General features: G+C 45.2%; 1 protein-coding gene across 1 annotated transcript; it reads right to left on the bottom strand.

The window, feature by feature from the left end:
- Positions 1-22,641: 22,641 nt before the first annotated feature.
- Positions 22,642-60,916, bottom strand: Gna13 (G protein subunit alpha 13). The gene is made up of 4 exons (XM_057775266.1): positions 60,464-60,916; positions 57,918-58,144; positions 31,582-31,632; positions 22,642-27,793 (listed from the first exon to the last, which is right to left on the bottom strand). The coding sequence occupies exons 1-4, from the start codon at positions 60,744-60,746 to the stop codon at positions 27,221-27,223; spliced, it is 1,134 nt and encodes a 377-aa protein (XP_057631249.1). The 5' UTR covers positions 60,747-60,916; the 3' UTR covers positions 22,642-27,220.
- Between the last annotated feature and the right edge of the window lie 11,173 nt (positions 60,917-72,089).

The raw sequence follows: 72,089 nt of genomic DNA, 5'->3' as shown, positions 1-72,089 counted from the left end.
AGAACAGCCGGGGCTACACGTAGAAACCTTGGCTTGAAAAACCAAGAATAAATAAATAAATAATAAATTACGTAATTAGATCAAAACTTATAAATAAAAACATTAATTTGCAAAATAAATTACATATAAAACACTGGTTATCTCTTGTATTTTAAGCAATAATTGTTAAGTTGGGAGCGTAGCCCCCAGTCCCTGGCATCCATCCCAGCCTCCCTGACCTGGGAGTCGCTTTGGTCTGGACTCCAAATCCCAGCGTGCCAGGTCCTGACCCCTGGGTCAGGTCACTCCCACAGGGTATTTAAGTGTGCTCTCCGAGGAGAAACACGTGGTTTTCGGGTCTGCATGGGCTCCCTGCTTTCCTGTCCGAGAACGTCATACTTAATAAAACGATGGGCATTTTGATTTGGTTTGATTTGACATAATTGGATTTCTAGCGCCGGCGGAGCTGTCTCTTTTCTTATTTTTTACTTAACAATAATGATACTCCATGTTGGTGAGGAAACAGTAATGTGTGGGGTTGAGTTGTGGATGGGCACAGACTGACCCAGGGCAGCAGCAACTGGGGGAACAGCAGGTGCCCAACGCATGAAGTCACAATCCAGCTTGGATCTTTGCTGGCGCATTTGCTCTGCCATTTGACACTGCCTTTGGATTTTCTGGGTCACCGTCCTCCCCAGCCAGCCAGCCAACCAACCAACCAACCAACCAACCAACCAACCAACCAACCAGGTACCTACAGGGGCCCTGAGGGAGTAAGGTACAGGCTCCCCGTGGTTTTGTTGAGTGGGGGCGCTGTGAGGAGTAAACCAGCCTATTTTCCTGTGTTCCTGAGCTCAGGCCTCAGCACCGCCCGTGGAGAGAACACGAAATCGGCGAGAGTGAGCTGCTTGGGTTCAAGCTGAGACCCTTCCGGGTCCTTGGTGGCTCACTTGGTGTCCTTGTACCCAAATGAGGATAATAAGAAGCCCTGAGAAAAGCGTTTCACGGCTGTGGATTAGCCGATTGTGCAGCTACGGTAATAACAACATCATGGCAGAAGCCAGGTGCCCTGACGGTCAGCAGGGAGGGCCCCTTTAGCCAGGAAGCTAAGAGTAGCCACGAGGCCTCATGACATAGCCTCGTGGCTGGACACATTGGTCACAAAGTCTAATTACAGAAGTACTCTTTGACTGAACGGCCTGTCGCTGGGAGTGAGTCACTGGGTGGTTAGCCCTCAGGCCTGGGCTGTTCCCCGGGCAGGAGCTGAGACAATCACATTTGAATGAAGCGCCCAGGGAGTTTTCAGTTCCAGCCTGTAGAGCCCCCGCTGCTCTGACGGCAGGTGGCAAAAATCGCTTCCCTCCTACTTCCCCTGGGGCTCCTTCTGCGGCTCCTTCTGCGTTAGTCTGGACTCTAACACACACCTCTGATTCCGGGGCCTGGCCCGTAGCCTGGGGAAAATATTTTAAATGGTAATTTTAGAGAGCTACAAAATGCAAATGCGAGAACCTTCTGTTTCACCTGAGCAGCCCCGGCTGTGAAGTGGCTTTGGCCCTAATTAGGTTTCTATGCAAGGATCCGGGTGGGAAGGGGGTGATGACGTCAAGTTCTTCCTCCGCGATATTTGGATTTCTTATCTGGAGTGTCTCAAGCTTATTTAGTGTCAAAGGATTTGTTGACATTTCAAGCTTGCCCCGGTGGTGAGAGAGCTCAGGCAGGCCTCAGGTAGGCACAGCTTAGTCTCAACTGTGTCCTCTCCTGGCTGTGTGGCTGGGGAGAAAGGGCTTATGAAACCTAAGTCTATGTCTTTACCTCCGGAGCTGGGGCAGGCTGTCACCACAGGCATTGCCTTAGGTAGCAGAAGCCCCCAAGAAACGATGGGTAAAATTGTACTGTTCACTTCTACCCCAGAGAAGTGGGCAATGCCATTTGTTCAAATAGAGATGCAAAAATGCAAAGTGTTTTTGTCTTTAAAGACAGGGTTTCTCTGTGTAACAGTCCTGACTGTCCTGAAACTTGCTCTGTAGACCGGGCTGACCTCTAACTCACTGAGATCTGCCTGCCTCTGCCTCCCAAGTGCTGGGATTAAAGGTGTGCACCACCACTGCCTGGCTTCCTTTTCTTTTAAGACAGGGCTTCACTATGAAGCTCCAAGAGTATGGAACTCACCACGTAGACCAGGCTGGCCTTGAACTCATGGAGATCTTCCTGCTTCTGCTTCCTTTTGCTGGGACTAAAGGTCACCATGCATGGTTCAAAGTGTTTTAGTTGGAATAAAACTGATTTTGAGTGTCACCATCAGTGACTCAGCAAGCAAGCATGGGGATGGGGTCAGGACCACTCCCCAGGGTATTTAAGTGATCTCCTGAAAGAGGGACACCAAAAGGTTTCCCTTTCTTCCTCTCCTCCTGGGGTCGCGTTTCTGCGACTTTCTGGTTCCCCCTCGGGGGCCACCCAAGAGCACAGAACTCCCATTAAACCTGGATATTTCTTAATTTGGCTTGTTTTGATTTGGCTTGATTGGGATTTTTGCGTTGGCAGGGAGCTCGTGTTAGGAAATATTCCTAACAGGTGTGGCCTTATTAGAGGCAGTACAGCACTGTGGAGGCGGGACTTGAGGTCTTCCGGGCTCAAGCTATGCCCAGGGTGGCACATAGTCTCTTTCTCCTGCCTACAGATCACAAGGCAGAACTCCTTCTCCAGCAACATGTCTGCCTGCATGCCACCATGTTTCCCGTCAGAAGGATAATGGACCAAACCTTTGAAACTGTAAGCCAGGCCCAATTAAAAGTTTTCCCTTATAAGATTTGTTTGCCATGGTTGTCAGGCATTGGTGGTGCACGCCTTTAATCCTAGCACTTGGGAGTCAGAGGAAGGCAGAGGAGGCAGAGGAAGATCTCAATGAGTTCAAGGCCAGTCTGGTCTACAAAGTGGGTTCCAGGACAGCCAGGAGTGTTACACTGAGAAACCCTATCTAAACAGCAAACAAACAAATAAATAAAGTTGACGAGGTCATGGTGTCTTTTCACAGAAATAGAAATCCAAACCAAGACACCTGCTGTGTAAGAACATAGCAAGAAGTTGGCTATCTGGCATTGGAAAGCGAGTCTTCACCAGACTATAACCATGCTGGCACTCCAGTCTTGGACTCCCAGCCTCTACAGTAAGTCACAAAAGCTTACGAGGTCCACAATCAAAGGAAGTCTGTGATAGCAACCCAAAGACAGTGAGATTCTGGTCCACGCTGAGCCAGCTCTGAAATCTATTATTCCAGGGTCAGTTTGTCTCTTTGACCTTCCGGTTCAACCCCAATCAGCACATTCTTACAATACAAGAGAAAATTAGAAGTGTTTTTGTAAATGTACTTTCCTTACACTGTGATGCGACCTTGCTGAAGGGCTTGTTTCGACTTAAGGTGACTTCCGCTTCCTTGTTCTGAACCCTGTGTGCTAATAATTTTAAAGTTGGGTTTTCTAAGGTTTCCCGATACAATACAGGGTTCTCTACTTCATTTGAATTCCACATGAATAATTAATGATTTCTTGGTACAAATGTGTTCCAAGTATTTCACAGGATATACTTGCACTAAAAAAAAAGTATTTTTGTTCACCTGAAATTCTAAGGGAATACACTTTCCGTGTTTTTCCCGTTTTGATGGTACTAGCGAAGGAACCCAGGGCACCGTGCACTCTAAGGCAACGCTACACTGCTGGGCTACTTCTTGGTCCAGTGTCCCATGCTTTTACTTGCTAAACATGACAACCAAGGAAGTCTTATTTCCTTTCTCCAGATTCTCAGACATGGTGTCTGGATGCTACATAACCTACACAGTTTTTTTGTTTGTTTGTTTGTTTTGTTTTTTGTTTTTTGTTTTTCGAGACAGGGTTTCTCTGTGGTTTTGGAGCCTGTCCTGGAACTAGCTCTTGTAGACCAGGCTGGTCTCGAACTCACAGAGATCCGCCTGCCTCTGCCTCCCAAGTGCTGGGATTAAAGGCGTGCGCCACCACCGCCCGGCTAACCTACACAGTTCTGACAAGCTCTACTTCTCTTTCTGTTGTTACTATAAAACGCTCTGGCCAGAAGCAATGAGAGGGAGGGAAGGATTTATCTGGTTTACACTTTCAGGTCACAGAGCCCATCGCTGAGGGAAGTCACGGCAGGAACTTGAAGGCTCACCCCGCTTCCTTAGCCTCAGCTAGCTCAGGACCACTTGCCTAGAGACGGTGTTTGGTGTTGCCTACAGCAGGCTTGGCCCTCCTGTGTCCATTAACAACCAAGACAGTCTCTCACAGACGCACCCACAGGCCAATCTGATCTAGGCAATTACTCAGCTGGGGTTTTCCTGTCAGCTGACTCCAGACTGTGTCAAGCTGACAATTAAAGCTAAGGAGGACAGGGGTCTGGAGAGATGGCTCAGCAGTTAAGAACACCTGTTGTTCTTCCAGAGGACCCACATGGTTTCCAAGCACCCCTGTCAGGTAGCTCTCAGCCATCTGTAATCCAGGGACTCTAATGCCTTTGACCTACATACACACACACTCACACAAGCACACACACACACACACACACAATACTCACATGATTAAAAATAATATGGGGCTGGAAAGATGGATCAGCAGTAAGAGTATTGGCTGCTCTTTCAGGGGACCTAGGTTCAATTCTCAGCACCCACATGGCAGCTCATAACTGCCCTGTGACTTCAGTTTCAAGCGATCCAACACCTTCACACAGACATACATGCAGGCAAAATACAAATGCACATGAAATAAAAGTAAATAAAGTATTTACAAAATAAAATAAAAATAAAACAATAAAAACATTTTTAAAGCTAACTTAAGGTAGTAAGCAAGATAATTCCACGTACAAAAAGTGTACTCCACAAAAATAGCAAATATATCCCGTGTGGACCAGGGCCTGGCGACTTCAGCAGCAAAGTCTGGCAAAACACAAGGCCTGCCTTGTGTGCCCTCCCCCATAAGTTGACTGTGTTCCAGTGGAAGGCTACACAGCCAAGAAGATATGGGCAGCACAAACTGGTTTTAAAGGACTGAATAAAGAAGAGTGGGGTGATGGTGGCACACACCTTCAATCCCAGCACCCAGGAGGCAGAGACAGGTGGATCTCTGTGAGTTCGAGGCCAGCCTGGTCTACAAGAGCTAGTTCCAGGACAGCTCCAAAACCACAGAGAAACCCTGTCTCGAAAAACCATAATTAATACAAATATTAAATATAAGTACATGTATGTTTTTAGAAGGCCTTGATGGTTGGAATGAAAATCAGAAAATAGAAGTAGCAAAGATAAAAAATTAGTATAGAAGGAAGGAGAGGGAAGTGGAGGTTTACACACACAAACAGACACACAGAGAGAGACACACAGATACAGACACACATACAGACACTCACACAGAAATACACAAACACACACACACAGATACAGACACACACACCAAAAGTATCGAAGGCAGCTGCTAAAGCTTCCTCCAGTCAGCCCAAGACAGAAAGCAGGACATCACTCTGCTGCAGAGGAGTGGGGACCACACAAGGAGGGGTTCTATTCAGGGCCTAGAGAGGAGGCCAGGACAGGCCTCCCAGGCAGGGACAGACTACACAGGGTTCTAGGGGTTAGGAAGGGCAGGGCATTCTGACTACCTAGCACAGCACCCTAAAGGTGGAGACGTTTAGCTGTGGTGGACGTAGCCCTTGTGGGGCTGCAGAGGGTTTGTGTGGGTGGTAGGAAAAGCAGGGGAGAAGCATGAATGCCAGGCCTCAGCAGAAGATGCAGCAGGCTGTGACTAAAGGCTAGGCCTGCATCTGGCTCATCTCCCAACAATTAGCACAGCACAGATGCTCAAGAGAGGTTCACTCAACAGGCGGTCCTGCATTTCCGTCAATGGGAGCTACTGAGGTTGTTTCCCAAAAGGAGGTCAAGATGCAGAGAGCTGAAGGAGAGTGGGTTGGAGGAAGCCTGGACAGTCAGCTGGGAGGCTTCTGTAGTTTCCCCAGAAGAGCTCAAGGCAAGGTTATGAAGAGGGCAGCAGAGCTGGCACTAGCAATGGAGGGAGCGTCGTCCTCTGTCACCTGCATGGTCAGTGTGGTAGGAGTAGGTGGCGGGGACCTGGACTGTTGTCCTGTCTCGCCCTGAGCAGCCAGGGCACATCTCTGCCTCTCTAGGGCTTAGCCTCATCCCTAGGAAGTGAGGAGGGAAATGAGAAGTTTCCCTTCTGCTCTGGGACTGTGGGACTGAGATTTGGTGACTCATGAGAAGGGTGGGTGCGTGGGTGGTGTCAGGGAAAGGAAGGAGCTTGTAAGGTCAAAGATAGCTCTGAGGGGGGCTATGGAGAAAATGATGTGTCTGTCTGTCCAAAAAAAAAAAAAAAAAAATAGGAAGTGGAGATTTGCTGAGCCAAGAAGGGGGGAAGGTGACGTGTTTGATATTAGGGAAATTTGGAGACATGAGGACATGTCTCCACAGCAAACATGCAAAATGTCAAGAAGTGCAGTCAATAGGGCATTCTCTTCTTTCAAGCGGAATGTGATGGGGTGGGAAAGATCAGTCACCCACCAAATGTCTATATCCTATTCCCCAGAAACTGTGGATATTAATCCCAGATGAAGAGAGAGAGAGAGAGAGAGAGAGAGAGAGAGAGAGAGAGAGAGGAAGGAGGAGGAAGAGGAGGAGGAGGAGGAGGGAGGGAGGGAGGGAAAGATTAGGTCAAGGCTCGAGATAGGGAAAATAAGCCTGGATCGTTATGTGAAGACTGTACAGGTATCAGCACGGAGAAACTCGGCACGTGGAAAAGCTGGTGCCGAGAGAAGAGAGGACAACACAATGTCTGTAATCCTAGCGCTCAAAAGGCCAAGTCAAGAGGATCTGAAGTTTGAGGCCAGTCTGGGCTATGTGGTGAGTTATTAAGAAATTGAATAATTTAGCATGAGATATATTAGGAAGATTCTTTCTCAAAACAACAACAATAAAAAAATCACTGGCTGGGACACCCAGCATTTTGTTTTCTCTACTTCCTGGTCCACTGAGACGTGAGCAAATTGTCTTATGTTGGCAGAACAGGAGCTGCACCACCCACCTCGATGGAGTGTACGCCCCAGAGTGGTGAGCTCAAACAAAGCTTTCTGTTGTAAGGAGGCCGCTTGTTGGTTCCTGGCCGCTTAGCCCTGAATAACAACCCCAAATCTGTATTATTTAAATCTCTTCTTGGCCCATTAGCTCTAGCTTCTTATTGGCTAACTCTTACATATTAATTTAACCCATCTCCATTAATCTGTGCATCACCATGAGGTCGTGGCCTACCAGCAAAGTTTCAGCACGTCTGTCTCCAGCAGCGGCTCCATGGCTTTTCTCTGACTCTGCATCCTTTCTCCCAGTGTTCATCCTAGCTTTCTCTGCCTACCTCTATCCCCTGCGCAGGCCCAAGACAGTTTCTTTATTCATTAACGGTAATCACAGCATATAGAGGGAGATCCCACATCACCTTTCCTCCCTGTAGCTACTTCTTTTTTTAAAACCTTATATCTCATTAACTCCAATTTGTGTTCGTCATATACTTCTGGGTTCGTGCCATCCACCGGAGCACGATCAACTGAGCATGGACCACACTCTCAAAGAAAATGGATTCTCTCTCGCCCGGAAGCCATCAGCTATCAATTGTTCCTCAGCCAGGGGCGGAATTCATGAGTCCTTTCCATTCCACCTGGACACTGGAAAACTGACTGGCTTGATCTGGTGCAGATGTGGTGCAGACAATCACGCCGGCTATGCGTTCACGGGTACAGCAGTTCTGTCTTTTCCAGAAGACGCTGCTTCACGCTGGTTCTCCCCAGTCTCTGACTTAGAATCTTTGCTGGATGGTCTAAGAGCCTTGGAGTAGCGGGTGTGATAGATCTGTCTCACTTGTGGCTGTGCACTCCAGAGACATGGATTCTCTCTACATTTTGAACAGTTCTGAGTTCCCGTGTTAGCCACTGTCTACTGTATGTTGAAACGTCCTCTGTGAGTTTTGCAAACCTTATTAATCTGTGAGTGGAGAGATAGGAAATAAAAAGCAATTTGGGCTGGGCGGTGGTGGTGCATGCTTTTAATGCCAGTCCTTGGGAGGCAGAGTCAGGTGGATCTCTGTGAGTTTGAGGTCAGCTTGGTCTACAGAGCAAGTTTCCAGGACAGAGAAATTCTGTCTCAAAAAATAAATAAATAAACAAACAATAAATGATAAAAGCATTTTAATCCTCTGTATATTTGGCAAAATAATAGTAGCAGGTTTACGTCTGGGGCTTGTGAGCTTTCTGAGCAGGGATTCTTGGCCAGGTTTGAAGTGCCAGACATGTGCAGATATGCGTTTTCTCCTGTGGAGTGGGGGCTCAAATTCAATGTTTTAGAAAAGCAGTTGGTTACTCCCATGACATTCGTGCCACCACTATCATACTTATGGGCTGAAGTTTCTCTTGTTGCAGAGACAAAATTGCCAACTTTGACAATTGCTGCTGAGGCAGGGCAGAATGGCACGCACCTTTAATCCCAGCATTTGGGAGACAGAAGCAGGCAGGTCTTTATGAGTTTGAGGCCAGCCTGATCTATGCCATGAGTTCCAAGCCAGTTAAGGCTACGTGATAACTTTAAACATACACACACACACATACACAAACACACACCCTAAAAAACTGTTACTGAGAAGTGTGGCTACTGGTGTAATAAATTGACCCTGTGTTTTGTAGGCCATTGGAGATGGCTTGGGGAAGGAATATAGAATTTGAGGATGTGGCTAGAGAAGCTCTGGAGCGCTGTAAACAGCTCAGCAGGCCATTCTCTTGGAGGTTTTGAAGACCAGGATGCTGACAGAAACGCAGACCGTGGGAGGTGAGGAGACACTCAAACATGTGGATCTGAAGCCATGTCAAAGTCAGACATGAACCCACACATCTGTAACCACAGTGCTTGGGGGCAGAGACACGTGGATTCTGGGACTCTCTCACTAGCTGATCTAGCCCAAACTGTAAAGGTCTGTGAGCGATCTGATCTATAAAAACAAAACAAACAGCGAAGATGCAACTTAGACAATATCCCACCAACTTCTAGCCTCCATAATATGTGCCTGCATGGGAAAGTACACACACCCATGCACACACAACGCACACATGCACACACACCACACACACACACACACACACATACACACACACACAGATGCTGACAGTGGGAACTGAGTTCATTAGACCTCAGAGGAGAGCCAGTAGCCTATCAGGAACTGGACTAGAGGTCATGTGTGTTATATGCTGGTGTTGAGCCTGCATCCTGAAGGCTGATTGAGACTGAACCCAAAAATAATGGGCTAAGTTGCTTGGTGAAGGGAATTCAAGACAGCATAGAGCCTTGGGGGCAAGACCCCCACCCATTCATGCCTCCAGGACATAGAAATTCATTTGAAAGGAAAATGGGTTAAAAAAAAAAAAAGTAGGGAAACATTTTCTCAGCCTCGAACCAGACACTTAGAGATCACTGCAGCTGTGGTCAATGGGGCAGGCCATGTCTTGAACTAGCAGCACCACCATCCACTAGGTACTGAATTTACAGGCATGGAGATGCAAGAGTTAGAGGGTTGTGGGGCTTGTATCCGATTCTGGAAAGCCCCAGAAGCCTGGTAATGTGTGGCGGCACTGGATTTACTCTAAGGGAGCCTTGCGAGGCCACTGTGTGAAGCTATGAAGGTAAGACCTACAATGCAACAGAGATTCCACAATGTTGGAGATCCAGGACCATGGGGGTATCTGCTGAGGAAAGCAGCAGCCATGGAGTAGAGCCAGCCCAAGCCAGAGGCTGCCCTGTGCTTAAGACGATGAAACTAGAGTTAGGGTGGATGGACCGCCACGCCCACTGAGGACCAGAGGATGCCCCCAATAGCCCAGGATGCTGGACATGGCACTATAGGGTACGGTATTTTTTCCCTGCTGGATTTGGTCTTGCTTTGGTGTCTTAGTGTTTCTATTGCAGTGATGGACTCCATGACATGGGTGCTGGGAACCAAACTCAGGTCCTCTAGAAGAGCAGCAAGTGTTCTTAATCACTGAGCCATTGCCCCAGCTTCGAGTCTAATCTCTGATATCCCGTTCCTCCTACGTGGAATGGGATGTTTACTGTGCTAACATATATGGGAAGGGCTCACAGCGAAGGGATTGCCCTAGACTCAGAAGAGACTTTGGACTGCTAAGATTTGGGGTACTCTCAGAGATCAAACTAAATGCATGCCCCTTGCTCACTTCCCAGCTCCCCATATTGCCACACTTTCATAACTTTCTCTTCTGGCTTGAATGTGAAATGTCTACCATAAATTCTCATATTTGAAAACCCAGTGCCCCCCTGGTGGCACTCTTTTGGAAGGCTGAAAACCTGTGGAGGAGGTGGGGGTGGATCATCACTGGAAGAAGTGAGTAACTGGGGAGGGGCCTTGAGGGTTGGTGACCCAAATGGGCTTCCTTTTCCCTCCATGTTACATTCATGTTACATTATGTGTACACAATGTAGCCAGTCACCTCATATTCCTGCCACTGTGTCTTCCCCCACCCACCACAAAAGACTGTATCGCTTCTTAAACCGACCCTTCCTCCCTTAAGTGGCTTTTGTCAGATACTGTCACAGCAGTGAGAGAAATACCACACCTTCCTAGTTTCCAAAACCCAGTTAGAGTTCTCGCTCTGATCTCTCTCTCATAGGCTCCACGGTGCCTCAGTCCGCTCACACATGCTGTCCCCTCCCCCATAGAACCCTCCTCCCTATCTGTAGCGCTCTCTTCTCTTGTCTCAGCCGGCTGTATTTTTCTTTTGTGGGTACCCAGCGTACTTCCCTGGGGGAGGCTGGGGCCATCCTCTGTGTTCTTGGTGCCTTACAGAAGGTTGCTAAAAACAAAGGCAGCTGCCCAGGCGGAGCTCCACACATGGTAAGCTCGCAGCTTCCTCCTTGATGCGCTGGTCCGTCTAATGGGCATGCATCCTGTGCTGTTCCTCACAGCCTAGCAACTTTGTTGTGGTTGTTTGATGCTGCTGTGGGTTCTGAGACAGGATTTCGCTCTGTAGCCCAGCTCGGCTTTGAATTTGTGGCAACCTTCTTACCCCGGGGCTTTAGCGGCGTGATCCACCCCATCTGGCATGACCAGGTACCTTTAAAAGCATCCTGAAAGCCTGGCACCAATGCTTTCTCCGCCATCCGGTGTTCCTGGATCCACCTAGGCAGAAGCAAAGGCTTTCTGGTCCTTTCAAATGTCTCTTAGGAATTACCACACATCTCACTCTAACGAGTATATGTCTGTCCTTTTTGTCTAGCCTAACTATGGGCACCTTAAATTCCATTCCATAAGCTGACCTTTTTGGTTGTTTTGTTTGTTTGTTTGTTTGGGGTCTCACTATGTGGCCCTGACTGGCTGACCTCGAACTCACAGAGATCTGTCTGCTTCTGCCTCTACTGGAATTAAAGCCATGTGCCAGCATGCCTGACACAAAGACCATTTTATCACTCATGGTATCCACCACATAAATGACAGAGCAAACACTTAGCAAACTCTGTTTCATGCTACAGACTTTTGAACTCCTATACATATTCAGCAAGCTATTAGATTCCGAGCTTTGGTTGAGAAGATGAACAGTCTCTGCCCTTTGTTGAGCGGAAACCCTGATCTAGAAGTTGACTGGAAAAGAATTATACCTCCCTCTGCCCCACACCATGCGCCTCCTTTCTCCTCTCTTCCTTCCTTCTCCTCCTTTTTTGCGTTTCTTCCCCCCTCCTTTACTCCATTTCCCTCTCCTTTCCTTCTTCCTTTCCCCTTTCCCTCCCCTTCTTCCTTTTCTTTCTCTTTCCCTTTCTCCTCTCTTACCTTCCCTCCTTCTCCACATCCTAGTTCAGCTCTGGGAAACAGACTGGACCCAGGGCCTTGTACATGCTAAACAAACACTCTACCACAGAGGTTAGCCTAATTTTCAAATTCTTTTTTTTTTTTAAGTAATCTTACTGAGATATTATTCACACTATAAAACCCACTCAGGAGCCTGTAGCAAAGTTACAGAGTTGCGCAACCGTGATGACAATATGACTCGCCTGCCCCAGAGCTGCCTCCACTGATGTTCATCCTGTTTCCACTGCCGCCTATATATTTGCATATTCTGGACATTTCCTATTGATACAACCTGATGGTCTGATTAGAAGACCGAATCATTTTGTAACTGGCTTCTTTCGCTTTGCGTAGCGTTTTTGCATCTCGCCCATGCCGCAGCATCTCTAACTCCTTCATCGCTTTGCATCCTGAATGCAGTCCGTTGTATGGATACACCATGTTTTATTTAGCTATCCATAAACAATTGGTTCCTGGTACTTTGTAATGATCACAGATGATTTTGTTATGAACATTCATGCACACATTTTCATGTAAATGTTTTCATTTCTCTTGGGTCTACATCTGGGGTTAAAATGGCCACCACATAGGTTAATTGTCTTGGTTAGGGTTTCAATTGCTGTGAGAGAACTCCATGGCCGAAAGCCACTTGGGGAGGAAGGGGTTTGTTTCATCTTAAGACTCTCAGCTCACACTCTGTCACTGAGAGAAGTCAGGGCAGGAACTCTTGGCAGAAACCTGGAGGCAGGAACTGATGCAGAGGCCATGGAAGAGTACTGATTAGTAGCTTGCTCCTCATGGCTTGCTCAGCCTGCTTTCTTATAGAACCTGGGACCACCAATGTAGGGATGGTACCACCCACAGTGGACTGGGCTCTCCCATATCAATCAATTAAATTAAACTGTATCACAGACTTATCAGTCTGATGGAGGCATTTTCTCAGTTGAGCTTTGCTCTTCCCAGATGACCCTAGCCAGTGTCAAATTAACATAAACATTAGCCAGCAACGGAAATACTTGGAGGCTCTACCAAACTGTTTTCCAAAGAGTCACGCCGTTTCACAGACTCTGCAGCAGAGTATTTGGGCTGTGTGTTCTTTCCATTCTTTCGATGCTTCCACCCACCCACGCTTTTGGTTATCGTCATCCTAGCAGGTATGACGTGGGCTCTTGTTGGATGGATTTGCACAGCCTTGATGGTGAATGAGGATGAGCCTCCCACCTAGAACTACCAGCCCAGGGGTGGCACCACCCACATCGGGATGGGCTTTCCATGTCAATAGAATCCCATAGAACCCTCAAATTATTCCCCACCCCCCATGTTTGTTTATTTTGGAGACAGAGTCTCACTGTGTAACTCTGGTTGGTAATTTGTTATGTAGACCAGGCTGGCCTCCAATTTACAGAGATCTGTCTACCTCTGCCTCCCGAGTGCTGGAATTAAAGGCATGGGCCACTACCACCTGACTGAAAGTTCAAATTCTGTTTGTTTTGTTTTTTAAAATTTTTATCCATTTTTATTTGCTTATTTTATGTGTGTATGTGTGCACAGACATCCATGTGTTCCCACTTGTACAATGCAATGAAAGGACAATTTCCAAGAGTTGGTTCTCTCCTTCTGCTGTGGGACAATGATCTTGTACCCTGGAAAGATTGGTCACTTGTACTGATTTAATAAAATGCCTATTGGCCAGTAGCCAGGCAGGAAGTATAGGTAGAAAAACCAGGCAGGAAGTACAGGTGGGGTGTACAGAACAGGAGAATTCTGGGAAAAGGAAAGGCTCAGTCTGAAGTCGTCACCCAGACGCAGAGATGCAAGATGAGAGAATGCCTCCCTGAGAAAAGGTACCAAGCCGCATGGCTAACACAGACAAGAGCTATGGTTAAGGTGTAAGAGCTAGTTAATAAGAAAGCCAGTGCTAATAGGCCAACCAATTTATAGTTAAGGTAGACTTCTGTGCATCTCTTTGGGACTGAAAGGCTGTGGGACCGGGTGGAACAGAAACCTCTGTTAACATCCTTCTACCACATGGATTTAGGGACCGAACTCAGGCTTGTGCAACAAAGACCTTTACCTACTGAGTCATCTTGACCTTGGAGGTCCCTGTTTGTTTTTGTTTTTATTTTCATTGTATTTACTTATTTCCTCGTGTGTGTGTGTGTGTGTGTGTGTGTGTGTGTACATGTACCACAGTACACAGGTAGAGGCCACAGGACAATCTGTAGGGGTGAGCTCTCTCTACCATTTGGTCCAGGGATCAAACTCAGGTCATCCTTCCCCACAGCAACCCTTTCACCCATTGAGCCATCTCACCTGCCTCTGTTTTGTTTTGTTTTGAAACAGGATGTTGGCACTATATAATTCAGGCTGACCTGGAACTCAGTATGTGGCTCAGGCCGGTCTTAAAACTCTTAAACTTGTGGCAATCCTCCTGCTTTTGCTTCCTCAATGCGGAGATTATGGATATGTCATCCATCTGAAAGTTCAAATTCTTTTTTTTTCTTTTTTGTTAAGACAGGGTCTCACTGCATATCCTTGCCTGGCTTGGAATACACTATGTAGACCAGGTTAACCTTAAACTCACGGAGATCCACCTGCTTCTGCCTCCTGAATGCTGGGATTAAGCATAAGAGCTAGCACACCTGGCTGAAATCTCAGCATCTGTGGAATCATTACTGCACAGATCTCGGTTGCTTGAAGACTGTGCTAATAGCAAGGCTCAACTTTCAGGAAATGAAGCCTGTGTTTTGGAGGCCAAGTGTCCTTCCTGACACCCAGTTCACTAATGATCTTGAGCTGAGCTTTGTAAACAATCACGAGGACATCTTTAAATATAAGCCCAACACTGCCAGGCGGGATGTTACTGGACATCCCGCCTGCCTGTGGCCCTAATAGAGAAATGGTTTCCTTGTCTCAAAGCACAGCAGCCCTCTGGCATCTGAGCCAGGGAGTTGATTTGCCTTTTAAGGCGCATGCTTCTCTGCCACTATAAGATTGTGAAAAAAGCACTGGACCCTAACGTTGCCTTCGGACTTGACTGACGAATACAAAGTGATAGACCCATCACAGGCTAAAAGTTGTTTCTGCTGAGAATCTCAGATGGCAGATGAGCTTGAGGGATGGCTCAGCGACGAAGATCACTTACTGAGGCCACAGTACAAGACCTTGCAGAGGACCCAGGTTCAGTTCCCAACATCCACGTGGCATCTTACAACTATATGTAATTCTAGTTCTAGAAGCTCGGACACCCTCTTCTGACCTCAGATGGCATCAGGCACATACATGGAGTGCATACATCCACATACACAAAGCATTCATACACATAAAATAAAAATAAATAAATCCCGGCTGGAGAGATGGCTCAGCAGTTAGGGAGTTTGTCCCTAAGCACCGAGGTCAGGAAACCCACAACCACCTGTGACTCCAGCTCCAGGGGCTTACGATGCCTCTGGCTTCCACAGGCACCCTCACACAAGGGCCATACATTCAGATGGACACACATAGCTGAAAGTAAAATAAATCTTTCTAAAAATAAAACATCTCAGCATGGTGGCACACGCCTTTCATCCCAGTACCCAGGGAAGCAGAGAGAGGTGGATCTCTGTGAGTTTGAGGCCAATCCGGTCTACAGAGCGAGTTCCAGGACAGCCGGAATCTCCTCCCTACACCCGCTCCCAAAATCGCAGGGCTGACAAGATGACTCAGCAGACAGAAGCACCTAATGCCTAAGCCAACAATCAGAGTTCGGTCTTTGAGATCCATGTGTTAGAAGAGACCTGATTCCTGCAAGCTGTTCCCCTACATGCACACACCCACACACCCCCCACACGCACGCACGCACGCACACACATGCACTCATGCACACAATAAACATATAAAAAAGTAATTAAAAAAATTTGGTCAGGGGGCTGGAGAAATGGCTCAGCGGTTAAGAGCACTGACTGCTCTTCTAGAGGACCTGGGTTCAATTCCCAGCACCCACATGGCAGCTCACAACTGTCTGAAAATCCAGTTCCAGGGGATCTGACACCTTCACACCTAATGCACATAAAATAAAGATAAATAAATCATAAAAAAAAAAGGCGTGTGCCCCCACTGCCTGGCCTTACATTTAGAAAAAAAAAATTTTTGGTCAGCAGTTAGGTGGCCCAGGTCTATCATCTGAGTATCTGGGAGGTTGAAACCAAAGGATCAGGAGTTCAAAGTCATCCTTGGACACTTAATGAGCTCAAGGCCAACCCACGCTATGTAAAACTCTGTCTCAAAGGCAGGGTCTCTCACTTGAACCAGAGTTCACAGATTCATCCAGCCAACTTTCCCCAGGGATCCCCAGACTCTGTCCCCCGAATGTAAGGCTCCCATTTATGTAGGCGCTGTGAGGTTTTACTCATTGAGCCATCGCCACATCTCCAACTGGACTCTTTTTAAAACATATAGTACAGGCTGAGGCCTTCACAGTGTCCAAACATCAGGCCTCATGCTGTGTCTGGAACCCTCAAGCCAACATATATAAAGACACATGCATACAAACACACATGCATGCAAACATGACCAAAATAACGTAGCCTGCCAGAGATGAGAACCCAGGTCTCAAGCACCAGCCCCATGACACCAGCTTTGGTCATCTGACTCCCAGCCAAGCTCTCAACTGACCAGAGATCATGGGGCAGCCCGGCTTGCCCAGACCGAAGAACCACTCAATCTACTCATGGATCAAGATGAATAAAGTAGGTGCTATCTTCAGCCATGGGGCTAAGCAGCCAAAGCTCGACTGCAAGCTGACCTGTCCCAGACATTTCCCTTCTGATTCCTGGCATCGTTGTCTGACACGAAGGATCTGGGAGTAGTCTGCCTTCACACCTGCTTATGCGATGCTTAGAAATCGAAAACACCACATTTTGAAAATTTCTTTCCAAACGATTTTTTTTCAAGCTAAGAAAAGTAGCCTGTCTTTTAGAGACAGATAATGAAAAGTGTCTCTGATGATTAACACGATACAAAGTCTGGGATTTGCTTCAAGATACTCCAGACTCGAAGTAGGGCAAGATTCAAAGAGGATGGTATCAAGACTGACCACAAACTCGAGAGTTTTTGTTGTTTTGTCTGGTTGGTTGGTTGGGTTTTTTTTTTTTTTTTTGGATTTTTGAGACAGGGTGTCTCCATAGCTTTTTGGTTCCTGTCCTGGAACTAGCTCTTGTAGACCAGGCTGGCCTCGAACTCACAGAGATCGGCCTGCCTCTGCCTCCCAAGTGCTGGGATTAAAGGCGTGCGCCACCACCGCCCAGCCTGGTTGGGTTTTCTGAAACAGGATCTTGCTGTGTAGTTCTGCTAAGACTTGAACCCACTAGGTAGCCCAGGCTAGCCTTCAACTCACAGCAATTCTCCTACTTGAGCCTCCCAGGTACAGGGATTTAGGTGCCTATTACCACGCCCAGCATCTTGAAGCTGAGTGGCAGGTGTGGACTGTAGCCAGGGACTTTTTTCGCTTCCACAACAGTGGGCTTATTATCCTCGTCTCTCTTCAATTTTCTCTCTCTTTCCAAAAGATGTATTTTATTGTTGTGTCTGTGCAAATGTGTGTCTATGTATTTGTACGGGTGCTCCCGCTACTGCAAACACCAGGGACATGACCTCCTGTGTCGCCCTCCACTGATTTTCTCCTTTTCAGGCAGGGTCTCTCTTTCTACCCATGGCTCATGTTTCCTGGGGTAGCCTGAGAGCCACCAAGACCCAGTAATACTGTCTATGCCTCCCTTGGATGTGGGTTATAAGCATGGGTGTGTGGCATGCCCAGCCTGCTATGTGGGTGCTGGGACTGGAACCCCAGTCCTAGTGATGGTGCAGCAAGCACAAATTTTCTTATAATATAGGTTAAAAAAAAGTGAAACCAAACTGAGACATGAAAATAAAGACAATAAAACCTCAGAATTCTAAATGGAAGAATATAAGAATACTGTGGGGCTGAACCTGCAGGCTATGGTGGTTTGTACCTATTACTCTAGCATCTGAGAGGCTGAGGCAGGAGGATTTTGAATTCTAGGCCAGCCTGGGTCACATAGTGAGATCCTGTCTCACACACTTTTCCTGCAAATGCAGCTAATTTTTAAATTTTATTTGCATGGGTGTTTTGCCTGCATGTATGCCTGGTGCCCATGGAAGCCAGAAGAGGGTGTCAGATGCCCTGGAACTGGAGTGACAGATGGCTGTGAGCCACCACGTGGGAGCTGGGAACCGAACCCATGGCCTCTAGAAAAGCAGCCAGAGCTCTTAAACACTGTGCTCTCTCCATTCCCAGGATATCTCACTTTTGCTAAACGTCCTCTGATGTTAAAACAAGCCCACTGGAGCCGGGTGGAGGTGGCACACGCCTTTAATCCCAGCACTTGGATTAATATTTGACCAGGCTGGCATAGTGAGTTCGAGGATAGCCTGGTCTACAAAGTGAGTTCCAGGACAGACAGGACTGTTACACGGAGAAACCTTGTCTCGAAAAAAACCAAACCAAACCAACTAACCAACCAAACAAACAAACAAAAACAAAACAAAACAAAATTAAAAATAAGCCCACTAGTTAAATCCATGGACCTTAACGATGGGGGTTTTCCGTAAAGCAATAGGAAAGTGAACTAACCCAGCCAGTCCTTCTCCTGGTCAGCAGTATTTGACCTTCAGCTTCATCTTTCCCACTTGACTTTTCTTCACATGACAAGGACAGAAAAACAAGTCTGTTAAAAGTTGTAAGTAGATAATCACCCCCAAAGAAAATCACCCTTCTTCGTAGCGCTAACAAGCAAACCCCACCTGGGGCCTTCATCACTGACCTGCATTCCTTGCCCTCAATTACCAAGTATTTTGTTTTGTTTTAGACCAGGTCTCATGTAGCCCAGGCTGGCCTTGAAGTCAGTTTGTAGCTTAGGATGACCTCAACGACTGATCTTCAGGTCCCCACCTCCCAAGTACTGGGATTATAGGCACACACAACCACTCTGGGCTCAAACAGCCTTGCTGTGGATGGATCCCAGGGCTTCATGGATTTAAGGCAATCACTCTAGCAATTAAACTAGGAGCCCCCATTATGTTTTTCTCTCTTCTTTTCGGAGACAGGTCTCTCTATGTCGCCTTTGCTAACCTGGAACTCATTATGTAAACCAGGTTGGCCTCAACCTCACAGAAATCCATCTGCTTCTGCTTCCTGAGTGCAAGAATTAAAGGCCTATGCCAACATGCCCAGCCCCATACTACCACGGTTTTTGTTTTTTTTTTTCTGAGACAGGGTTTCTCTGTAGGACAGCCCTAGCTTCCCACCTGCTTCTGCCTCCCTAGTGCTGGGATCAAAGGCGTGTACCACCACTGCCTGGCTTCCTATTACTGACCTTAAAGAGGATGCTATTGCTTCTGTCTTCCTATCATGCATCTGGATGGGGAAAAGAAAGGTCTTCCCTTAATGGAAGTGTGAATTCTAGAGACAACTTTTCTCAACACTCTTGTGAGGAACACACAAGGAGGACACAGGGAGCTGAACAGCTGGTTTATATTGAAAACTTGTTTGAGCCCCCTTTTCTTCTTCTTCGAATATTAAAAAAAAAAAACTCTTGCAAAATCTAGAGCACTGGATTCAAGGGACCCACTCCTTCCTTCCTTCCTTCCTTCCTTCCTTCCTTCCTTCCTTCCTTCCTTCCTTCCTTCCTTCCTTCCTTCCTTTCTTTTTTGTTTTTTTTGAGACAGGGTTTCTCTGTGGTTTTGGAGCCTGTCCTGGAACTAGCTCTTGTAGACCAGGCTGGTCTCGAACTCACAGAGATCCGCCTGCCTCTGCCTCCCAAGTGCTGGGATTAAAGGTGTGTGCCACCACCGCCCGGCCCCCACTCCTTTCTGAGGAAAAACCATGGCATGTATTTTAGGACACTGCCTGAGGTGGCTCAGTATTGGAGGACCTGCCCAATCTCCCAAGTCACTCGCACAAACTTCTGGTTTAACATTAAACCTTGGGTTTCTTGTATTTCTGCAGGACTGACAGGCCTCCTTTCTCTTCTAATGACCCACAATGGACTCAGGTCAGCATGTCAGTTAACCCTGATTGTGCCAAAGCACTTCCCAGACAGGAGTTTGGGGCTTAGCTGTTTCTTTTCCTAGCAGTGAATTCTTTTGTTTCAACAAGAAACATTTTAGTTTTTGCTATGTGTGTGTGTATGAGAACCCATGCATCTGTGTGTGTGTGTGTGTACTCATGCATGTGGAGAGGGGTGTGCCTATGCATGTGTGTGAGCTCATGTGTATGTGTGTGTGTATAGGCCACTGTAGACATTGAGCATCTTCATCCGTCTTTACCAAATTTGGGGGGACAGGATCACTGAACCTCAAGCTTGCTGTTCTGGTGAGGCGAGCTGGCAGCCTGTCTCTTCCCATGCTGGGTGATAGATGTGCACATCATACCTGCCAGGGGCTGGGGATTGGGGCTCAGGACCTCACAGGTGAGCTACAAGCACTTCTTTCACTGGGCCTTCTCTTCACCAAAGCCTTTTTCTTTTCTTTTTTTTTTTTTTGTTGTTGTTGTTTTGAGGGGAATTCCAATGTTCAAATTAGTTTCATTTTCCAAAGCTCTTAAACCTTGCAGAAAGCCTTTAAAAACTTGTCTCTGAAATATGTTTTCCAACATTTACTTAAAGTCCAAATTTTATATCATAATTTTTTTTTTTCAGGATCCAGAGTTAAATTATCATGTGAAAGCGAGGCCCTAGAAAAGAATTTTTATTTGCCAGGGACTGGAGCCAACTGGCTGAGGAGCCAGCATCGCTACTGGGCATTTACTTACAGCTGCTGGGCAGGTACAGCTGTGGGAGAAACCCAGGTTCATTTAGGGAGAGGACAGACATCGGTTAAGGCCACTTAGCAAGACTCAGGGCCGGGGGGAGGGATGGAGCGCAGGAGAGGACGCTTGTGAGAACTGGCGCTGGGGTCCCCAGAGCCCATGTCAATACCAGGTGGGCCTGGTAGGAAATGAACTGGGAGCAAGCCAGCTAGCCTGGTGAGTTCTGGGGTCAGTGGAGAGACTCTGCCTCAACGATAAGGGGGAGAGCTATACCTACTACACCCCATGGTAACACTGGGTCTTGCACATGCATGCATCCATACAGCTGAACGCATAAGTCACAAACATACAGATGCAAGTAAAAGGCATACACAGTGATGGTGAGCCATAGCTGTAATCCCAACACTTGATGCTGAGACAGGAGGATTGAAAGTTCAGGACCAGCTTGGGTTACGTAAGGAGACTCCCTCAAGAAAAGATTTTTAAAAAGTTAACGACTTCTAATTGTGCTTTATAAAACGGGAAGGCAGTGGCTCTCCAGCTGTGGGGTCAACCCCCTGGGTCACCTGACCCTTTTGGAGGAGTTGCCTTAGGACATCAGAAAGCACAGACAATTGTTGTATATGGTCTGTGCATGTACTTTTGAGCATGGGTGTGTACATGGGTGTATCCAAGCACATTGTGTGTGTGTGTGTGTGTGTGTGTGTGAGATTGTATGTGTAGGCCAGAGGCCGACATCATGGTCTTTATCACTTTTAGCGACAGTGTTTCTCACCAGTCCTGGAGCTTATGGACCCAGCCAGGCTGGCTGACCAATGAGCTTCATGGATCTATCTCCAGCTCTGACATTACAGGTGTGAACTACCATGCCTGGCTTTTCACGTGAGTTTTGAGCATCAAGCCAAAGCCCTCATGCTTATGAAGCAGGCACTGAGTCATCTCCCCAGCAGAGAACGGCTGTCTCTTATCGTCTAAGGCCCCTGGGCTGACCATTTATTTTTATAAATAGATTTATGGGAATATACAACGTAAAAAGGATACTTGGTGGTTCTAAACCCCATACTACAGTCTAATGAGAAAGTATTGGGCCAGCGTCAGGCCAATCCCAATAGAACATTCCACAAAATCCCTGGCTAGCGTTTCTCAAAATTGCCAGTGTTGGCATAAACAAGAAAGTCTGGAGAACAAGGGACAAGTTGAGAAGAGAGGACAAATGCAATGCAGGATCCTGTGTGGCCTCCAGAAGAGGGCTTCAAGGGGAAACTGAGGTATCACGTGAGGTTTTCATATACAGCCATCCCTTTTGTTCCGGCTCTTTGTGACAGTCTTGTTCCAGATCAGACTGTAGTTACCCTGACCAGGCACTTGGGTCAGTCCTCCTGGCATAGCCCTCCTGGAGCTGGGATTAGCAGTTGTAAGCTCCAAGATCAGCTCATTATTGGCTCGTTAGTAGTGACAAACATACCAAAGAATGCCTGGTGTTCACTGGGGAAGCAGCGACACGTGAGATGCTGGGAAACCTTACTACCCACCCCTCCACCGCCTAACCGCACTCCTCCACTCTGTATCCGAAAATAAGGTTTACTGGAGGGAGAAAAATGAGTAGTGATGTGTTGCTTTTTAAATGCCAATTTGATGACAGCAGGCTTAGGAGTAAGCCTGCTGTAACTGGATAAGACTGGGGCGGAGAAGCCTTCAGAGACCCAGCGCCTCCGCCTCTGAGAGAAGCGGTGTGTGTGTGTGTGTGTGTGTGTGTGTGTGCAGGTGTGTCCCTTTCTGCTTCACGATAGTAGAGGCCTGGGAACTCCATGAAGGCTGCGTCTCCCACCTTTAGCCAGCACCTGTTTCCGCAGAGGAAGAGCTGGGGAGAGGGAGGGTAGATCCCCCACACCTTCAGCAGGTAGCTTCTGCTTTCAAATGTGAAGCTCACTCGAGTGTCAGAGTTAAAACATCATGCTATCAAATCGTTTATAAATGTTTATTAAATGTCAGTAATTTTTACAAAGCAAATATTAATAGTAAGGAAACAAATTTTTGCAAAATATGTACAAAAGTAAAAAGCCTAAATGAATAGCAACTCGTTTTATAAAAAGAAACCATTCCTTCCACTCACAGACCTCCTGTAGAAATAATTTACTGCTACTCTGGAACCAAAGCACTGGCCAAAAGAAATTTACAACAGTATCAGATAATGTGCTTAGTTCCTGGAAAGTTATAAAAAGATGTACAGAGAAAAAAAAAAAAAAACTAAGCCACAAATACTTTTATTCAGGGTAAAATAAACCATGTCTCGTTAGGAGCAGTATCTGCGACGGACGCACTGAGTGCTTCGGATAAGGCTTTGTGTGCCCAGCGAGCTCACACGTAATAGAGAAAAGCCATCTAGAATATTTTGCGATTCTGCTTTCAAGTAAGAAAGAGGTAAAGAGAGGTTACACAGTACAGTCTGCTTCATCACCGTATGTGCTCAACCAGAACACATTGCCTCCTTCCTCCCCGTCACTCCTGCTACCATCAAACGGGTACGGTTAGGGCCAAAATCGCCACTCTTTAGCAGTGCTGTATCTGTGAATAAGATCAGAATTACATAGCAAAAAGGTGGTTTCTTAGGATCAGTGATTGTCACAGACTGGGAGTTTATGCTTCCTGCATTCAGGCAGGCTTCAATCCATCTGGAGTTTCATCACCGTAACACAGCAAAGGTCACAAATCTCTTGACAGCCCACAAGATACAGGCACATGTGATGTCTTGAAAAGGCAAGCGGTAGTCTCTGCTCTTGGCTGAGTCAGGAGATCTCAAATTCAAGATGAAGAGTAGACAGGGGGACCCTGTCTCAAAAGCACACAGATATACAAACAAATGGAAAACAATGTTCTGTGCCATTCCCTGGCACTTAAAACTGGATGGTTAGACCTGAACGCTATATATAGGGACGAACAGGTCAATTCAATGCTCATACATTCAGGCGGGTGAAAAATGATAGTGGACACACACCGCTTTGATGAATCGGGCAAGCGCCTGCCAGGCGAGGCTAGCGGTATCCAGCTGATGGTATCTGAGAAGCCACCATCAGGTTTGAACACAGAATTCAATCTTTAGTGGAAACTGACTAAGTCCTAACGTCGTACCATAAGCAAACGGGCATCATGTGCCCCATGCTTTCTAGACTGAAAAGCCATCCCAGCGTTAAAGGAAGAAAAGAAAGGAGAAAGTGCTTTCTCCCGAGCAGCACAGCACAGGCTCGCTGGGCTCGTGGAATTCAATGTGCTGAAACCGCAGGAAGATACAGCAAAGGCCTATTTCCAAATGAGAGGACCTGCAAGACCGTACTCTCCATCTCTTAATAAAATTAAAAGAACCGAAAAGGTAGCAGAGCGGCTTTCTCTAGGTTTATTTGGGAATTTGTTACAAAGGTTTGATGGGCTTTACAGGTAGGGTGCATGAGTTCATACAGGAAATGCAGATTAACACTGACACTCGGAATCCTCAAACAAGAAACAGAACATCACTGCAAACTGCGATCCAGAGTAACGTTTCAAATGGTTTGTTTGGGTTTTGCCTAAATGTATCATTAAATAATGAAAGCACCAATTTGAGGGATTTCCAAATAGCTTGAGTTTCAGGATATAACCACATAACTTGGAGATTTTATTCTTCATATAAACGGGGCATAACCGGATGTGAACACCAACGCTGAGGAACACACCCCGTCAGCATTTGGGCTTACACTGGACGGTGGTTGGTTCACTTAGAGGGCACAGGCTGTGCTGCATCTGACGACACTTGTCACTTCTGGCACCAATGTGGTCCTACTTTCTCTCACTTTAAATCAACGGCTGCCACCAACTGAGGAGGCATTTCCCTGGAGAGCCTGGGCTGGAGAGCCTCACAGGGACCCGCTGGGTGTCAAGTGCCCAGCATGGCACTCTGAGAGAAAATGTGCTCCTCTTCAGGGTGCCCTGGCTTGCTTGGCTGCAGCTGCCCTCTGGCTATCAAAACCCTTTCCAGATAGAAAAACTGAAATGGAGGCATCGATTTAATATAGACAGCATTTGGCAGAAAGCAGCATTTCACAACATTAGGAATATTTAAGTGGCAGAAACGCACCTTCAAGATGATAAGAAGCCCTTTCCCCGTTAGAAACAATTAAGGTTAAATCTGTGGTGTCTTTCATTTATAAGGCAACTCTGTAAAATGTAAAAAAATTTCAAAGTCAACCAAGACACTTGTGTGATCGTGCGTTGCAGGAAGGGGTAGTTAGGCGCGGGTCAATCCACTTGCCCAAGACATGCAAAGTCCAATGCCCCATGGAGCTTCGACTCCAAGTGTCACTTTAGGGACTGGGGAGTCAGAGTCAGCACAGGGAGGGTGGAGCGCCTTCTTGATTCTGTTGGCTAAATTTTGCCTTCCTTGTCACACAATTCAATTCACAAAAGGACCTGACTTTCAGCTGTAAGATTCCTTTCAAACATGGACCAGAACTTTTTGGCTGAGCCTGGCAGTTCTTTGAATTCTAAACAACCCGGTATAAACTGCAAGTAAGCATCCACTGCTTCAGAATGTACCTAGACTGCATTTGGTTCTGAGCGTCTGCATGCTTCAGAAGGAAGGTGCAGATGCCCAGAAGGATGCTGTGTTTAGCCGGGTGCTCTTGTCATTTCTTGGCAATAGTCACAATGGAGAAAGTCGGTGATCTGCTCTGACAGGCACGGTTTCTGTTCTCACCAGAGTCAGGTGTAACTGGATATAACTGCTTTCTGGAGGGACTGACTTCTACCTTCACTGCAGTTAGTTGTGGCCAATGTACAGCAATACTTGCTAAATTAACACAAAACAAGTGTTACTGTGCACGTGTTCAAATGTCCATCAGCACTGGAGTTACGCTAACCCTATACACTTAAACAAGACATTCTTTTTGGCAAAAAGGACTAGATGTAGAACATTTCAAATACACATAAATTATGCTACCAACACCTGCACTGTGATATTGGACTACATGTCTTAAGCTCATGTATTACCAGAGGCAAGGAAACACTGGAATTTATAAATAAAAAGACAGCAAGAGTTCAAATCCAAGACAAGTCAGGTCTGTCGAGAAGACATCCCTCATTAGGACACTAAGAGGCCCAGTTCTCACACCGGCCATCAAGGACTAAGGAACACCACTGCCTGCGAGCCACCAAGTTGACCAGTCTTTCAGGGCCCGATTTCTTGCCCAAGAAGAGTCACACAGTAACACGACAGGCACCACAGTCCTCATGCATTCTCCAGGGAAAGCAGGGGTGTGCTCAGGCTATGAAAACTCCACAGGCCAGCTGGAACATGACAAATGCTTTCGTATGCCAGTCACTACGGGTATCTCTAATCACAAAGCTACTTTATGGGCATGGTTTAACTTAGCAGTGCTTGTGTTTGTGTGTGTGCGCGCATGTGTGTGTGTGAAAGGCAAACCTCCTGAATATGGACCAAAAGAATCACTTGTCCTTAGATGCATTCTTAAGACATTCAATTGTATCTCAACAAGGTTGTCATCTCCTACACAACAGCAGCACCAACACACACAAACTGTGTCCACAGGGACACTAAGCATGACCGGGATACTCAGGATGACTTCTTGCCTATTTCACAGGAAAATACTGCCCACCAAGCTCTTGGTGACAAAGAACCCCCAAAACACCACAGTTAGAGCTGCTGAGACTGAGACAGGAGGGCAAAAGAAAGAAGACCCAACAGAGTTTTCCTCCAGCAAGGCACGAAACCAATTGAGACAGACACATGGCACTCTGGAACAGCTATGGTGCATGCCCTTTCTAGTTGCTGTTATGGCAAAAATGTTTCTAACACAGCATATTAAGTTACTGCTACTTAAATATGGAAAAGGCAAACTGCACGCCACTGGTTATTTTGGATCAATGTAGTCCATGTACCATTTGTGAGCGCACCAGCATCAGACCGAATTCCACACTGTAAACTCAAACACTAAGACATCACCTTCAGAAGCTACAGACACTGAGAAGACTACCGCTGCGTGTGCAAGCAAGTGCGACACAGCGCAGTTCAGCCTCCGAAGACCTAGGCTGCTGGGCCCTAGACTGAACTTCCTCTAATAGCCCCTTCACACTGTGTAAGGCACTCTCTCTCTCGGGTCTCATCTTAGAGCTGAGCATTCCTAGCCTCCTCCCTACAAAGAGTCAGGATGCGGCCTCCTCTTGGCACTGCAGGAAAACTCAGCTTGCAAGCAGAAGAATTCAAACCTGAAATTCACCTAGTGTGAGGCTGATCAGGAAGTTACACCTGGACTTGAATGGAAGCCGCGGTGGAAGCAATCAAAGCCTGGATTCCAGCAGATATTGGCAATGTGTTGTTAACTGGGCAGCTTTCAGCCCCACACTGAAGGCCGCAGAAGGACAAGGATAAGGTCTCTAAGAAGTTAGACACAGAACTGAGACTTTTCTAATCGCTGTTGTAAACTGCTATTTAAAAAACAAAAACAAGACAAACAGAAACAATCAAAACCACAACAAGGTATTAAAATAGCAAGTCTTGTCATCACTGGAGCATGAGCTGTTTGAGGTTGTCGTGGAGGATTGTGTCCTTCACGTCCCGGAACACAAGGCGGATGTTCTCCGTGTTGATGGCGGTGGTGAAGTGGTGGTACAGTGGCCTCTGCTGCTGGTCCCGGCGTTTGCCCCGGAAGCATTCCACCAGAAACTTTTGGACGTCTCTTAAGCAGTGTGGGTCCCCTTCAAAGTCTAAGAAGTAGTCTTTGATGCTCACAACTTGTACTTTCTCTTCAAGCAAGTCTGTCTTGTTTAGGAAGAGAATTATAGAGACATTGCTGAAAACCCGGTTATTGACAATTGTTTCAAAGATGTTCAGAGATTCTGTAAGGCGATTGGTCAGGCGATCCTCCATAAGCACCTGGTCAAATTCACTTGAAGACACAAGGAATAGTATTGATGTCACACTGTCAAAGCATTCAAACCAACGTTTCCGTTCTGATCTCTGGCCGCCTACATCAACCATTTTGAAAGGAACATTTTTAATTTCAAAGTCGTACTCATGGATGCCTTTGGTGGGTCTCCTGGCAAGCAGAATATCTTGCTGTGATGGAATGTAATCCTGGAAGAGAAAAGGGTTTATACTTAGGAGTCCACAAGTAGCAATAATAGATGTGTAAATTAAATAATTAAAAAAAAAAAGACAAGGTCTTACTAGTAGCCCAAGCTGGCCTCTAGCTTGAGATCCTTCAATCCTCCTGTCTCAGCCTCCCAGGTGCTAGATTGCAGGTGTGAGGCACCACCACTGGCGCACACCTCACATGTAGGTGGAACTCCCAGCTGACCTCACCCTCCTGCACTGCCACTAGTACCCACTCCTAGGTCAGGCCAGAATAATTTCAATGCCCACACTTCTCCATGCTGTTCCTCGCCCCTCTAAAAACAGGAGGATCTGAGAATATAATTCATGAGGCTCACTTTCCATGCTTGGTTCTGACCTACTCTCTAATTTGTTATAAAGCTTCTTCATTGTACACACCTCCTTCATGGTGGTGAATAAGTCCCATACTGTCATACGTCTGAAAAACCTTTAACCTAGCACAAGTGACTAACAGTGCGCATTCTGGACCATAGGCTAGTCTGTTTCCAGGCAACGGTTCAAACAGCTCTTACTCACTTGATGTGGGATTCCCCTCTGTATGCTATGAATATGTTTTATTACCACTGGTTACTAAAGAAGCTGCTTCAGTCTATATCAGGGAAGACTATATAACTAGGCTAGAAAAGATATATAGAGAGAGTAAGCAGAGTCAAGGAGAAGCCACATAGCTGCTGAAGGAAACAGATGCCCTGGAACCTTACTGGTAAACCATGAGCCTCGTGGTGAAATACAAAATAATAGGAATGGGTTAATTTAAAATATAAGAGTTAGCTAGAAATATGCCTTAGCTATTGGCCAAACAGCGTTGTAATTAAAATAGTTTCTGTGTTATTATTTGGGTCTGAGCACCAGTACCTCTGCTGAGGAACAGGACATACACACCTGCACACTTGTCTTGGAAGAGCATCACTGTCAAGGTTAGCTCTTCCCAAACCCTTCATGTGGCTACTGCCACGACGACTGGGCTGACCTGTATTCGTGATGATCCTCTTGCCTCTGTCTCCTCAGTGCTAGGATCACACATTTATGCACATGCGAGTGTGTGAGTATGTGCCTGCACAGGCGCGTGTGCACGCTCTCATGTTTAAGGCGGAGTATTGCTATGCTGTCCTGGATGACCTGGAATTTGTTGACAACTCTTCTGCCTTAGTCTACACGTTCTAAGACTGCAGATCCTACCACCATGTTGGGCTTTCCAGACCTTGTGAGCACGGAAACAAGCTCTTGAACAAAGGCAGCTGCTAGTTGCAGGAGAGTAACTGCACGCCAGTGGCACATTTCCTTACATGCCCTGACTGTTCTTCTTTCTCAGGCTAGTACTTTTCCACAAGTCCCATGGCTCTTTGGCAAAACTCAAAGAGGAGCAGTTTTAATACTTAGCTTCATGGGCAAAATATTTTAAAAGTCAAGGTAGGATGGAAAACTGACTTTACAAGCTGTCTGCATTTTATGTCTTTCCCAGGGCTCAACACATAGTAGGGTCTCTGTAGCTTTAACAGGAGAGAAGCGAACGGCATTCTGTGACTTGTCCTAAGTTCACAGGACGGGTGAGCAACACAGCACGGCCAGCTTTACTCTCCTCCCCTTCCCAACAATGCGCTGACCACACAGCTCTCCTCCGCGCTCTCTGGGCTTCAGAACTCTTCTCAGTTCAGCAGTTTAAGCACCTACTATAAATGGCTGGGACTGGCTAGACTATTTATTTATAAGCTATTTGTTGACTGCGTACTTTGAGCCAGGCACTGTCACTAGGCACCAGGGACTTAACTCTTACTATAAAGATGGAAGTCGGGTCCTGATGAAAGAATGGGTAAAAGACAAAGTAACTATCAACTGTGATATATACAACAAAGAAACAAGGGCTAACTAATACAGACAGGAAAAGGATGACAGCTGTGGAAACGAAGCCTGCTGTGCCAGCACTGAGGTGAAGTCAGGAGGAATTCAAGGTCGTCTCTGACTACACAGTAAGTTCAATTCTAGCCTGAGCTACAAGAGACCTTGCCTCAAAATACAACCCCAGCAACAATGAAAAGATGTATATAAATGGTGTGCTTAGAGAAAAACCTAACTGAAAACAGAAAAGCAGATCAAATTAGCTCTGTTTAAACTGTAAGAAAGCACTCTTTAAAAGAAAATCATTAGCCAGACATGATAGTGCATGCCTTTAATTCCGGTGGAAGGCAGACACAGGCAGATCTCAGTGAGTTCAAGGCTAGCCTGGTCTACAAAGCAGGTTCCAGGGCTGTGTAATGAAAGCTGGTCTTGAACAGGACATGGGTTTAGTTCCCAGGATCCACATGGCAGAGGTAACTCCAGTTCCAAGAAAACCACCATCTTTGTCTGGGCTCCTGGGGCACCAGGTAAACACAGTGGTGCACATATACACATATAGACAAGCACTTATACACAAAAAATAAAAATAAATACATTTAAAAAAAATGTTTAGGGCGGAGGAGGTAAACTCATTCAGTGAAGTGTATGCATGCAGCATAGGCCTGAGGTCCTGAGTTTGGATCCCCAGCACCCACATCAAAATGGTGGGTGTTAGCAGAGCCCCACTTACATCCCAGAGCTGGAGAGGTGGGGACAGGAGGGTACCAGGAAGAGACCTTGTCTCAAAAAGCCAGAAGACACACAACCTCAAAAGCAGGCACCTCTACTCGTGTGTGCACACGTGCATCCATATCCCCACCTACACATTATCCCCTAGTGCTTTCCTCCACTTACAGGCATTGTGTGCACAAAGTAAGTTAGAAAGAACCCAAGTCCTGGGAGATTCTTATATCTATGCGGGAAAGCAAGTAAAAAAATACTCCTTTAAAGGCAAACAAATGCAATTAAAACTTAGTTTTGCTTTTTAAAACAGGTTGGCCTTAAACTTATGATCTTCTGTCCCAGCCCTCTGAATGTTAGAATTGCAGATGTGTGCCATCACATCACACCCAGCAGGCAAATTCAATAGGAAAAACATAAGGAAAATGTGAACATGAACCTGCTGGGGAAAAAAGTACAGGTCCTGGTGCCCCAAGTACATAGCATGCGACTCTCCTACCCGCAGCAGACTAGTTCTGGGTTTTTCATCAGCATGCTAATACTGAGGCCTCAGCGCCCAGAAGCTCTCACAACAGAAATCAAAGAGGAGGCAAAGGCAGCTGCACTAGATTCTGTGACTAACAAATTACCTCTCGGGCAACAGCTCTAAGCAGTGAAAACCTTACTTCCAACGACTCTTGGATATTCGCCAATGCAGAGAGCAGACAGTGGAGCTCCTGCCTGCCATGGGTACAGGAAAGCCATGAGCAGGCCTCAGCCCAGCTGAGTCAGACTCTGGAGTAAACACTGGGAAGATAACAAGCTCCTTCCAAGGGTGACTCTCTTCCCTTAGTTTCTTCAACAGACCTTGAGGAAAAGCCCTATTTCCCTGACTCTAATACAAAGGAGTCCTGCTCTATTTCTGATACAGAAACCCCAACAATATTGGAAAATAATAGATGATGTGTAATCTCATTTTCAAACACAAATTTCTTTCATGTTGAAAAATGAGGAAAACTGTCAGTGTTTGTAGCTACGAAGCTTCTTAAAGAGCATGAATCTGGCCACTGCCACCAGAAGTAACGGAAAAGGCAGGCTGCTTAGCATTTTCTCTAACTTTCCTAACAAGCTGCCCCCAAATTAAAAAAAAGAAAATGCTACCCTGATAACTGCTTCCAAGTATCAATGACCAGAACCATTGTTTCGAAACTTACTGGTACTCCAAGTTTATCCAAGTTATCCAGGAAATACTTCACAGACTCACCCTGAAAACAAGAAGAAAACAAAGTTACAAGGGCTAGATGCTACAGTTTATGCTGCGCTCCGGCCCTACACTTGGTCCAAGCATACTTTGCTCAGTCACATTCAGGAAAGCTGAAGCAGGACTACCAAGTGTAAGGCCAGGTCAGGATACATAAGGGAGACTTTTGTCTCGAAAAGAAAAAAAAGAAAAAAAGAAAAAAAAGAAAGAAAAGAAAAAAAGAAGAAAGCAATCAGGAAACAAAGAAACTACTTTGACAAATACTAACTTTAAAGCACTTCTAGGCCCTGGGTCAGTCCTCAGCACTACATTAAACAAATATACAAACAGCCAACCAGAAGCCCACAACAGGCACCTACACTTGTTATGGTTTAAGGGATGACAACAAGACATTTGCTCCTGCACTTGACCTGTGACAATAGGTTAGCTTGACCGAAATAAAGGGAAACAATGTCTGCATTGCAAAAGTTGTCACTGCAAAAGTTTCCAGGTCACTGTAGAGATTTTTGTCATGACACCAAATTTGGTAGGCCTAGTTTCCCGAAGGCTGGGTCCCTGTGGGCCTAGAAAAGAGTTTCCTTCTCAGGTCCCACTACACTGAGGGCTCTGTCTGCCCTGCATTATGAATGGGTCGTCATCTGGCCACAGGTTAGTAGTACCTGACACTGGACAATGGGAACACAGCAGATAACTGAGTTATACAAAGCTTTCAAACACTGGCATGTTTTATTATACAGCATTTAAAAACCATATTTGCCAACAAGTATGCCCACCTTATCACAAGTCTGTGGAAGGCTGTCACATTCCCAGTGTCGGGCAGATTCGGGGTTTCCTATATTTGAACACTAGCTGGAAGTTTAAGCTTTATACTTCTAGCAACAAAAACTTCAGCTACTTTCCTTGAGATAGTGGGGTAGCCAAGTGTCCAAATGCCAGCCATTACTTTAGGCAAAAGCAGCATGGCCTGAAAAATGATGGCTGGAACAGCTCAAAATAAGCCTAGTCATCCTTCAGTTTCTGAGACAGTCGTCCAGTCTCTGTTTCAATACACAGTCATCAGAAAGATACTCAAGGTGAAGACTGAACATAAGGAACCATTTTACTGTCCAATCTAGGGCAGTCTTCATCCAGGGAAACCGGCTATGGTTTGGGGCTGTGTGTCACGCCCACACACACTTCTGGACACAAAAACAGGCTGATGAAGAACACAGCAATATGGACTGAGGCTCCCACACTCATCTGCTGCTCTTTACCTGAGGCACAGATGGTTGTGAGCTGCCAGAAGGGGGTCCACTGGAAGAGCAGCCAGTGTTGAGCCATCTCTTCAGCCCCAAGTTTTCCCTTTTCAAACTGGGTAGCATCCATCCCCTCAAGCAACCTGTGTTGTTTGTAAATTTAGAACCCCCTCCACTCCCTAAAACACACAGTGAAGCAACTAAACATCACGGAAGGTGGAGCAGTTGAGGTGCCTGAATTATCTGTTTCAAGACACAATCCTCCAGAAGGTACCTTTCAGTTTAAGGAGAGTTCTACAGCTGAACTGAACACAAATGGGGAACTGAGCATAAATACAGATGTGTCATTTGTAACTGTCATTTACTGTTTCTCCTCTCTATTTCAAAATGGGAACACATAGCTACTTGTATTCAAGGACCTGGTAAGGGTAAAATGAAGTTGCTATAACTGGCACTTCAGAGTAAAGAACGAGGATTGTGCCACTGGCTCCTGACCTGTAGGACCTAAGCACCCCCACACATAATATACAATACACACGTACATAGCACACCCACACACATAATAAACAATACACACGTACATAGCACACCCACACACATAATATACAACACACACGTACATAGCACACCCACACACAAAATATACAACACACACGTACATAGCACACCCACACACATAATATACAATACATATGTACATAGCACACCCACACACATAATATACAATACACACGTACATAGCACCCCCACACATATAATATACAATACATACGTACATAGCACACCCACACACATAATATACAATACATACGTACATAGCACACCCACACACAATATACAACACACACGTACATAGCACACCCACACACACAACACATGCACACATACACATATATATATACATGCATGCACTAACGTGATTGTATTTGCATGTGTGTAAAGGTGTTTATGCCTGTGCGCACCTGCACAGAAAGTGAGAAGAGGGTGCTGGTGTCCTCTACCACTCTGTCTAGTCCTTTTTGAGTAGGGTCTCTCCCTGAACCCGAGGCTTGCCTTTTCTAAGCTAGCCTGGAAGCCAGCAAGCCCCAGAGATCCTCTTGTCTGCCCAACTCAGAGATGGGAACCCTTGTTGCATGGGTGCTGCTACACACTGGTCCTCGGGACTGTGCCGTGAGAACACTGAACTGCTGAACCATCATCTCTCTATAGGGTTTCTCTGTGTAGCCTTGACTGCTCTGTAGACCAGGATGGTCTCAAACTCATAGAGATCCACCTGCCTCTACCTCCCGAATGCTGGGATTAAAGGCATGTGCCACCATAGTACTTCTAAATATTATCTTTTGAACAAATAGTCCTTCTTTCCTTCCTTCCCTCCTTTTCTTCTTGAGGTAGGGTTTCTCACTTTTTAACAAATAGTTTTAATACTCGTCCCCTCCCCTTTCTTTCTTTCTTTCGAGGCAGAGTTCCAGTGAATAACCAGAATTGGCTTTGAACTTACAGCAGGACTTTGAGACCTCCTAGGTGCTGACATTAAAGGAATGAGCTACTGTGTGGCCATTTCAATACCAACTTTGAATACACAGCTTTCGGTACCTTTCCAATTATATCCACAGTGATCCTTTCGACAGAGTTAAACATTTTTAACTGCTAAGCTCTCCTGGTTCCTCCTTCCCATACAGGGGAAACACTGAGTTCATTCTTTAATAGAGAATCTAGACAAAGATAAACATTTTTTTTTTTTTTTTGATTTTCGAGACAGGGTTTCTCCGTAGCTTTTTGGTTCCTGTCCTGGAACTAGCTCTTGTAGACCAGGCTGGCCTCGAACTCACAGAGATCTGCCTGCCTCTGCCTCCCGAGTGCTGGGATTAAAGATGTGCGCCACCACCGCCCGGCTCTAGACAAAGATAAAAGAAGCGGACTGGTGGCACAGCCTGGGATCCTGGCACTTGGGAAATGGAGGTGCAGCCTGAGGACCAGTTCAGGGTCAGTCTGGATTATGTGAGCCTTGCCTCAAAGAACAACAACAATAAAAGGAAAGAAACCCATGTACAAGTCGACAGTAAAACTTCAACTACATAAAAAGCATTAAGACTAGTAATTTTACAAAGGTAAGATACATGAAAGTCAGAACGCTCTCACCATGAGTACATGAGTACTATCTGAAGCAGCATCCTTCCTTCCCTTACAAGTAAATACTTACACCACCCTATTGTTTGAGGTTTACAGAAAACAGTACACATCCCAGCGGCATTACAAACACACACAAAACTCTTAAAGTCAGGAACACTACGCCCCATAAAATCTCTAATGGCCTTTGGTCTGCCCCAAGAACTTACTCAGCATGAACAAAGGATGCACACCAAAGGACATTTAAGCTAGGAGTGATGGCCCACATCAGAGATCAGGAGTTCACAATAGCAACAGCTTTAGAGCCAGTTTGATGCAAGCCCAGAATACCTGAGACCCTGTCTCAAACACCACTCCAAAACGAATAAATAAATGTCATTGATTCAGCGCCAATTACAACAATAAAATTTGGAACATTACTTTTCTGCACAGAATTAGGAAAGAAATGTAATGAATCTAGGTATACTTAAACCTAAAATATTGTGTTATCAAATATAAATATTTGAGATCACCGCCACGTATGAAATACTTGTGGTAGTAAATGCTAAACTGAAGTAGTAGATCATAAAGTCAAAGCCTACAACCTTGACCTGCAAGGCGTTCTTTAACTTTTGTTCCTGCGAATGTGGCACAATACTCACATAGTGGCAAAGTCCAACCTGTGATTATGTCAGGGTCTTTAGTCCTTTATCATGCACGGCTAAACTATACAAACGTTTCAGGAAAAAAACCCATCCCCATTGTTCGTATGTGCTTGAACTTACCTTGCTATTATTAAAAAGATCTTAATTCTACAGCAGCACATGTTGATTCAAAGAGCTGTAAGACTTAGCTCAGCTGCATATTAACTCTTTAAAATATGGGTAAAGGGAACTGCAGCATTGTAGGTAAGTATAGTCTATAATCTAGAAAGGCTGAAGCTGGGGGAATGCTATGAGTTCACGGCCAGTTTTCCTTACAGGGTAAATTCCAAGTAAGCTTAGGATATCCAGTAAGACTCAGAGCAGGAAGAGAGAATAGGAGGAAAAAGGAGAAAAAAAGGAGGGTGGAGGAAAGAAGAAGAAATCATGGCAAACAGTTCAGAGTGCATACTACTCTTCTCAAGGCCCTATATTTGCTTCCCAGCAGTCAACAGCCACTTACCTGTACTCACAATCACCTGTGACTACACCTGTGACTTCAGGGGATCGGACACCCTCTTCTAGCCTCTGTGGGCACCTGCACTTGTTGCACATATACACACACATACATAATTAAAAATAATCTTAAAAAAGATTTACTTTTATGTGTACAAGTGTTTATCTGCATGTATGTTAGTGTACCATGTGCCTGTGGTACCCACAGAAGCCAGACATGTCAGATGCCCTGGAACTGGAATTCTACATGGTTGTAAACTACCATGTGAGTGCGGGAAACTGACCACATGGGTGTCCTCTGCAAGAGCACCAGGCTCTTAACCTAGGAGACATCTGTCTAGCCCCAATAAAGGCACATCCTAAAACCAAAGCTACTACACACTTTTCACCACCTTTGTGCCTGTCTCTCAGTGCTAGGACTTCAGCAGAATGCTTCCCACACCTGACTGAAGGGATTCACCTGAAATCTTGTGGGCTCAGATTAGTTCGTAACTTACTAGAAATTCAAAATTTCATGAAAACGAAGTAAGTGGTAACGATCACGGTAAAGGCATGTACTACAGACAAACAGGTCAGGGCCATATAGTGACATCCTGTCTCAGAATGAAGGAAAAAGAAAAACGTCATGGTGCAATTGCTATCAAACCTTGGCTTCCACAGACACTAAATGAGAGTGCATGCGGGGCTTTGAAATTAAAATAATTTACACTCCCTACATTTAAGCATATGATGGACTTCAACTATTCCCGTCTTGCCTTCTTTCCCATCTTAGCCATATCTACTCAACATAATACATTCTACGTTATTTCCGTGGAAAACACATCTTGGCTAAAACTGTCTCCAATCAAAAAAGTTATGTTGGGGCTGGAGAGGCGGGGCAATCTGGTCTCCCCCCACACACTCTTTCTTAACAAGGTCTTGCCTATGCTGACTTTGAATTCAAGATACTCCTGTTGACACCTCCTGAGTTCTAAAAACCAGTAGCTTTTAAATGCATCGAAGAGAAGTAAAACCATGGAGAAAACTCTTCTTACAATCTCAAAAACAAATAAACAAGCAAACAAACAAAACTAAAAAAGCACAAACTGTTTATAATCTACAGTGTACCCCTGAAGGCTATGAACACACAGCAGGGTTTCTGTTCTGGGGGCCCCAGGCTTCTGATGGTCCCTGTTGTTTGTGTCCAATGCTGGCTGCCTGACATCTTCACCTTCAAGAGCATGTGCGAACCAAGGAGGAAGGGCTGGGAGAAGGCTCCCTAACTAACTTTTTCTTAACAATTTCAGTACTCATGTCTTCTAGTTTACTAGTGCTGGTGTGAAGAAAAGGAAGGGAATTGGAGTTCTTTCTTTAACCCTGAGTGAGTAATTTGACCAAGTTTCCAAACTTTCCTAGGTCCCTATTACCAACAGTGGACAGAATTCAGTGGCTCAATAATCAATTCTTCACTGTACAAAGTACACTGACTTAAAGTTAGATTCTCATGTTGGACCATGATGGCACACACCTTTAATCCCAGCACTTGGGAGGCAGAAGCTGAAGGATCTCTGTGAGTTCAAGGCTAGCTTGGTCTACAGATCAAGTCCCAGGACAGCCAGGGCTACAAGAAGAAACCCTGTCTCAAAAAACAGAACGAAACAAAAAACAAACAGAAAGAAGTAATAAACAAACAGAAGCAGGGAGATATCTCTAAGTGCAAGACCAGCCTGATCTACGCAGAGTACCAGGGTAGTCACAGAAAGAATGAGACCAGTCACAAAACAAAGTTGGGCTCTCTTTTCAGTATAGGTCATGTTATTAACCTGAATTTTGCTTTTGTTGTCTCATTATCCAAGTCATGCTGCTTAGTCTCTCCACAAATACAATAGAGGACTTCATGGGGTGCATAAGGAACACTATAAAGTTAAGACTTGTTGATCCTAACTTGAAATTGAGTTAGCTTTTCTTGGTCCAGTCTCTACTACCAAAAGAAATTTAAAATCAAATTTCACAAAAAAATCTATTTCCTGGTTCAGACTTAAAACCTCATAGTGTCACTTCTGATTCTTTTTCCTCTGCAAAGCGGGGAGGTAACTTCTTGGCTATGGACATTCAGGATCCATGTAAATGTGTAAACAACGGCTCTGTAGCCTGTAGACCTGATTCTAGCCTCAAACATCCGGTTGGCAAAGTCAATGCACATCACCCGAGAGACTCTACAAACCTTCAAGTTGTAGCTAAGCTAGAAACAGATAGCTACATTGTCCCTCATTCCCAAGAATCATTTGTTATAATAATTTGTTATAATCATTTGTACTTTCTTTGTAAAGACATGGGCCAGAAGTTAATCCAAAAGCTGAGAACCTATGCTAGAAAGTAATTTCTAAAAGCAAATAGACTGAGAGACCCAGTACACTTGACACCTACTGCCCCAGATGCTAATTCCAAGTGCCCTTCTACAACCTGAACTAGCCAAAGACTGTGTGTTCCTTTCTGAAGAATATCACATTTCAGCTGGATAGTCCAAGAATATACAAGAAGAAATCACCTAATCTTTGAGGGAAAACAATCAAAACTACGGATAGCTTTATGCCAACAGGGAAAAGACAACTTTATTTGAGGTAGTTAAGAAGCAGAGGTTTAAAAGCCTTAGCAAGGGTTCAGTGGTTCAGAGCACTTGTTGCTTTTCCAGGGACCCAAGTTCAGATCCCAGAACCCAAGTCAGCTGGCTCACATCTATAATTCTAGCTTCAGGGAATCCAATGCCCTCTTCCAGCTCTGTGTGTTCCACATGATGCAGACACAAATATTTTACTCTAGAATGAAATTGGCGAGTATGTAGTAATGCCTTTAACAAAGACTGTCTGTAGAGTGATACTGGAAAGAATCTGCAACTTCAGCCACGATCGAGAACCACTGGATCATTTTTATTTATCCAGACTGAAGATCAGCTGTCTACCCACAAACGACAGTACTCCTCAGGCCAAATCCAGCCCACTGCTTGTTTTAAGGCTCATTTCTCAATGATTGGGAAAAACATGAAGAGTATTTTTAACATGTGAAATGGTGTGAAATCAAATTTTAGAGTCTAAAAATAAAACTATATTGGTGCACAGCCACACTCATCTCTGCTTCCACACCCTGCAACAGAGGGGGGCAACAGAGGAAGCCCACGCACACTCTCCTCTTTTTGTACCACTGCACAGGGCACTGAGGGTGATGGTGAGCAAGTTTTAAGATGAGGATGCTTCAAACAGCACCAGTACTGCCATGGTACTCCACGCCCCTCCGCCCGCTACACTGACAAGTCCATATGCACAATAAAAAGACAAAAGAGGATTTTGAATGCCAGGCTTTTAATATGCACCACAACATCAGTACTTGCATAGTGATTGCGCTAGATGGTGAAGCACCGTGTTTACTATGTAATGCCACTGTAGCTAACTATAAGAATACGGTGTGGGTCAGCACTTACAGACTAAACATCTCCATCTATTTCCAAAGTTTCCATGTGGTTCACTGTTATCCAAGCAAGGAGTGTCATTTACTGCTGGAGAGCTGATTAAGTCATGTTTGATCGCAGCAGCCAAACAAGCATGTCCAAAGATGACAGACTTAGCCTTTCAGTGAGAACTCAAGGGTGAGCACAGTAGGAATAACCTAAACACTAGGTGGATCTCTGTGAATTTGAGGCCAATCTGGTCTACATACATATCAAGTTCCAGGCCAGCCAGGGCTACAGAGCAGGACCCTGTTTCAAAACAAAATTAGCAGCAATAACAAACAGACTAATGATTTCTAGAATTTTCCTCCATTCTTGCTGAATTTATTATCAATAGTGCTCAGTCAGTTGTGTCAAGTTTTAAGTAGCCGAAGAACTGAGACAACACCACATCAGTGCAAATGCATTGGACTCTGATGGTGGGAAAGTATGAGTGGAGCAGGGAAGGGAGTGGAGGGATAAACACACAAAGCCATGAAAAGAGCTAGGCACTGAATTCCTCGTGAACAGGTACCTTGTGGGAAACACATTAAGTCGAACAGTGCCAACGAGGAATTTAATTTACTCTTGCAAACTTGGCCATTACTACATCCAGGAATTTTGTCAGAAATAGAGAGTCAGTATTCTGGAAACATGCTCAGTTGGTAGAACACTTTGCCTAGCATGCATGAAACCCTGGGTCTGACCCTCAGCACCAAGGTGCAGTGGCACACACCTGTAACCTCAGCACTTGGAAGGAGGCAGGAGAACCAAAGTTCAAGATCATCCTCTGCTTGATAGCAAGTGTGAGGCCAAAATGAACAAAATGCGACCCAGTGTTAACAGAGAAAAGATGAAGGGAGGGTGAAATGAGTATTCTGATGCACCCTTGGCAAGTTCAGTGCCGTGGACTGAGAGATGGCTCAGCCGCTAAAGGTGAGGCTCACGACCAAACTACAAGTTCAGTGGCCCAAGAGTGGAGACATTTTACTAAATTTTCTGAGCATGGGGATGAAATGGACTTTCTTCTTCTAGACAAACACTACCCTTAACCATGGCTGCTGAACACTGGTTTTTGAAATTAGCTTTGGGAAGAATACATTCTATTCTTGAAGGAGTTCAACCTAAAATTATAAGGCAAAACAGTCTATTTTGGAGACGCTTATACTCTGGTAAATCCATCTCAACAACTGGCATTATGACTGAATCTCTAGCAACGTGTGTTTCTATACACTTGCTGTGGTAAAAAGGAAGTGAATCCCCATTTCCACATAAATTTACAACGCATGTCCAGTTCCAAACTCCAACTTCAATTCCTGAAGCATCCTTCAGATCCTAATACAGGCACAAAATCCATTTAACTGCAAACTAAAGCTTCTCCCAGCCTTCTAGCAGAAGAGGTTAGCATGCAATGACAGCACGCTAGGAAGCTCAGTGGGAAAAACCTGCAAATTTTTTTTTGAAGAATTAACCGCACTCAATGAGATTGCATGCTCATGTGGCAATGTCTATCTGCACTTTGCTGCTCTGAGGATGGAGAGTAGGTCCTCACACATGCTAGGTAAATACTGAGCTACCTCCCTAACCAAAGACATTTTCAAGGATCAGATGTGTAAAATATTATTACACATCATCATTAATGGGTGAATATTTACAACGGATTTTGAAGGTAACAGTAAGCATTGAGCCTAAACAGGCAAAAATAACTTGATTCTTCTGGTCAGTAAAGCCACTCTTACAAAAAGCTATACATAATTTTATTGCATTTTGAATTGTACTGCTACGGAAGTTTGCAGAAACTTGTATTCTCTTATAATACTTAGGTATGACTAGTACAGTAATGCTTTTCATCTTATATCTTGGCATGAGAAGTTTCAACTACATTATTTGGCCCTTTAGTAAATGTGTTCTAGAAATTTATTTTGTTTATTTTGAGACATAGTGTGTAAGTATGTAAACCTAACTGTCCTCGAACTCACTATGTAAACCAGGCTGGCTTCAAACTCAGAGACCCGCTTGCCTCTGCCTCCGAAGTGCTGGGATTAAAGGTGTGTGGTAGCATGTCAAACACCTATTTTGTTTTGAGGTGAGTCATGCTATGTAACCCAGAAGCCCAAATGCCTGAGCTTAAGTGATCCTTCTGCTTCAGCCTAAGGACTACATAGTTCGCATAACCACACCCAGCTTAGGAAATGGTCCTTACTGATACAGACCAGAACTGTTTGACGTGCTTATTAAAATAACACAGGTTCTCAGGTCTACTAAAAATTTGTCATGCCAAAATCTTAGAAGCTGCACGAGAAGAGATTCTGATGCAGTCATCCTTGGCCTCACTTCATATCTCAACATACATTTTAAAAATAGCTTCATCTTTTGTGATTATACAAAATGAACTTTTAAAAAGCCTGGTAAGGGTTAGAGAGATGGTTCAGGGGTTAAAAGCACTTGCTGCTCTTCCAGAGGACCTAAGTTTAGTTCCCAGCATCTATATCAGGCAACTTACAAATGCCTGTAACTCCAGCTCCAGAAGACCCAATGCCTCTAGTCTCCATAGGCGCTTGCACAAGTCACATGCGTGTACACACTCATTAAATTTAATTAAGTTAAAAACTATAAAAAAGTCTATCCATTCATCAATATTCATTTTGTGGGGTATGGTAGTATAGGTCTGTAATCAATCAATCATTAATCAATCACTATTCACTTTGCAGGGCCTACTGGCATAGGCCTGTAATTGCAGCTTCTTAGAAGCCTGGGGAGTTGAGGCAGGAGGGTTCTAGAATGAAGGCTAGGCTGGGCTACAGAATGAGTATAGCCTAGGCTACAGAGCAAGATCCTAACTCAAGAGACTGGAGGGAGGACAGACAGTATGCCTGTTAATCCCCGTCTGCTTCACTTCTGCCCTTCTAACAGCTCCTCTTGCCTGGTTTCAAGGAACTTCTTTTATTGATCCATATCTCTTGAAGTTTTTCTTAAAATTTTCATCTCGCTTTTCTCTGGGGAAAAATATTTGATGTTATACATACAGTACACTACTGTCACCCCTGTAAGTGTATGCAAAGCACCTCCCTTCACAGGAACACAACAATATTTACTGATAGCAAAAGAAACTGCAATCTCCCCTTTGCTGTCAGTATACCAAAACCAACCACCCTCTAAGTCAATGAAATTTCAAATTTCTAGAGCTGGAGAGATAGCTCAGTGGTTAAGAGCATTGGCTGCCTTTCCAAAGGTCAGAAGTTCGATTCCTGGCAACCACATAAAGGAAATTTCAAATTTCTTTCTAGCATTTTCCATATCACATTTAACAATTCTAAGAGTCAAAATTAGTCAGTTACATTAACTCTCAGTATTTGAATTGTTTTTCAAAATAAATCTTCCTAAACCAATCTAAGATAGTTTATAACAAAGTAAAAATTTCCTAAAGAATACTACCTTATTTAAACCCAAGTTTAGTCTACTTCTTCTACTGCACAGACTGTAATAACAAGCAGCGTGTAAGAGACACTCGTGGAAAGAGCCACGCCATCAACTTTATTATGCAGGCTGCTAACTTGCCACGACTCTCAGTCAGTAAGTGCTTTATGTCAAGTGTTTTAAATTTACCACCAAAATTATTTGTGGTTAGTAATCTTTTTATTTATTTGTTTTTGTTTTGCTTTGTTTTTTTCAAGACAAGGTTTCTCTGTAGCTTTGGTGCCTGTCCTGGAACTAGCTCTTGTAGACCACCAGGCTGGCCTTGCACTCACAGAGGTGACTAGCCTGCCTCTGCCTCCCCAGTACTGGAATTAAAGGCGTGCACCACCACCACTCAGATGCGGCTAGTAATCTTAATTGATGTAATTTATCTACTAAAAGTAATTCCCCTGGTACAGAAGTCATAAAAAGAAAGTACCTTACTTTATTAAAATGCTTTATTTACCCTGGAAGAAGAGATCCAACCAACCCTACTTGCGTTTATAAATGTGTGTCCTACAAAGGTGCTCAATTCTGCCAGTATCTCATGAAAGTAAAACCCACTTTACATGGGAAGGACATTCACGCTGCAGACGTGGGATAGCTCTGACCAACAGGACAGCAGTATGGTAAGATTTATCCCTACTTTGGCTTCCTAAGAATCTCCCACTGAAGTAAAAAGTTCACACCATATCTAAAGAATCTACTGGTATGGAGAAAAATAACCTCCAGGAGATGCTAATGCTTCAACCATAAAGGGCAGCATATGAAGCTGGACAGAGTACCAAAGAGTTTATCTCAGTACCCAGTATGTATTCAAATATCAGCGGAAGAAAACCAATGTCAACAAAGATGTCTCAGATGGTATAGAGCATCACTGTGTGATTTTTTTTTTTTATCCCCAAAGAGCATGAATAGTTTAGAATGCCACCGCTGCCTGTGACATTTTCAGGGGGTCTTGCACCCTGTTCTGACTTCCCTGGGTGCCTGTGCACAAGATGCATCATGTGTACATTCAGATACACACAAGGAAAAAATAATAAACCTTAAATTAAAATTTAAGTCATCTTCTCCAAGAAGCGAACAACTTTCCTACTCTCCAGTTTTCACATAATACATTCAATACAATAAAAGTTAAGTTCTGAGCCTTGAAAAATGTTTCAATGTTAACTTTTGAAAAGAGCCAATCATACACAATCTGAAAACCATATAAAGAACAGACAGCTCAGTGCATGTGTTGGTTAGTGTTCTGTTTTGTCAACTTGGCACAAGCTAGAATCACCTGGGAAGAGGCCCCTTACCTGAGGAATTACTGTCACCAGATAACCTGTAGACAAATGTGTGGAATATTTCTTTAGTCTAGGAGGGCCCAGCCCACTAGAGGCAGTGCCACTCTGGAAAGGCTGTCTTGGGTAGTACAGGAGAGCAAACTGGGCAACCCATGGCCTGCTTCATTTTGCTCCTGTCTCCAGGTTCCTTTCCTCAGGGACTGGCTATACCCTGCATGCTAAAGTAAACCCTGTCGACCCCCACGAGTCCTATCATAGCAATACTGAAGCAAAGGACAGTGGGTAAAGGCACTAGTGTGTCAAAGCCTGCCGACCAGAGCGCAGCCCATGCCCACACAGTAGGGCAGAATCAACTCTACAAGTTCTCCTCTGACCTCCATACAAGTGCCCCCCCACAAATGCTCACAGACCTCTTTTCACAAACACGTGTTTGTGTAAATGCTCTCTAATACGTGCACGCAAACATGTACACACACACAGGAAAAAGAAATCACACTTTGCCACAACTAGAAGTCTTTGGTACTACATTTTTTTTTCTTTTTGCCATTTTCCAAAAATCAATGCCCTCCACTGCTGGCAAGCAAGCAGGAAGAAAGGGGAGAAAGGGGGAAACATGCAACTTTCCAACACCCCCCACCCTGGTTCAATCTCCTGTGGTTTCCATGGGGACAGCGGTCAGAGGCTTCCTGATACCCCACAGACCCTATGGGAAGTTTGGCTCATCAAGGACATGCTACAAACCCCAAACTCAAACACTTCAGAATAATTAACATTAACTAATAAATGAGAAGCGGGTGACAGTAAAACCCAGACGGCTTCACTCCTAGCTGAGCTCCATATTCCTAAGCTTTCTTGCCAACAGCGAAGTTCCACCCAGTCTATTTGTCTCATGCCTGAATCATATCAGACAGCAAAGCAAGGTGACTTGAAAATATTTCAAATACTGCCCATGTGCTAGTTAGCTCAAAACGTATCTGATCACATCAGTTCCTGTCTCTAAATCACGATCTGGCTAATTCTGTTAGCATGAGAAGCAGAAAAGCATGGAACTGAAACTAATCACAAACGGACTATGGAGCTCCACAGCCTTGGGTTTGAATCATGAACAAAACTGCTTTCTCTGAGGTCCTTTCTAAGCTAAATCCAGCTACAAACAGAGCAGTGAATAACAGCACGAATCCTGCCAACTTGTACTCCTTCCTCTTCACTAGTATTGAGAACTCCAGTACAGCAAACTAGCAATCCACCTGAGCTCCTAGGGTCTCCTCTGGGCCCGCAACACACTACCTACAGCAAGTACTCAAAGCATGCTTGATGAAGAACTGAAGGGCATCAGTTATACACTGTTCACATTTCTGCCCTCATTTCTCTAAATGGGAGGGATCACATGTGAAAACACTCCAGTACAGTTTCATTCACAGTTCCATATCTACAGACCCAACCAACCTAAGTCTAAAATGCCAGGAAAAAAGGTTTCCATCTGGAGCCATGCATGGTGGTACACAGGACTGCAAATTAAGAGCCTAGACTACATAGCAAAGCAAGAATTCCATGTGCACTGAACACACACTCTTTTCTTCTTGTCATTATTCCTAAAACAACAACGTGCAATAGCTGCTTCCACAGCATTACACTGTATGCAGCATTATTATGCCAGAGGCAATTTAAAGCACATGGCAGGTTGTACTTCGGTTATATGCAAATATTACACCATTTTATACCAGAGACTGCACATTAAGATCTGAGGCGGTTACCAGACTCCTAAGGACATGAAGGAACAGCTGTAAAAAAAAAAAAAATGAGAAACTCTTCTGTATTTTTTGAGATCATGTTCTCTCATGTGTAAGTGCCAGGATTATGGGTATGGGACTACCATACCCAGTTTATGTGGTGCTGGGAATCAAAGCCTAGGCTTTGGGCATACTCAGTAAGTTCTCTACCAACTAAGCTATACTCAGAGCCCTTATCTGGCCAATTACTCATTTTTAACTCTCTTTGAGTGCAATTCAAAGATATTGGTTAATACAAGCACAATGTGCTTGAACTTTAAAAAGGTCTGAAAAACCACAACTTGCTAAGCCAGGTGTTTGAAAGTGCTGCAAAAGGGAAATGAGAGCAGTCAGCCCGGCTTCAAGTGAGTCTTCTCCACTTCCTCACCTCCCTTCCCTCCCCAGGCACGTCCAGTCTGGCCTCCCCATGTCACCTGCCAGTCAGAGCCTTCCTGCTACCAGCTTCCCACTGTTCTGTCGCAAAACACTTCCCAATCCCTGCAGCAGTTCTTCTCTTTTAAAAAAAAAAAGTGTTTGTTTAGTCTTACTATGTAACTAGGTGACTTCAAACAGGCAATCCTCCTGCCTCGACCTCCCAAGTGCTGTGCTACTTCACTTCAGGACACTTCTCCTTTTCATGACTTCTGCCTTCTCAAAAGACGCCAAGGTTCCTTAGGGTAGCCCTCTGCTTGTACACCTTATATTCTGATAAATCACGTACAATGCAAACAAAAAGTTCACAAACTTCTCCAGTCCCAAACTCTACCCTGGACTCCAGACTCGTGTGTCAAACTCCAAAGTGTCTCACCCACCTAGAGGCACTGCTCCAGCTGTAGCTCTCCCAGTCAGACTGCTACACCCAGCAAGGCCCAGCAGGGCTCTCTGCACAACAGCATCCCTGTCTTGCCAAGGTCCTCTGGCGGCTTCCCACTGCATTCAGAAACTCCCAAGTTCGAACTACAGCCGGAGAGTAACCAGCAGCCACCAGCCTCCTGCACCTGGTCAGGCCCCCTGCATGCTCTGCCCTCCACAACGGTGAACAAGTTTTCTGATGAGCAACTAGCTTTTCCAACTTCACACATGGACTCCTCCTTCTGCCCGAGGAACTCTTCCAGCTTCCCCCATGCCTGGATGACATGCCTCTCATCCATGAAGTCTTAAATAAATGTCACCTCCTTAAACCAGAGGTGGTGGCACATGCCTTTAATCCCAGCACTCGGGAGGCAGAGGCAGGTGGATGTCTGTGAGTCTGAGGTCAGCCTGGTCTACTAGTTCCAGGACAGGCAGGCTCTAAAGCTACAGAGAAATCCTGTCTCAAAAAAAAAAAAAAAAAAAAAAAAGCACCTCTTTGAACCAAATTCTTGGTGTCTTCTTCCTTCCTAATGGTTTCATTTGGAGTACTGATCGTACGTATAAATATATATGTTTGCCTATTTACCATAATTAACTCCAATTAACATCTGTGACCAACAAAGAGATTATTTTTACTTGGTCCCCTCGCAAATAAGCCTGCAAAAAGATACCTGCCTCATCAATGGGTGTGCAATGGTGTGTGACTGGTACCTGCCCCATCAATGACTGTGCAACGGCATGTGACTGTAAGCCTGCCAGGTGTGCTCACAGAACTGTTAGGAACCCTACAGCCTGCTTTTCTCTTACCCCGGGCTTTCCTACCCTCATCATCTTTTTTACATTTACTTTTTATGCTCCACATTTGAGAAGAGGAAAGAAAACAGACTATAATGAAACTAGACAATTAAAAGTAATAACTCCATACCTTAATACCTGAGCGAACATGTGCACATACATACACACCGCATAAAACATCAGACATAAACATATTCCTATAAAAATTTAATTGTTATGAAATAAAACTTTTAAATCAGATTAAGAGATCATATATTAAGGTTAAAGCTGAAGGAAATAAGTTTTACTTGCAAACATGGCAAATTAGCAATAGTCAAAAGTAGCCAATCATTTGTGTAGCAAGATTTATAACTGAATTGGCTAAATCCCATCATTCACCTTAGATTTAAGTATGTGGCTTTGAACTCAGGACCTTACTCATACCAGGCAAATGTATGATATCTCCAGCCCATTGTTCAACATTTTTGATTAGGATAGTTAGTATTTTGTGCCTTTGCGGACATAGAGAATTTAGTTATCTGGAATAAACATCATGAGTAAACGCCCACTGCCTCCCTTGTCAGGTCTGCTGCAGCCGTGAGCTGGGCAATCACAAGCAAACCGCCCCAGCGACGTGGGAACCGTGGGCAGCTGCTCATTACTAGTAACAGCCACAACTCTTTTTCTTTTTCTTTTTTTCTTTTTCTTTTTTTTTTTTTTTTTTTGGTTTTTCGAGACAGGGTTTCTCTGTAGCTTTGGTGCCCGTCCCGGAACTAGCTCTTGTAGACCAGGCTGGCCTCGAACTCCCAGAGATCCACCTGCCTCTGCCTCCCGAGTGCTGGGATTAAAGGCGTGCGCCACCACCGCCCGGCCACAACTCTTTTTCTTAACAGCGAATGGATAACAAACTACACATCCTTCAGGCTGAAGGCTAAGCAAAAATCACATAATAATAGAAGGTGACAAATTCTCCCTATAATTTCTACCCTACTTAACACAAAAAAACATTTTTAAGTTGGGAGAGCACACCTACAATCCCAATTCCTGGAGACTGAAGCAGGAGGATTCTAAGGTCAAGGCCGTTTGAACTCAGAAACAATCTAAGCACCGTGTGAGGGATGACTTGCACCTGTAATCCAACACCGGGGAGACTGAGGTAGGAGTACAGAGGCCAACCTGGGCTAGCTAGTGAGCTCCAGTCGAGTCTGCACTGTAGAGTAAGACCCTGTCTCAAAAAGAAATGTAGTGAGATTCTGTCTCAAAGTAGAATGTAGAATAAAAAGCACTTGGGAGTCAGGCACAGTAGTTGAGAAAGGAGGTTTACAAGTTCTAGGCCAGGCAAGCCAGTGAGAGCCTCTCTCCAAAAAAACAGACAGACACTGAGCATGTATTTCAGGGGTAGAGCACTTTGTCCATTGTGCTCGATGCTTCGGCTCAAGCCCTACCACCATAACAGATGATAGACAGACAGACAGAGGCAGGCAGGCAGGCAGACAGACAGATGATAGATAGACAGACAAACAGAGGCAGGCAGACAGACAGACAACAGACAGACAGAGATAGAAAAGGGTTGGAGAGATGGTACAAGAGCATTGGCTGCTCTTCCTGAAGACCCAGGTTTGATTCCCAGCAACACAATTGGCTCACAACCATCTGTAACTCCATTCCTATACCCTTTTCTGGCCTCCAAGGGCATCAGGCAAGCATGTGCTACAAAGACATACATGCAGGCAAACCCTCCATATGAATGAGTAGATAAATATCAGGTGTAGTAGTACATATCTATATTCCCAGCACTTGAGATGTGGAGTCAGGAGGATTAGTTCAAGAACATCCTTGGAAAAAAAAAAAAAAAAAAAAGAACATCCTTGGCTACACAGTTCAAGGTCAGACTGAGTTATACTAGCCCCTACCTGAAAACAAACAGCAGGGAGGTAGACATGGAAGAAATTCAGAAGAAAAATTTTAGTTATTTGTGACTGGAAAGATGGCTCCACAGTTAAAAGCACTGGCGGCTCTCCCAGGTTCAATCTCCAGCACCCACATGGCGATTAATAACCATCCAGAGTTCCTATCCCAGGAGATCTGACACCCTATTTTGGCCTCCGTGTACATTGCATGTAAGTGGGCACAAACATACATGCAGGCAAGACACTTGTATTTTTAAAAGTTACTCAAAGACTAGAAAATAGTACCCCAGGGTGTTAAAAAACGAAAGTCCCATACTCTACTTATTCATTTTAGCTCTTTTTCTTCTTAAAAAAGAAATGTTCTATCGGGTGGTGGTGGTGCACACCTTTAATCCCAGCACTCGGGAAGCAGAGGCAGGCGGATCTCTATGAGTTTGAGGCCAGCCTGGTCTACGAGAGCTAGTTCCAGGGCAGGTCCCAAAGCTACAGAGAAACCCTGTCTCAAAGAAAAAAAAAATCTTAATAAATATAATTTTTCTGGTTCAAAGAACCCAAAACCTTTGAGGATGTAAAGACAGGATAATTTATTAATAAGACAGTTTTTGTTTATTAATACTTTTTTTGAGACACAGATTGTCTGTATAGACCTGGCTATTCTGGAACTAGCTCTGTAGACCAGGCTGGCCTCGAACTCAGAGATTTGCTTGGCTCTGCCTCCTGAGTGCTGGGATTAAAGGTGTGCACCACCACCACCACCCAGGCATTAATACTGTCTTTAAACGCTGTCATCAACAGCTATTTTCTTTTTCTTTAGGGAGAACAAATGTGAAATCTGTGTCAAGACAAAGTAGAAATTCTCAATTAAACTAATTGGGTTTTTTATAGTTATTTTTGTACAAAACGCTGTTTATCTCACAAAAATCCATAACACTTAAAACCATTTTTAACGGAGTATTAAAAAAATAGGAATGTAGGATTTTTTTTAAACCTTGGAAATGAAGGTTAATTACCCTCTGTAACCTGGGAATTCATGGGACCTCTGCCAAGCAGAGGAAATGACAGAGCAGGAAAGGGAAGAGAGAGAAAGCATTCAGTGGGATGGCAAGCAGGGCACTGGCACCTGTCAGCATACTCCCAGCAGGAACAGGGATTTGAGCCCTTCTCCCTACCCAGCTAAAGCTCTCAGGAACATGGTTTCCAAACTACTTAACTCTGGCTAGAAATTCCATTGTGAAAATGAGATCATGGTGACTCCGTTCCATCAAAAGTCTATACAATGCTAAGAAAGTCATTTTCATTTTCATTAAAGGCTGATTACCTTAAATCTGAAACCCTCCAAAATACAAACTTTTAAAGCACTGACATGATGCCACAAGTGGAAATTTCCATGTCTAGCATCATGTGACAAGTTCCAGTCAAAACACAGACACACTTCTAAAAAACTATATAGTTACCTTCAGCTATGCAGGCAAAGTGTGTAGGAAGTACAGGTGAAGTTTCACATGTAGGCTTGGCTTTCACCCTTACTATATGTATGCTAATAAAAAATATGGAAAATCTAAAACCCCAACATGTCTGATCTCAATAATTTCAGACAAGGGATATTAGACCTGAATTACATTTGGTTCTTTAGGATTAAAGAATTTATTTTTAAAACCATTTACAAATATGCACCAATGACAGTTCAGAACTGCCTATAACTTGAGTTTCAGGGGATCCAATGACCTCTTCTGATGTCTGTGGGCACCTACTTGGACATGGCATATACAATTTATACATAAACCCACACAGGCACACATAAATATTTTATCTGAAAACCAAGCAAAGTTCTATTAAAAGGCAGCAAGAGCCAATGTGCCAAAGAGCACCTCAGTTCCTTTGGATGTGTGGTCCTCGTGGAAATAAATACATGATGTATCAAGAATGTAAGTCATACATTCTACTTTATTCAGATTCAGGACTGTTATGTTAGCAATCCAGTTCAGAATAGTAAGACCAATCAAAGCTTACAGTACTTCTTTTGACAGCTACTTATGTGCACATGGCATATAAGGAATATTAATGGCTAATTAATTAATTAAACACTGCCATTTATATTCAGCCAGGCATCATGCTATCATCTTACATGGCTCATCCCCCTTGTAATCCTCACAACAGATAATACATCCCATAGTCATCTGTATTCCATAGTCATGAAACCGATTGAGAGAGGCTGAGGAACTTGCCCTAGCTCACACCTAGACTGACAGTCAGGGAAGACTCTTGTTGACAAGCTACCTTGCTCTACGTTTAGCCCACCAGTCAGAAGCCACCTCAAAAAGTAAGGGATCACATTAAGGCCTATGTAAAAAGGTTTCATTCTTTGAAAGTGGTTAACTTTTTAACGAGTATGGGAAAGAAAAGCATAACGAAGTACATGGGCCGGAGTGCTTGGACCACAAAGCAAAGTAAAACAACAGAGAAATTCTGCCCAAGGGATCTATGTCCATTACAGACACAATAAGGATGAGACAGTTCATCCACTGATTTAGAAATCTTGAATTGGGTATGGTGCAATAAGCCTGTATTCCCTGCACTCAGGAGTCTGAGCAAGAGGATTACAGGGTACCCCAAACAAATAAACAAAAACTTGGATGCAGTTTTCGAAACGAAGACCAATGAAATGTGAAAGATTAACTACCATCACTGTGATATATCACCAACTTTAGCCAAGTCCACTAAAGTCCAGTCCTCAAAACTATTTCCTTGCTCTCTGTCAACCACTCTAATGCAGCTTTGCTCCTGTGGCTGTAAAGTCTTCTGAAAAGCAGCATCTTGTAAAAAATGCAGGCCTATAATACAGACAGAGATAAACGGTATCACGAGGCTAGAACTAAGAATGAAGTATGTTCAAGCGAGGAAACGAAGGTGACTATAAATCCAGATATACAATTTTTCTTTTTCTTTCTTTTTTTTTGGTTTTTTCAAGACAGGGTTTCTCTGTGGTTTTGGAGCCTGTCCTAGAACTAGCTCTTGTAGACCAGGCTGGCCTCGAACTCACAGAGATCCGCCTGCCTCTGCCTCCCAAGTGCTAGGATTAAAGGCGTGCACCACCACCGCCCGGCCAGAAATACAATTTTTAAAATTAGGTCATTTCTGACCAAAACACAGATCTGTGACAAGCAGCAGTCTGGGATGCTCATACACACACAGTATGGTCACATCACGTCTCTATATGAGAAGCACGTCAATAAGAGCCTGTCCTGATACTCTTCTCCCCAAAGCAAAAGCAAATCCGGGAAACAGATACAAGTCAGGCAGTCTTCAGTGGCGTCTCCAGAAAAGACACCACCTTGAGCTTTAAGGAAGGGAAGCCTCAAACTGCCCCAAGATCATTTATGCAGTTAATGAATCACTCCAAGTAGGCAAGCTTACTATCAATGTCAGGTAAAAGTACGTCTGTCCTAACTCTAAGTTAGTTAACAAAACATTATGAACACTCAGAGTGTAAAAAAGGACATGTGAATATCACTGCAAAGCCAAACATAAACAAACCTTCCACATACTCAAAGCAATGCACTAGAACTCAACAGAAGCATGCTGGTCATTTGGGGCAAAGGGAATCCAAAAAAGGCTGGAAATGAAGGAAAGACAACTGTTCCAGGGACATAATGCTTGAGTGCTTGCAGAAGGGTTCAGTGGCAGGGCAAGGAGTGATGGAGCAGGAATGAGCAGACAGGACTCCCACTTCGCAGTCTACCATCATTTACTAGGTCCGGGAACCAAAGTATCAAGGAACCTATGCCGAGGCCTCAGACTTTTTCCATCTATGAGCTGAGAACAAGGGCAAGTATCTCATCACTGTCTGCTATTGAGGAATCAGGGGATAATTATGCAACAGTGATTTGAAAACTACCAACCGATTGTCCCAAACATTAAGGTACTAAACAATTAACTCTCTAGAAAATTAATAGCCACCCCCAGCTTGTTTAAGCTGAAGCCGATTTGTAAAGAAGAACGGGAACAGTCCACCCAGGAAGTGCCTGAATTGTGTTTTCTTTAAAGTGAGCTCATAAACTTTTGTCTTGGATTAGGTCCACCATGAAGCACAATTCTGAAACTAAAGCCCAATTATAACTAAACTAGTCATAGTGAGACTACTTTGTTGCTCCATTGCTTTCCTATTTAATAAACACATTAGCAGCAACACCAACTGCTTAGCAGTAACTGTTTTCTGTCAGAGTGATAGTGAAGGCACAGTACTACCCTTTAAAGTGTCAAGGGCCCAGGCATACCCTGGGGTCTCTGGTTCTTTTTCCCTGGCCCTGTCCAGGGTCTCCAATAGAACCCTTGAACTCTCTATACAGCCTACACTGGTTTCCAAATCAAGATCCTCCTGCTTCAGCCTGGCCTCTATCACCTTTTAAAGCAAATCCAAATTTGTGTTAAAGAATAAACAATTAACAAAAGACTCAGATGGTATTCTGTTTCTAATAAGTGCTGCAGTGCAAGCAAAAATATTTTACCAACCAAAACAGAAGTTTCTAAGCTTTACTTAGTTGACTAAGTGACATTCAGCTCCTTTTTACAGACCACTCATGTAGCAAAATACTTTGCTACATAGACTGCAGGACAATCTGTCTCCATCAATAACCGTATCAGCTTAGAGAAGTAACAAACTGTACCATCTGAGCAACAAAACTCAAGCCCCACTGAAGGGCAATGAATGATTAACAAGAACAGTTTTGATTTCAAGAGCGGCAAGGGCAGACAGGCCATTACAGGAAACTGTACTAATGCTGACAAAGCTAAACTGTTTACAGAAACTAGGAAGCTGTCCCCTGCTCCTCCCACTGTCACACACCCGGTCCTGTCCTCTATGGCCAGTGCTGCTTACACTGCTTAACTGTAACTGCAAGCTGAACTAAGAGACCAGTGGGCGGTGACTCCAGGCATTTTGTCAGTCTGACTGTGTTGCCAGCTGTACCATATCCAGCCAGTCCTCCACCCAGCCAGCTCACCTAGGCTGTCATCCACATTACCAAGTGCCCTAGCCACTGTCATCTTAGAAGTGTTTCAAAGGACAAGATATGTCACAAGCACAGCGATAGGCGACCATGACCTGACAGCCAAGGTTCAGTGTAAGTAGCTAAGAGAGCACTTCTTCCAACATACTACCTCGATGTGTCAGCACCTGACATCTGGACAACAGTGTGGTTCTGGGACAATTCTTTTCCACATAAGCTATTTAGTTTACCCATAATGGAAACTAACCAGAAAAGGAAATGCTTGACGTGAGAATTTTGGAAAAAAAAATTCCTATTAGCACCCAAAATTACAACTAATAAATGAGGTCTGCTGCAGCATTGCTACCGTTTTCCTTGTCTGAAAACCAAGAGGTACCCACTCAGCTTAAGCAAAATGTAAGATATGAAAGGATCTCTAAAAACGTCAGTAATTTTTCTCATTTCAATTTGCAGTAAGAAGTCTAATACAATCAACCAATGGCTAAAATGAAAAACCTTTAAAAGATCTTTATGTATTTAATTATTTGTTGAGGAGGGGAACAGTTCAAGTATGGTGGCTCACAATCATCATTGAAGTTCTAGGAAGTTCAATATCCTCTTCTGACCGCCATAGGCACTAAGCATATATGCAGGCAAAACACACATAAAATAATAATAATAATAAAAAAAACCTAAAAAATTTCAATTAAAAAATATTTTAAAATCTGATTATACCATTGCTCCAAATGAAGGAACAGCTAATGAACACACATGACCCAGAAAAATCCTGGCAGAAGAACAATATAAAGAGAGCTAGGGAAGTGGAAAATCAGGACACATGGGAATTAAGAGGTTATAGGGTATGTCCTGCTGCCTATCAATTACATTGTTGAAATCACAGTTAAGCTAGCTGGAGCCTTTACCCATAAGAGGCATGTTCTAACAGCAGAGGAAACTATCAGAGTCCTCTGAGTTTCAACAAGATGACTTCTGGAGTCTGAGAGGAATAACGGACAGCGCAGGAAGAAAGAAGGGGGCGAGTACATCAGAAGTTACAGACGAGAAAAGACAGCACCCAGGGGTCGGCAGGATGGGGTAAGGCGCTGATGGTGCCTCTGGGGAAGGGTTTAAATTAGCAGCATGCTTTCTTAGTGCCAGACACCACAGCCCACTAAAAAAATACAATAATCAAGTGCCTACCACGGGCCAGATACTACTGAGAGTAATGAAAATACACTCAGGTGAGAAACCCTTGCCTCCAGCTTACCAGTAGATCTTGCTTTATTCTCATTTCTTGTGCCTCTACTCTTTATCAGAGAAAAAAAGTAGCTTTGGAACCCGCCTTTCCCTGTCGTCGATAGCATTCTTCGACTGAAACATTGGCTGGGTCAAGTCAAGAATACAGAGGTCTTCACCCTGAGTGGTTCTGTTTGCTCTTCGATAAATAAAACACATACATGTGCTTTTCTCAACAATGACACAGACCCTGATATGATAATAAGATGTGAGAGCACAGACTCTGAAACTGTGACATCCCAACTTCCTTCCATTAGACAGGCCTCGGACAATGGAGAGGGAAAGAACAGATACACTGTTGCTCCTTTATTCATTCAGGGTGTACTGACTGCTTACTGTGGAGCTGGCTGCTTCTTCCCTGGCCTTGGGAAGATAAACATCTGAGAAAACAGTGGAAAGTGTGTCTATTGAGAAAATAAACCAAGAAGGATAATAAGCTGCCCTTAAACAGGAGGGTGGTAGAAGGGAGCAATGAGAAAGATTATGTGGAGAGCAAGCAAGTCTACAAAAAATACAATGACAACAGGGACCAAAGGTCAAAAATAACCAGAAATCTGGTGACTTGATGAATATGTATAATGCTGCCAGATGCTCAATACATGAATTAGAAATGATGTATACAGGAATGAACTGTCCTAGCCAGCACATAGCATATGCTACACTAAGGATGTAAGTCATGGGTTTTGTAAAAAAGGTATCATAAACCTTTCTTGTAACTTTTCTAGACCAGCCTGGACTGTACCAAGGAAGACTGTTGCTGTGCATCCTTGCCTAGCCACACCCTTGGGAGTCACTTGAACGTCAGCGACATACATCCTCAAACAATTTCCTAGGCAGTTTTACTTTTAACTGTCACTTTGATTATATTACAGGAAAGCACTTCAGATCTGAACTATCTCTAAACTGTGCACTGGCTACATTGCTACTGCCGATGGAATTTGGCAAAGAGAACCAAATACGATCAAAGTGCTCACAATTAAATTATAAAACATTTGGTTAAAAATTTTGTCTCAGTTCTTGGTTTTGTGTTTTTGAAGTCAGGGCCTTGCTGTGTCACCCAGGCTAGCCTGGAGCTTATGATTCTTCTGCTTCTCATTTACAAAGAGCTAAGAACATAGGTATGAGCCACCCCCAAACATGCTGTGTCTTTAACTTTGGCTTAGATCCTTCTTTCCTACCCTTCAATAGTGCATAAAAGCTATGAAGTATTTCATAATCTTTTAAGATAAAGGAGGAAAAACAAATGGAAATTATTTCCCATGTGAAACAAGAGCACAGAAACAGTATTTCCTTTCTTATAAAATATTTTATAGAGTATTTACTGTTAAAAGTTTAGTCTCTCAGCTGGGCATGGGGACTCATGCCCGTAATTCTAGCACTTAGGAGCCAGAGAAATGAGAGTCACTCTAAGTTTAAGGCCAGCCCGGTCTACAAAGCAAAGAGGAAAAAAGGTTCTCATGTCTTTATATCAAACTTATCTCTGTTATAAAATAAGAACCTCAGAGGCTAAATGGCACATATGAACAACTAGACTCACAGGACTTATTTTAAAAAGAAAGGTCATCAGAAAGTCATTATGACTTTACGTCCTAGCCAGTATAATAGCTTCATTAAACCTACAGAGTGGACCATAGTTTTTAATCTTGCTTAGTAAAAAGCACACACAGCAAACCAACATTTGAGGCTACATCGTTTACCTAATAGATTACACTGTGGAAGTCTGTAAGAGGTGCTAAACCAGACATTACTAAAAGTCATTTAATAAAAGTACCCTTCAGAGCGAGGGTGGCTCAGCAGGTAGAGGCATCTGTCACCAAGCCTGAGGACCTGAGTTTTATGCCCATAACCTACACGCTAGAGGAGAACCAACTCCCACAGGTTATCCTCTGACATCTACATGTGTACTGTGGCATGCAGATGCTCTCCCCCACAGAAATAAACACACACACACACACAAAACAGAAATAAACAGATACATTTTAGGGAAGGGCATGTCTTACCAGCTGGAACTCCCGACGCCGGTCGTAGGCATTCTGTATGCCACTGTCTCCCCACAGGGCTTTTATAGCTGGAAGGTACTGCAGGAAAACTCGAGTCTCCACCATCCCCTGGGCAGCCATGGGGGCACGGGTATCAAATGCCATCAACTTGTCGCCATGGAGCTGGTTTTTGTTATCTCCCCAGGGAATATGAAGCTTCTCTCGGGCATCTACCAGCACCCTCATACCTTTGTTTAAAAAGAGAAAAAGACAAATGAGGAAGAGTCATTAAGATACCATCAGGATCTTTGACCCCTGCGTTATTCAGTATTGGTTCCTTAAATTTTTTTTAGCTATTACAGAACCCCACTTCCAAAATGGAGACGAGAAACAGAACCTTTATCTTCTCAGAGTTTAAAAAATGTTTGTTCACTGTCTTAAAATTAGAAGCCTTGGAAAGTAATATCACTAACAAAAATTACTCTTTCGGAAGGATTTTAATACACTGCAATCATAAAACCACTTCTGGAGTGGAAGACAGTCAAAATCAGAAACGGAAAAGTAAATAATGCGGCCTAGCCCCAAGTCCAGGCTCAAGACAGCCTGGCACAGGCGAAGAACTATTCGCTGTGCAGATAGGGTCCTGCAGCTCCTACCCACACAGTCTTCTATGACACACTTAGAGCCTCCCAAGACCATGCCTCAAATCAGTACAGCCATCTGCTGGTTTTACAGGAGTCTAATAGGAAAACCAATCGCAAGATGATACACAAACGGGCTTCCACTTACTCAGGTCAGTTCGCACTCAATACTATAACTAAACTGTTACTTCTGTCTATTAGGAAGTCGTTTCTTTGGATACTGAAAAAAAAAAAAAAACCCAAACTGTTTTGCTTTCAGTTTTCTGACCATAACCAACTCAAGAAAATAAGACGCCTAGCTAGACTTAAACTTGATCACACAATAATGCTCAAAGTAGTTCTTAGGCCCAGTGTCTATCAAAAACCAGGTGTTTACCTTACTCACAGTGAATACCTGACTCCATTCATTAACATAATTCTTTAAGTTCAACTGCAGCAGGATACAAAGGTACCTTCAATTATGGACTAGCAAGGTACAGTTTACAGCCTTAGAAGAGACCTTAATTAGTTTTGTGCTAAACATTAAGGCAGACTAAATACAACCCAACCATCCTTTACAGTTTAACTGCAGAGATACATGGCTAAGAGCCACGGACTGTGAGCTCTTGGTCCAGCCTTCTCCCCTCATTGCCCTGCCATGCCCCCCTCTCTAGTTTTTTTCCCCCAATCGAAATCCTGAAGGAGTTAGGACATGAAGGGGCTTGCTTTATGTACTTCCTGAACAACAAAAAATCCACTTAAAAAAAAAAAAAGCAGCCACATAACAACCTGAAAAGACCTACAATCTTAAAGTTTGTTTCCAAGTCCCAGATAAAACAGGGTGACTCCTTAATCACACAAAACATCAGGCACTGTACCTCAACTCTGCCGATGTCTTTTATGTAGAAGATACTTGACACCAAAGAAAATACACGAAAGGTGACATTTTAAATGACAAAATAAACGCCACTTCCATGGCTTCGTTGAATGATAAAAAAGACTTTGTGTCTTTTTCAAAGAGGAACAAAATTTTAATTTTAAAATACTGTCAAATAGAATTTGTAAAGCCCATGATTCAACACTACCCATATTCACTACCTCCTGTATGGTCTCCTACGACTTTTAAGCCGGAGTCTTTGCAGTTAAACTCACATTCATTTAAGTATTAGAAATGATGCCTTTTTTTTTCTCTTGTCCCAAGTTATTAAGCAAAAAAAAAAAAAGAAAGTGTGCAACATGGTGAACTGTGATTACAAACATCCTGTAGCACTGGGGGGGGGGGAATAAAACCACTCGCGCTGATAATTTTTTTTTTTTTAAAAAGGCTTTCCTGATGCCAGTTCAGTAAACGCAGCACCCTTGAGTTTCATACTCTTGCCCCAAAAGGCCCCAGAGGCTGTCATTCTATGCCCTTGACAAGAGTCTCAGGGCAAAAAAAAAAAAAAAAAAAGTTTCCTCACTGCGACCGTTCCAGAACTTGCTTAACTCAAGAGGTGGCCTAGGAAGCCTAGAGCTGGAAGGGTATCCGACCCGGTTACTAGGGTCACCCACCAGGGACGGGAGATGAGGGAAGGAATGGGAGTGTAGGACCTGGGACTGCTGATGGATGGGCAAGTCCGGTGTGCAGGGAGGACACAAGTCGCCCTGCTGCCCGGAGTCACCCTGCTCGCCGCACTTCCCTCTCGGAGGGGGCGAGGCCAGCGGCGGGGTGCGGGGCCGACCGAGACCCACACTGGGGTAGCACGGGGGACAGCGGGGCGTCCCGGATCGGAAGAACCAGGGCACAGCGGCGCACAGGACGGAGCCCGAGGCGCGCCCACCCGCTCGCTCGCCCGACCGATCTGGTCCGGTCCAGTCTCCACAGACTCGGGACTGGCGGGTGAGGGCGGTGCCCGGCCCCGCTCCCCAGGGGTCCCCGGGTCCCCGAGCCCCGCCGCGTCCCCGCACCTTTGATCACGTTGCTGTAGATGGTGGGGCGGAACTCCTCGCGCGCGCGCTGGTCGAAGTCCTGGCCGTGGATGATCCGCATCTGCTTCAGGAAGGTGGACTTGCCGCTCTCGCCCGCACCCAGCAGCAGGATCTTCACCAGCCGCTTCACGTAGGTCTTCTCCCGCGACAGGCATTTGTCGATCTCCTTGGACTTGCGCTGCTGCTCGGCCTCGCCGTTCGTCAACACGCAGCCCGGGAAGCACACGGACAGCACGGAGCGCGACGGCAGGAAGTCCGCCATCTTGCCGCCGCCGCCGCCTCGGCGGGCCCCTGCGGCTCCTCCACCTCCTCCTCCGGCAGCGGGTGGCTCCGGCAAGGCGGCTGGAGGGCGGGGAGCGCAGCGGCGGCCCGAGCGCGCCCGGGGAGGGAGGAACCCGAGGACTGACTCGCCAGGGCGGGCCGCGCCGGCCGGGGGAGGGTGGGAGGGTGGGAGGGTGGGAAGGCGGGCCCAGGGAGGGGCGGCGGCCCTCCCGGGCGTGCGCGCGCCCGCTGCCTGCCGGGCACGCGCACGCCGGGCACGCAGCGCTGGGGAGGCCGGCGCGCGTCACGCGCTGGCGGAGGAGGCTGCGGCCGGGGGCACGCGCGGAGAGCCGTGGAGCCCGGGGTCACGTGGGCCGGGCTGGGCGCGCGCCTGCGGATCCCGAGTTTCTGTTTCCCTTTAGTGCAGTCGCTTCCCGCGCCCCTCGAGGCGAGTAAAGGCGGTGCTGTCACCTCTAGGCGCCCCGTTTTGAGACCATTGGCTGGGACATTGCCGCACCGACCAGCTCAAACCTGGAAGGTTCCTCAGTGCCTCTTACATTCCCCCCCGCCCCCCTTTTTTTAAACTCTTGAGACAGGATCTCATCTTAGAGCAAAGACTGGTTTAAACTTAAGGCAGTCCTCCTGCCTCAGCCTCCCTCTCCACTGCTGCGATTTCAGGCAGGCGCTTTAATCCAAGCTGACGCATTTAATTGGTAGCTACTCCCTTGTCATTCTACCATCCTGAGTCCAGAAGGCTAACTAGATGTCAGATGGCTTATTGATCAACACCCTTCTCTAGCGATTCAGGGCGCTATTGATTCCTGTCCTGGTCCGAGGAGAGTTGGGGCTGATGTTCATGTGACAGATGTGTTAGGAAGTTCGCTGGTGCTGGCTCACTAATGCGGATCCCACTCGAGCGCATTTATGACTTGGGTCATGCCGGCTGAGGTCAGTGGATGGTGGAAAGGGTGAGGTCATGTTGAAAAATCCCCCTAAACCGGACACAGTGATGCACGTTCTTCCCAAGGAAGCAGATAAGCGAGCGGCCTCGGACTGCAGCAGGCACATTTTAGGTTTCCTGCCTGATTACAGAGGATATGACTAGCAAGAGATGCTCTTTTTCTGTGGTAACAGCAGATTGGGCCAGAACACCTGAAAAGACCCCTGAAGACACACGTGACAAATGACAGCTGCGTTGCCCGAAAGACTGTGTAGCTAGGCCCTCGGAAGCCAGCTTCTTCTTTCTCTGTCAGTTTCAAAGGGGAAAGGCGGTGGATGCCTGTCTGGTTTTGTCTCAATGTTTTTTTGCTCCTGGTTTTGGCCTCGTGCAGCTGGAGAACTTCCTGTGTGTTAGGGAGCCAGGGGTAAGAGATCAGCACAGTAAGAGGCCTGAGCACAAGTTTAAACTTAAAAACCAACACGAAGTCAATCAGTTACTGTCATTTGGGTTGGTGACGGAGAAGGTCATGACTCAGAACACCGGCTGCAGTAAACAATACCTGGAGTGGACTTATCTCCGGTTACACCCACCCAAACTAGAGAGTGGGCCTGAACCTACAGAGTAGAGCATCTGCAAAGGGGCCTCAGCCCACGTCTAGCATCCACGAATTGCTAGGGTCAGGCCTAAAGTTAGACAATAGCCTGTTGTGAATGAATGATGGCTATAAAGCCTTGACCACCGTTAGGGACGCCCTGTTCTAGAGCCAGGGGGAAAAAAGTAGCTTCCACCCAGGGACAGGCAGGTAGTGCGAAGCCTCCAGCTTCTAATATGAAGTCTTTTGCAAAAACCAAGAAGGGAAATACGTCTGTTAGATTAACCATCTTCATTTTCCTGAGGTGTGCACAACATAATGGAAAAGCAAGGATGCCTAGGAGGCTGGAAGGGATTCCGGCCCGGCCAGTTCTTGTTGGGACATGTAGTAAGTACAGCAGAGAAGCTGTTCACAGTCCCAAGTGGAATCTTGCCTTGGAACAAATTTGGCTTGTGTTGAGCCTGGCTGCTCTAACCAGCGTTTCTGAAAAGAAACCCTTAAAGCCCGGCTTGGGGTTTGGCTGCAGCTCGTAACTGGTGATCAAGATACTTTGTAAATCATAAACATGAAAGTGAGTTCGTTTAGTGGTTCTTCAAAAGTTAAACATAGAATTCCCACGTGACCCAGTAGTTCCACGACTGGGTATGTATCCTAGGTATGTGTGTATCCTAGGTATGTATGAACGCTGCTCGGGCAAAAACTTGGGCAGCTGTGTTCACTGTTAAGAATAGCAACAAAATTAACGAATGAAATTTAAACGACCCAAATGCCCCTCGGTGAATGAATTGGACAAACAAAATGGGATCCATTCAAGCAATAGATTGTGCAGTGCTAAACAGTATTGATAGAAGGGCCTGGGAGGTGGCTCAGGGTTTAAAGTGCCTGTCGTCCAATCACGAGGCCTGTAGTTCCAATCCCCCAGAGCCCATGAAAATGCCAGGTGGGCATGGTGGCTTGGAAGCCAGAGACAGGATTTCAGAGCAAGCTGGCTAGCTAGCTGTGTCAAATCAGCATGCTCTGGGGCCAAATGAGAGAACCTGCCTCAAGGAATAAAGTACACTCACATGCACACACATGTGCCCATGCACACACGGTGTGTGTGTGTGGAGGACACAAAAAGACACTGACATATGTTACAAGAATGACTTTGAAAACATTAGCTTTAGCGTGGGAGGCTCATACTGTATCGCCTGGTTTCTGTGAAATATCCAGACGAGGCAAACCTACAGAAACAGCATAGCAGTAGCTGCCGGGGGTTGCAAGGCAGGGAAGAAAGGGAGGGAGTGCTTAATAGATTGTTTCCTTTGAGGGTGATGGAAGTGTTTGGAAACCAGATAATGGTGTTGGTGACAGAACACTGGGAATGAACCCAGGGCTGAACTGCATATGTGAAGACAGCCGAATGATGGTTCTGTATGTTAGGAGAATCTTGCTTACTACAGAAGGAGAAGAAAAAGCAAACTAAGAGCTATTTTGCGTAAATGTTATCTGGCATCATTTGACATTGAAGTTATGAAAGTGCCATCGTGTGTAACATTCATGAATGAAAGGGCCATTGTGTAACCTCTAATGAATGAAAATGCTACGGGGTGCCACCTGTCATGAATGGAGGTGCCATTGCGTTTAATACAGTTTAAGAGATTGACAGCAGACGCTGCTGCCTCCACTTCACTGACATGGCATTGGTGGGATTTTCAGTTAAGTTTTTCCTAAAGAAAAATAAAATAGCCTAGCTTCTAAGGGAGGGCCGAGTCTCCCTGTGTGAACTGAACCCGCTGGATGCTGTCTCTAACAGGTCCAAATGTTAATTTGCTGGAAAGGTTGCTATCATGGCCAGCCAGTTAATCCATATGCAAAAGAGTGGTTTATGGTTTAGGCCAGCCCTACCCCCCCCCCCCCCAAGCTGGGTTGCGGTGATAGGAACCCTTGAGCAGTTGTGGTGTTCTTTGTGGAAGGTCAAAGTTTAGAGGCAAGACAAAGGAGCCCTTGCCCACCTGCTGGCCTCCTTGAAATCGACGGGTAGTCTTTCTGGGAGCTGAAAGACTCCTGTTTTGTAGTCCTGGTTTATTTTTAATTTTTTAAAAAAACGGTATTACTTAGCTTATTTACCAGTCTTTGTGCCAAATAACTTTGGCCTGTTTACAAAAATCAGGATTATCCCCAAAGGACAAAAAAATGTGTCACCCTCAGACATATTCAAAAGAATGTGCCAGAGGCTCCAGGACTAGTTCCAAAGAGCAGTTAAAAAAAAGAAGAAGAAAGGTCTTTCATTTGAATGATGGGAAATATAATTTAAATAAATGTGTTGCCTGCCAAGGTGACTACTTACTAGTCAAAGTGGGGCAACACCCATTTAGAAGTGTTTATTTAAAAATCAGTCACATCACCGGGTAGTTAGACCTTGAGTTAATTTTCTAATGGGGACAATGACACATCCAGCACTCACCTTTCTCGACTCTTGCCATCTCACCCTTAGTCTAAAATAGATGGATCATAATCTTTCCTTACAGATAAAGCAGGCGTGAGTTCTCTTCTGTATCCTTCTCCCTTCCAGGAAGGGAGAGGAATAGGGAATTCCTAAGTGTGCTCCCCTCCCCACCGGCCCAATAACACAAGCCTTGCAGTGTGCAGTGTTTAAAATGCCTGCAAGCACTCTGACCTACTTCATCGCATTCACTCCTCACAATGGCCTGACTAGGAACACCCGCCCCAGCCTCACGCTCTTTGGCCACTGCACCGAGCTGCCAGAAGGAAAAGCTTAAAGGACTCCCTCAAACCTCTGCAGCCAATGGCAGAGCCTGCCAAAACTGGAAGCACCCTATTTTGATTGGAGGGGGAAGGGAGGGCGTGAGACAGGGTCTCTTGCAGCACAAGCTGATCTTGAGCTTTTTTTTTGTTGTTATTGTTTTCTTTCTTTCTTTCTTTCTTTTTTTTTTTTTTGTTTTTTTTTTTTGTTTTTTTTTGTTTTTTCGAGACAGGGTTTCTCTGTGGTTTTGGAGCCTGTCCTGGAACTAGCTCTTGTAGACCAGGCTGGTCTCGAACTCACAGAGATCCGCCTGTCTCTGCCTCCCAAGTGCTGGGATTAAAGGCGTGCGCCACCCACCGCCCGGCTGTTGTTATTGTTTTGACTAATTGATTAAAATAAACTTTTAGTTGTGTGTATATGTACGAGTGCTTTGCCTGCGTGTGCGTACGTGCTGTACGTGCATGCCTGGTGCCTGAGGAGGCCAGAAAGGTCATTGGATCCTCTGGAACTGGAGTTATATGTAGTCGTGAACCACCATGTGGGTGCTGGGAACTGAACCTGGGTCCTCTCCAAGGGCAAGGGGGGCTCTTAACTGTTGCACCGTCTCCACCTCCTTATATGTGTATTCTGAGACAGGGTTTCATGTGATGTAGCACAGGCTGGTCTTGAACCCTGTATGTAGCCGAGAATGATTTTGAATGTCTTCCACTGTCTGTATTGCACGCACACACATGTACAGGTGTGCACAGCTGTGCTTGCATATGTAAAAGCCAGAGGAGGGCTTTGGCTATTTTGTTCCATGGCTCTCCACCTTATTCCCTTGATCCCTTGAGACAGGGTCTCTCACTGAGCCTGGAGCTAGGCTAGCAGCCAATAAACCCCTACTTTTTAACGTGGGTGCTGGGGACTCAAACTCTGGTCCTCATGCTTGTACAACGAGGGTTTTTCCCCCACTGAGCCATCTCTCCCCGGCCTCAGGTCTTGAACTCTTTACCCGCGAAAGCTGGGGTCACAGATATGAGCCGCTGTGTGTAGATCCTCTTTCAGCTCTTATCACAGTGCTCTCAGGTACAACCAGACAACCCTAACGCTCGGAATCCCTGGCTGTGTGAAGCTCAAGCCTAAAGACAAGAGGTCAACTGTGTTTAGCTTTGAGGCCCTGTGGTGTTCTCTAGTTTTGTTTGTGGGTCGGTCTGTCTGTTTTTCCAGCCCCTTCCAGGCTGGCTGCCATCTTGAAGTTCTCCAGCTGTTAGACTGATTCTAGTAAAACATTCCCTACTTTGAGCTCAGGCTCTGGTTGTAAAATGTTCCAGGTGGCTGGTGGAGGGTGGGGGGAGGAAGGGAAGCAGAGCTTATGGCAATATTTACCTGGGATGTAAACCCCATATGTTATTCACTCAGCGTGAGCTAGATCTAAAAAGGCAATGTTTCTGTTTCGGTAATGCAATTTGATGTGGCCCTTCCCAGAATAAGCCTCTCATGTGGAAAGACTCATATGAAACTAGACATGTGGAATTGAATGGTGGGTGATTTTGTTTGTTGTTGTTAATAACGGAAAACATGACTTTAATGCTTGGGTGTATTTTTCTCAGCCTCCAAAAAAAACATGCACGAGCTGCTGATGACCAGCTGCAACCTCAGCTCATCCTCCGTCAGGGGCCGGTACTATTCAAAGACCTGCATCAGTGTCTACAGACACAGCCATGTACAGGCTACCGGTTCATACAGCACCACACACAGCCCCGTGTACACATCTGATACTCTTTCCAGAGTCCCCCAAACATGCCACTCGCTCTGTCTCATTTATGTTCCTCCACTACTTTGTGTGTGTATGTATGGAGGGGTACAGGCACACACACCCCTGGCTAAGCAAACAGAGGCCAGAGAAGGATGTCAAGACAAGTTCTCACTGACGCAGAAGTTCCCCATTTCATCTAGACTGAGACCCAGACAGCCACTCTCATTGTCCCCTGAGGGTTATCGGCAACTCAGTGATGCCCAGCTTTTTTGACATGGGTGCTATAGACTGAAACTCATTCTTGCAGAGCAAACACTCCTGCTCGCGGAGCCATCTCCCCAACCATCCCCCACTTTCCCCTCCTTGAAATAGGGTTTCACTCTGGAGCCCATACTTGAAATAAATTCTCCCACCTCCGCCCCCTGAGTGTGTACTAGGTGTGCGCCTAGTGTGTATTATAGGTGTATTATAGGTGTATTATAGGTGTATTATAGGTGTATTATAGGTGTATTATAGGTGTATGCCTCCATTCCTGCTTCTCCTGTCACTTTGAAAGATGAGAGGTTCTTGTTTTCTGGACAGAAACAAAAATCATTTAAGCACCAGTTCTGCTTCCCGAGGGAACTTTGAATCTGCTCCCCATTGGGTGGCAGCAGCTTTCCCGTGGAACCCTGGGTTAGCAGGCTCAGACCTGCCACTCCTGGCAGCCACTCTCCGGTGGCTGGCTGGCAGGCTCAGTTTTCAGGTATTGTCACATGTCACAGCCTGCTAATCTGGCCTTTGCCTCACTGAAAAATGCCGAGAAGGACTACGTCAGCTGGCTGTTTGTCACACAGCCATAAAGGCCCATCCAGGGGTGCTGAGAAATGGTTCACGTGGCTTTTGTCTGCCTGTAACAAGGCTCCTGGAGCGAATAATCTCATCAGCTCACCCTTTAGACTCCGGTGTCAGCTGCTCAGGGAAACGGTGAGGAAGGAAGGATTCAGGGGAAGGCAGCAGCTGCTGAGTCAGAATGGAGGTGTTGGAAAGCTTAGGAGAGACACTGTCAAGCCAGGTTCCTCTGCTTCAGTGTTAGCCCTGCCAGGATCCAACAGGGAGAGGACAAGAGGCAGCAGAAGCCAGGAGAAGTGGCTCAAGATGTGTCCAGGAATTTTGTGCTTGTGACTGCTTGAGCTGACGTAGGAACTCCTTTAGGTAGAGGAGAGCTCAGCCACTGCTGCTATCTCAACAGTGTGACTCATAGTAGATCACTGGCTATTCATTTTCTAATTCAGAGAAGGCTCAGACTACAGTGGGGGCAACTTGGTAAGAACTTCGTTGATGGTTCCCTTCTTATCTGTAAAACGGGAGTCATCACAGGTAAAGAATGGCGAAGATTAAATTATAAACATACGTGCTCAGCGTCTGTTCTGTAAATGGGAGGTGTGATTTTAGACTATCAGAGGAGAAGTAAGCCAATGGTTTTGAAAGCCTTAGGAAACTTGGCAGTATTGTCACTGTCAGAATGTTCTTCGTGGGGGCCAGAGAGACGGCTCAGTGTGTAAAGGCACCTACCACCACACCAGATGACCACACAGGAACCACACAGTGGAAGGTGAGAACTAATTCTCACCAAGTTGTCCTTTGGCCTTCATAGTTACACTGTGACTCACAGGCAGGCCCACATAGGAACACAAAAGACATAAACGTAATAAAAAAAAAATTAAAAGAACAAGAATGTTCTTGGATCCTTCCTAAGCCTTCCTATCGGTGTTTTAAACATGGTTGTTTATTTTCCTCTTTTCCATGCTCAGGTTTACCCACAGCTTCTGATGAGTTCCCAGTAGGATCCATTTCTGGTTGCAAGGGCCTGGTACAAGAAGAAAAAAAAAAACAAGCAAATGAAAAACAGGCAATGAAGGTTGTCCTCCCAAATCTCCACCCGAAGCCTAAGGAATTGTCTCATCAACCAGAACAGATGTAAGTGGAGCTTTTGGAATGGTACATTAAGGGCTTGGACTTTTGCCAGCATGGTAGCACATGTCTATGAAGAAGGAGGGTTACCGAAAGTTTGAGGCCAGCCTGGTTTACTTAGCTAGTGAAACTTTGTCTCAAAAGAAAGGAAGAGAGGGAAGAAGTAGGGAGGGAGGGAGTGTTCCCATCCATTCTGCCTGGTCAGTAACCTCACAAAACTCCTGTAGCAGTTCACAAGATGGCAGGGCAGACACTTGGATCTGTTGGTACTGTCCAAGTGGTGAAGTGGCATCGTCATCAAGGTCATGGGTAATAAGGACACTTGTTTCTCCATCCTACATTCACAAGTTCAACAGCCACCACTACACTGCCCTCAGGCTAGAGTTGAGTGCATTGGGGGCCAACTCTAGCAGAATCATACTCAGGCCTGATTGAATAAAGGAGTCTGGGGTCTTGGTATCAGCAGTTTGGTGTGGAAGGTCTGATGGGTTTCTTCACCTTGGCCCATTTGTAGGGACAGCACAGGAGACCGCTAGAGTGGACCTTAGGAGTCAAGGTCAACTGGAGGCCTCTCTTGCCTGGAATGAAAGGTGCTGCTGGCTGGAAAGATGCCCCTCTCCCAGAGGCCAGACTAGACTTCAGCAGCTTCCAAGTTCCCAGGCTCTGGAAGTGGATCTCAGCCCAGTCCCTCCATCACAGTCATTCACGAGCTGATCCTCAACTAGGGGCTGAGTGCCCTTCCCACGGGAGCCTGGAGAGGCTCTGGTTAGTCCTGCCCTTCCCAAGGTCACCCCGGGCAGCAAGCCAAAGAAACAATTTATGGAAGAAGCAGGAGCATAATATAAATTATTTTTTAACTAACCCTCATTTATCTGATCACCCTGGGTCTCTGCTCAGGATAAAAATCCCAAGAGTTAAACACACTTCAAGAAGAGGTAGCTTCGCTTCTTCTCAGGGGCACAGCCAGAGGCAGGGCAGAACACCCATAAAACTTGCCCTCCTCTGCTGAATGACCTGTGAAATGAAAAGGGGGTGGCTGTGGGTGTACTCAGTGGTAGAGCGCTTGCCCAGCATGTAGCAGAGCCTGGGTTTGATCTCCAAGGAAGGGACAGGTCAAGAGGTGGGGATAAAAAGAACAAAATACTTAAAGTTAAAAAGGAATTAAAAAAAAAAAAAGATACTGTCCTGGTTTTCTTTCTAAGAAATGAACGGGTCACGGGACTCTTGACTCATTTGTTTGAACAGTTAAGGGACTGGGAGTAGGGATGCCATTTAACCCCTATTGGGACAGACAGAGGTCAGGATAAATTTGCCAGGGGAAACACAGCAAATTCCAAAGGCAAGGCTAAAACCATGTGCCTTCAACTTAGACCTGTTTCCAGAAAGATTTGCTCCTCCATGCCCTAGCGAGAATGATGAAATCCCAATAAATGGGGAACTTTGTTAATAACTAGGATCCACGTAGTGTTTCTTCAACGCTATCCTGCCGGAGCCTAGCGAGTCTTCTAAGAGAGTAGCAGCATGTCCTTAGGGAGACATTTCTGTAGTAAATTGCTCTCTTGGTTAATCTTTTTCCCTTTTCAGCAGTTCCAGCCATTTGTGTGTTTGTGTGTTGCTTTAATATATATATATATAAATATAGCATATGTTATATATGCTGTTATAATACATTTAATCTATATTGTTTGCTTTAATATACATAGCATATGTTATATATGTTGTTATATATTTAATATATATTGTTTTAAAAGCCTGACTTTATGTGCCCACAAGCCTGTAAACACCTACAGAGACCAGAGCGCATCGGATACCCTGGAGTTGGAGTTCCAAGTTATCTTAGCTGCAGTTTCTATTGCTGTGATGAAACACCATGAGCAAAAGGCTAGTTGAGGGGGATAAGGTTCATTTGGCTCACACTTCCACATCACTATTCATCATCGAAGGAAGTCAGGACAGGAACTTAAATGGAGGCAGGAGCTGATGCAGAGGTCATGGAGGGGTGCTGCTTACTGGCTTGCTTTTCATGGCTTGCTCAGCCTGCTTTCTTATAGAACCCAGGACCACCAGCGCAGAGATGGCACCACTCACAATGGGCTGGGCCCTCTGCCTTCAAACAGTAATTAAGAAAATGCCCTCTGGCAGGATCTTATGGGGGCATTTTGTCAATCGAGGGTCCCTCCTTTTAGATGACTCTAGCTCGGGTTATACTGACACAAGCTATCTCACATGTAGGTAGTTGTGAGTCTCTTGATGAGAATGCTGGGACCTGAATCCAGGTCCTCTTCAAGAGCAGCAAGCCCCCCTAACCACTGAGCCATCCCTCCAGACCTTGGTTTTGTTTTGTTTTGTTTTTGAGTTTCTCTGTGTAACAGTCCTGGCTGTCCTGGAACTCGGTGTAGGCCTCAAACTCACAGAGATCCACCTGCCTCTGCCTCCTGAGTGTTGGGATTAAAGGCGCACACCACCACCACCCAGCTGATTTTGTTTTTGAGACAGGGTTTTCTTTTTTTTTTCTTTTTTTTTTTTTTTTTTTTTTGGTTTTTCGAGACAGGGTTTCTCTGTGGTTTTGGAGCCTGTCCTGGAACTAGCTCTTGTAGACCAGGCTGGTCTCGAACTCACAGAGATCCGCCTGCCTCTGCCTCCCAAGTGCTGGGATTAAAGGCGTGCGCCACCACCGCCCGGCTAGACAGGATTTTCAACTGGCTAAGAGTCCTCTTGCCTTAACCCCCTCTGCCCCCAACCACCTGGGATTATAGGAGTGTATCATCAAACCTGCCTTGGCCATTCCACTAGTATGGCTATTAGCACTGGAAAATAATCAAAGTTCTCTCCGCTTTGGTTTCCATCCTTACCCCAGGACGAACAAAGTGCCTGGCGTCTGAGGTTCTGGCATATGAGGAAGTCTCAGTAAGTGAGCACGTATCCAATTTGGCTATGTCATTGGCCACAGTCTGCCCTTTGCTAGCCCTTCTGAGGGTATTAGCTGGGTTTGGGGAGCACCAGGGCAGTGAAAAGGAGGACATGACTGCTCCAAGGTGTGGTTGAGAAGAAGGATTTTATTGTAGATACGAAGGAGAGAACAGCCTGAGTCCAGAGAACATCTGAGTCCAGACTGAACTGGGGCATGAGAGGAGGGGTGGGGGAAGAAGAGAAGAGAGAGGGGCAAGAGAGGAGAGCAGGAGCCAAGACCAGAGGATCAAGAGAAAGCATGACCAAAATAGCAGGTTTTCATAGGAGTGAGAAGCTGGGCTGGAGATGTTTAGAGTAGGGGGCAGGGGAGGAGCCACAGGTGAGCATAGTCCTCCGTTTCTCTGGGACCTGACACCAGGAATATTGAGTCCCAGGAAATGACTTAGGGTGGGGGCGAAGCTTTCG

This window comes from Chionomys nivalis, chromosome 7 (genome assembly GCF_950005125.1).
Source record: "Chionomys nivalis chromosome 7, mChiNiv1.1, whole genome shotgun sequence".
In the NCBI taxonomy this organism is placed as follows: domain Eukaryota; kingdom Metazoa; phylum Chordata; class Mammalia; order Rodentia; family Cricetidae; genus Chionomys; species Chionomys nivalis.
Note: the sequence above shows the minus strand (reverse complement) of the source record. Positions and strands in the feature narration are given on the sequence as shown.

Coding starts and splice junctions, on each gene's coding strand:
- Gna13 (XM_057775266.1), bottom strand. CDS start 60,746: ATGGCGGACTTCCTGCCGTCGCGCTCCGTGCTGTCCGTGTGCTTCCCG. Junction 31,633..57,917: donor GGCGTCGGGAGTTCCAGCTG/GTAAGACATGCC, acceptor TCTTGTTTTCAG/GGTGAGTCTGTGAAGTATTT. Junction 27,794..31,581: donor TGGATAAACTTGGAGTACCA/GTAAGTTTCGAA, acceptor TTTCTCTTCCAG/GATTACATTCCATCACAGCA.